Genomic DNA, 72,089 nt, shown 5'->3' with positions numbered 1-72,089 from the left:
AACATTGTCTATATCAGCATATCAATGGTTTTCTCTCTCTAGTCCAAGCATCCACGCTACTTTTTGAAGCAAGCGATGTTAAACTGATTTATGCGATTGACATAGAATGGAGACCAGACCACGGAGGCATATTCTAGAAGAGGGAGAACAGTTGAGCAAAGAATTTTGATAGTGCGGACATTAGTAAAATTACAGGATATTCTACTAATGAAGCCAAGTAATTTCAGTGATTTATTTACTGTATTTTCTATATGCTCGTTGTATGTCAGTTTTAAGTCCAAAACAACTCCTAAATCTCTGATGGACTAAACTACATCAGTTTTGGAGTTTTCTATTAGGTACTCGAAAAAAATCTGTTTTGTACTATGAAATGTCATTATTTTGCATGTTTCAATATTTAGTTCTAATCTATTGACTTTACACCATCGCTTAAAAGAGTTAATGTCTGATTGAAGAAAAAAACAGTCTTGTAAAGTTTGAATTATTTTAATAATTTTATTGTCGTCCGCGAAGAGCCAAAAGCGAGAGTTAGATAATTATTTAGCAACTTCATTCATTATCAAATTGAAAAGCAGAGGATTGGCATTTATCTGATATATATTAAGAAACTTGCATTACCAAAAATAGCAAACAAAAATATCTTTTTATTTATGAAGTGAGATGTTTTTATAAAAACTTTATTACCGCAAGTCGGTTAAAAAATATTTATTTTAATAAAAATCATGCTGTAATTAATAATTTTGAAAAAAAAATTCACTGTACTTTATCGGGATTCCTTTTTCAAACTTATCGACATCACCCACTGGTAATATTCATTATGCATTGACCATAGAACATTAAAAAAAAGAAAAACATTATAAAAACCCCAAAACAAGGATGTCATTCATAAACTACAAAAGAAGTTAAGTTACTAAGTTCACAAAGCTTGGATTTTTACTTGCAATTTCAACCTAATGTGTGATACTTTGTCAATGTCAGCGATAACACCAATTAGGTACTTAGACACTTACATCGTGTCATAAATGTAAACCAATCTTTGTTTAAAATGGAAAAAAATGAATATATAAATAAAATAAATAAAACCCAATGCCCAGCGGCATCAGTACCAAGTCAGTCCCCCATTTGGATTTTACAACTTAGGTTCTTATTTCGAAAATGATGTTTTTAACAATTGAAGAATTTTTGCTCAACTGTTGACAATATTTTTGTTCGGTATGTCCAAGAAGAAGCTCGTTATAAAAATGAATAAATGTATGGAGAAAACCACAAACTAAAATGTCAACTAATGTTTCCTCATTATATCAGAGATCTCGCTATTTCCTTTATCTTTATAAGCAAATTCAATTGTAATTGTATGGTTATCAATATTATTTTCAATTTATTTTTCTGTAATTCCTTTATCAATAATAAATAATACTAAAATAGCGATCTGGTTTGTCTCTGGTTTCAAGAGGATATTTATGCCGAATTCTAAAACTTCTTTGTAAAGTAAATCTACGTCGCAACTGCCCCCGTCCGTCTTTGTCACATAAAACGAATTCAAATTCGGAAAATTTAAATTTCATGAGTATGGTAAATTTAAAATCAAAATTGGAATAGACTAGCGAGCATTCGTTTAACTTAGGTTCTGGTAAAAAACAAAATCAAAAATGTTAATACATTCGGATGAGAAAAGATGGGGAGATGTGGATGTTACACAGTGTGTAATGTGGCCACTTAAACCAGCCAGTGACTGGTCATAAGCCCTGTAAATACCTTGAATTCCATATTCCCTCAAAAATGTTTTCCCTCTCTGTTACAGCAAATTTACATTTTTTTTGTTCAAAAATCTCAAACTAGAGAGTGAATTTTTGGGGTCCATTTCGTAATGGCACTTTTACTTGTAATGTCTGCAGACAGAGAGGGGAGATGACTCACCTTGTCCCACTCTCTATCTCTCTAGTTCCGCTCCGCTGGTGCGCTCTACACTTTTTGCTCAACACTACCTGCTTATGAGTATTACTCCAGACTCGGGGGATGCCAACCATCGGCTGTTGTCACAAAATAATTAAAATAAATATTTTTGATCAACAACAAACCATCGTGTCGTTTCCCCATAGGGGTTGTCAGAGGAGATAGAACGCCATATCGCTCTGTCTTCGCATACAGACCTCGTTTCCGCTACATTTCATGCACGCGCGCCGCTTGTCACTACTTTTAACATGTTCATCTTTCAGCATTTGTTGGATTTGGTCAAGCCATGTTTTCCTCGTTTTTTGGATCCATCAACATTCGCATCGTAAATCGTTTTAGCTGTTATTTCGCCGTCCATTCACTCTACATGTCCAAACCAATGCAGGACTACTTTCTCAATGTTAATTAATTATTATCTCGTTTTGTCATGATCGTAGAACAATGACGCATGTGATTTTCTTCTTAACATGGTAGGGGTTTAAATTTTTTTTGACACTGTCAACTTCAAAATATAAGTTCGAAAATATATCCGTTGAGGCATATTCTAAAAGAGAACGGACAACTGAGCAATAGAGTGCTTTAACTGTGAACATATTAGTAAAGTCACTAGATGTCCTGCTAACAAAACTGAAGAGTTTTAGCCACTTATTAATCATAGTATCAATATGTTAATTAATGGTATGTTTATAGTCCATGATAACTCCGAGGTCCTTAATAAAAGACTTAGAATATGTCCAAATCTTTCTAGACAAATACTTCTAGAGAGTTTAACAAGATTTACAAATATTTTAACCCTTGGCAATGTATCATATAGGACACTGGTTGCATTTTTTCTCATTTACTAATACACGAGTAAAACAGCATTCAGTTAAACCTGCTTTGCCATATTTTTCATTACTAACTGCATTATTGCGATTAATAATAAACTTTGATTAAAACAAAAAATAATAATTTTGACTGGGATTTTGAAACCTTTTCAGTCATCAAATGTTTGGTCAAATAAACCAAAGTAGGGAACGAAATGCCGAATACTCTTCTAGTGAAACTGAAAGCCTGTTGACTGTCAACAGGCCGGCTTCTCCTGAAGAGTTTTAAGTGGTTTCCTCTCCACATAAGCAAATGCTGAGAAGTTCCTAATTAGCCCACATTAGCATATCCTTTCTGTTCCCAACAGTTTTAGATTAAATTAAAGTAATATAATTGCAGAAAAATCAATTTGTTGAAATATAAACCTTGTATATTATAAGCAAGGTAAAAAATAAAGCAACTCCCATATAAAAAAAAAACATCTAACGTTTAAAAAAAAATTTTTTTTGTCAAAATAAGGGTTAACAGAGATTTACTTTGTCTTTGAGAAAGGCATTTACATTTGTCATTTGCTCGTTTAATGGTCAATCTTAACAGGTCCACTGGAAAAATATATTTATATTGTAAAGAAAAAAAAAAGTAGTAACATTTACAGTATTACTGCGTCAAATAATGAAGAGTCTAGCTTGTCATAGGAGTTGGTGTAAGAAATACAATGTTGAGCCACACCTCGACATTGGAGTACTAAGGGTTAATGAGTATTTTTCTTTATTTTCAGTTTCCCGTGACCGTCCTATATGATTCCAATAGGAGAAAGGACTCTTCGGGTACGCAGGAGCGAGAGAGAGAGGCTCACAGAGCAGAGAGAGAAGCATGTCTGGCCTACTTTTCCGGGTGGAATGAAGCCGACCAGGTAATTTATTTTTTTTATAAATAGAAATATTAGCGTTCTTATAATTTACTAAAATATTTCAACGGGTGGTAAATAACTTTTAAATTAGAACATGGAAATCAAGTTGGGGTTGAGTGGGATTTGAACCTCTGATCCGTGAGTCCGCAACACTAGCCACGATTTCTCAATCAAAGCTAGACTGGCAGTGCACAATGGGTTTTTAAAAAAATATTATAATATACACGGCACGCAGGATCAATGGAATATGGTACTATTACATACAAACAAGTTATTTTAATATTTTGTAGTGCAGTTATTGGTGTATTTTTTTTTTTATTGTTTAATATTTGACACATGTTTTTTTTTCTACACAATCGACTTTTATAATTTTTTTATGTCATAGCTGTTGTGCTTGGAGAGTGACTTACACTGTAATTTGAAGTTTGAAAATAATAATACAGTAATACTAATTAAAATAGCAAGCTATTTTTTCTCAGCTTCAAAAAATTTCTTTGAATGTACTTTGAATTTATTTACTGATATATTAGTTTTTAGTTCATTGGGGAGATTATTGTAATTTTTATTCCTTTAAAAACAAAACTATCTTGACCATGATTATTATTATATTATTGTTCATTCCTTTCTAGGTCGAGTTTGTGAAGCAATTGCTGGAACGAATGTGTCACTACCAACATGCCCATATCAACACTTACCTCAAACCTATGCTACAGAGAGATTTTATTACATTATTACCAAGTAAGTACTTGTACGTTGTAACTAATATTTTAATTTATCAAACAGTCATTGGTTCAGAAGGGTTTTCCCATGTAAACAAGAGTTCTACTATTTGTTACCTTGCAAGGATAGAGGTATTTCGTTGGTTTAGAGTGTAAACCTGCTATCTGCTCCAGAATGGATGAGGAAGTTCTGTGATTTTATTTTTAGGTATTGTATTATCATTGCTATGATTTTCTTAAGTTTTGTAATTTTCAATTTACTCCGCCCGTGACGTCTCTAGTCGTCGTCGGTGAGTTGTCTTCACATTTAAAAGGTGAACCCCGCACGTATGAAAACACGCTAAACATGGCTTCCCAAAAACCGGGAATATATCAAAACACATAATTGATTGGCTGTTTTCAACGGCTGTTCACTAGAACTTGTGACGTTGTTGAGTACAGTAGGACCTCACTTATCTGGGCCCCCGCTTATCCGGTGATTGCGGTAATATGGACGGATGAGGGGGGGGGGGGTGTCGACTAAGACAGTGGTCCCAACCTTTTGGTCGCCGCGGACAGGTCCACGTTTCATAATTTTACCGCGGCCCACTGAGGGAGGGGAGGGGGGACACATTGAATGAATCAAAAAATATAATTAATAACAATACATAATAATAAAATTTAAAACTCATAGTGACAAATAATACAAGGTTTGTGGGAAAAATGAAAAGGTATATAATAACAATGAAGGATTGTTTCAGATAATTTTTAAATTTTCTTTTGGATTCATGGGTATTTTCAATATTTTTAAGGTTCAACGGAAGGTTGAAAGTATTGCGCAGCTTTCCTATATTTTTTAATTCACTATTTAAGAAATCTCCATTGAAGGAGCTTTGAAACTTTGAAAAAGAATTGTGAGATTTCTAATTATGCTTCACCAACTCAACGGAGAATGCCAAGTTTGCGGTGTCAAGTATAATCGAAATCTGTTTTTGAGAGATTTAGAGACGGTTTTGAATTATGCTATTATTTAGGTAGGTAGGTTTTTATGTATAGTTTATTTTAACAGCAATAACAAATTTTCCGTTTTTGGTGGAAATTTTTAAATTTGCTTCTAATACCCTCAAAGATCCTGTTTTTTTGTCCAGATTGTCAAAGCCCTGCTCTAGTTTAATTTTATTATTTTTTTCATACGAAGTACTTGGGTTGTACAATTAAATGCTCTGAATTTTACCACATGTAAGAAAACGATTTTTGTATCCAATTTCCCGTAGCACTGAACTTCCTCAATATACAGGAGACAATAAAAAGACTGCAAAAAATTAAATATAACCGCAATCAAAAATATTGAAACTAATTCCAAATATTGTTTATCGCAGTTAAAGGCCTCGAACACATAGCAGAGAGCATCCTGTCATATCTGGACGCGCGCTGGCTATGTGCAGCGGAGCTCGTGTGCCGGGAGTGGCAGAGGGTCATCTCCGAGGGGATGCTGTGGAAGAAGCTGGTGGAGAGGAAGGTCCGCACAGACTCCCTCTGGAGGGGGCTGGCCGAAAGAAGAGGATGGTAAACATATTACATTCATTCATCTTCACTGATTGTACGGTAATTTTAAAATCAAAATTGGAATAGACTAGCGAGCATTCATTTTATTCAGTTTCGGGTCAAACATAAAATCCAAGATGTTAATACATTCAGTTGAGAAAAGTTGAGTAAAAATTAAAGTGGCCTCTTAAATCAGCCATCACAGGTCATAAGCACTGTAAATGCCTAGACTTCCATAATCCCCTCTCTGTTGCAACAAATTTAGATCTTATTCAAATAAGTTAAAAGTCACCTCAGAACGCTCAAGATTATGTGGTTTTTTTGCTAAACGAGTTCATTAAAATAAGCTTCAAATAAAATGCACAATAAAATAAAAGACTGCCCAAAATAAAAAGGGTTTGATGAAGAAATGAAATGATACATTTAATGTTTCTTTTAGGATACATTTTCTATTCAAACCCAAACCTGGCTCTCTACACCCGACACACTCCTTCTACAGAGCGCTGTTTCCACAGATTATACGGGATATAGATTCTATAGAAAACAATTGGCGGATGGGAAGGCATAATTTGCAGGTCAGTACCAATTACCACTATTTCTTTTTATGGTTCCACACAACGGCAGAGGTCATCGTCATTGCAGTTTTTATTTTGTCCGCAGTCGCTCTAAATAAGGATTTAGAGCTACAGTGGAACCACTCGCTAAAGTTTTTAAGCCAGGAGATATGTTGACTTCATACACTTTGTTTTCCTTCAACTTTTCATTGTAATATGATACTGACTATTTTGTACTTCTCTCCCCACTTAAAAAGTATTCTATTATTTTTTTCATATGTATATTTCTATAATATTTTTTTGAACTGTTTTATTAGTGCTCGTTTTTAAATCCGAAAATTATAAATGAGTTGCCTTAATTTGAATACAACTTTAGTTACTTAATATATTATATGTAAATTTACTGGAGACAATAAAAACTATATAAATGAATAATTTTTTATGATATTGTAGTGGTTTTAAAAAAAAAATTTTTTTTTTAAGGTATACATGATTTTTAAGTGACTTATCCAAACAAATGTAAACTACTGTACTACACACTTGTAGTGTTATAGGACGTGTGACTCCAGATCAGAAGTTTGCGCGTTCAAATCACGTCGGGGTCACCATTTATAGGATGGGTCCGCGTGAGTTAATTTGAGGTTAAATAAGAAAGATGGATTACAATCGAAGTTATTTATTAAGAAGGAATTTACAATAGCGAGCACTGGCGGAGAGCTGTGGGCAGGCGACACGAAATGCCAAGATGAAATGTAGTTTAATATCTCGTCCGAGCTAACGTTGCAGCGGACTATGCGTTGCGGGCCAAAGCGGAGTTTGGTCCTCTCAACCTCACGGCTGTTGATGTTGCTCGCCACACTGTATTCCAAGGAATACCTATCTTCTTTGAGATATGCGTATTAAAAAAATGTGTTTAATCTCTTTTGTCTCGACAATTTCTTCATTCAAATGACCGAGATTGATGCTATTTTGTATGGTGAAAAATATTTAATCGTAATCTCAAATGCAGAAAGAAAAAATCTTGCGTTGTATTCAAATTATGGAGATGTAACATCATTAGAATTGTAAAAATCCACTCTGTATATTTAATAAGTTTTCAATGTTATTCCTGGTTTGTGATAATACCCTATTGTTTACACGAGGAAATACCAGTTGTGATATTGATAATATGTAACAAATGACTTGCAAACAGAAAACAAAAGTACAAACCATAAACGCATTTTGTTATAAGTTCTGCCCCACATATTTCTAACTGGAATACAAACATCCACACTGACATTGCTTTTTATGACTTGTTTATTGAGTCAATTCTCTTGTAACAAATACATACACATACAAAACACATTACTCGTCACATTGCTAAAGTTGTTTATAGCTTTCATTTTTTTGCGATTGAATTGTGTTGTAACATAACACTAGACATTTCTCTAGAATTTTCTGTGCCGAGGCCAAGAATAATACATTTCTGTGTGTTAAATAGAACCAGATCCCCGGATAAGTGTTTTCAACTAGCTGCTTTCGGGTAAAAATCCCTAATGCAGAAATCGAGTTGAGAGAAGTCCGCCTCATTACGTAGTGGTAGACGTTTTCGCCTATTATCCTCGAGAACCTGGGCTCAATGTGAAATATTGATTTTAAAGGCTTTTTAAACTGCATTCATTGTCCCTTGACTGGCACCTGAAGTGTACAACTGATCATCTTACCTTCGTGTAGCAAAAAACGATCAAGATTCTCCGTGGTTGATGTATATATGCTATGCCCTTTGCACCATTAGGTGCGGAAAAGGAAACCAATAAATAAAAGGGGACATTACACCGGTTTGTGTTCCTGTGGCTAGTATTGCAGACTCACGGATCAAAGATCCGAGGTTCAAACCCTACTTTCCCTCATCTCGATTCCCATTTTCTATAACAAGTTATTTACGAGTCCTTTTAAATGGCCCCCAAAATGCTCGGGTTAATTACGAGGACGTAAATATTTATTTTTACTGTAAAAAAATGTCGGTCTATTATCAAATCTGTTTTCTTGGAAGTCTTTCCGAAATGAATTGATTTATGTGAGTAACGAGTTTGTGATGTAATTTCAGAGGATAAACTGCCGAAGTGAGAATTCCAAAGGAGTGTACTGTTTACAGTACGACGATGACAAAATAGTTTCCGGCCTTCGAGATAATACAATCAAAATATGGGACAGAAAATCATTACAATGTACAAAGGTAAGTGACCTAGCTTTCATTTTTTTTAAAATAAATATTTGACTATTTCGTTTTCACCAGCAGCAACGTATGATGTCATTTTTGACATTTGCACACTCATAAAAATCGAATGGAAGAAAAAAAACCAAAAAATATTCCGGAAAAAGCGGTTTCATTATTTCAAACGTGTTTTAATTAAAATGTTTTTATTTATTTATTTAATGCACAAAATACACAATTTTATCATAGAGCACAATTATTTTTTTTTTATGTCCCGTAAGATTCAATGTTAAGTCGGGACTCTTCTATATATAAATCAAACATATTTATAAACATATTAAACAATATACAAAATAATCAAAACAATATACAAATTCATAATAGAAAAATATAAATAATGAAGATTTATACATGTCAAAAAATGGAATGCAGAAAAGTTATATAATAATACAATTGGATTAGTCTTATACACATTCTAGCTAGAGGATTTAAACTGCAAACGTCTATTGATTTAATAATAATAATAATTGGCTGATTTATATAGTGCCATTTTTGTGAAAAATCACCGCAAGGGCGCTTTACAATTGTATATGTAAACTTACATTCTCACTAAGCTAATGTGACGTATTATATTTTCTGATTTAAAATTGAGGGTACGATAAACTAAAGAAGTGAGATTTTAGTTGGGATCTGAACTGACTGGGACTGTCGATTTGGACAAGTTTTCCTCTGCCTGAATCAAATGCTGACCTAAGAGTAGATTTTCTTTGACATGTATTTTCCCTAATACAAAGGTCCGATAGGTATCTTGGAGCCAATCCATGAGGGGATTTGAATACTGTCCAGCAAAGCTTGTATTTTATTCTCTCTGGGCTTTTTAACCAGTGCAAATCTCGAAGATGTTGCGAGATGTGAGAGTATTTTTTTACTCCCGTAATAAGCCTCGCTGCTGCATTGAAAACAGATTGAAGTTTATCAGTTTGGTATTTCGGGAGATTTGCGTGTATTCCAGTACAGTAATCTAGACGCGAAACGACGATACCTAAATGTATATATGTATGTTGCCGCTGGTATAGTGAATTCAATCAGATGTTGTAATAATACCTGGCAATTCAGTGTATTTGTGAGTTAGAGTGGAGAGCTGCTCATAATATTCCGAGTAGTTATTTAACTGCGCTATCTAACAGTCTTCCGTATCTTTCTGTACCTTCCCCAGGTCCTGACCGGTCACACGGGCTCCGTGCTGTGCCTGCAGTACGACGAGCGCGTGATCATCAGCGGCTCCAGCGACGCCACGGTGCGCGTGTGGGATGCCATCACAGGGGACATGGTCAACACGCTGATCCACCACTGCGAGGCGGTTCTGCACCTGAGGTTTACCAACGGCCTTATGGTTACCTGCAGTAAGGTAACTACAATATTCAAGAAATAAATCAAATATTTACTCTACCCTACCTACACCCGATTCCCTTCTTATCCTAATAAGGAAAACGTTCTCCCACATTACCCGCTACTTGTTCCTCAAAATTTATAAAACGTGTGTCCGAGTGTGTGTTTTGTTAAACCCCTACAGAGTGCTTAATTTGGGGATTTATATTTTTTGAATTCGACGAAACTTTGCTTCACATAATGGACACACTAATGATTAAACATCAAATGATGTATAAATCTGTTTAGTATTTTAGGCTTTTTTAATGCTTAACCTAGCCAGACCAAAGGGAGGATTCAAATCCCCCATAGATCGATTTTAATTCGATACCTCAAGTATTATCAAAGCTATTTGTCGTATATTTTTTGTAATTGTGAAATTAATCGAAAGAAGTATTTTCCCGTTTTTGTTTTAAATTTTGAAAGTTTTTTTTTTTTTTTTTAAATATTAAAACAAAAAAAGACTAAAATAATACAAGTGTCAATTTCACTTTATGTACTAAGCATTCGGCAAACTAACAAAAATGAATAAAATACACGAATGAGTAAAACATGTGTACGCGAAAACATTAATAAATTATTGCACGGTCATAAAAAACTTCCAACGTTTTATTCTCCTGACGACATATACAAGTAGGCGCTGGGGTCGTTTGGTCCCCCCGTTAAGATCATGTGTAATTTTTGGATGCTTAGTAAGGGAAATGTTAAGGTCGCAATAATGTTCCAAGTAAAAATCATCACGTTTGATTTCACGTGTTCATATTAAATTGACGTTTAACCATCAATGTGGTCAGATGTGAAGCAAAGTGTAAACGCATGCAAAAAATCAAAATTCACAAATTAATCATTCTCTAGGGGGTAGAAACGATTCAGAATACCACCCCTGAAGTATGCCTTCCAAATTTTGAGTCCCTATTTAAAAATATCGGATAAAGTCCGAAGAAGGGCAAGATCGTAGAACGACAGATGTGCGAAAAATACTTTTATAGTGTACTAAATTAGACTCGACTCTAATGGACCAGTGAAGTTTCCATATTATATTTCGTGCTAAGGTTATCAATTAACTATTTTTATTGTTCCAAGTACAATAATATTATAAGGGAATAAAACATACATATATGAAAGTAGTTTATAATTTAAAATCAAAATAAAAAAGGTTATGTTAGCAGCTTCTAGTTAGTATTTACATAAATGAAAATAATATTGAAATGAAGAAAACTTACTAAAAGTAAGATCTATGTTGCATATCTAAGAACTATACAATTTGAAATTAATATTTTTTAAATTTAAAACTCCATACATTTGATGTACATGCGTCAACTGCTAGTGTATATAATAATGCCATTGTAAAATACCAATAATTCTATACTATAACTAAGTTACAATATATTCTCTCTCAGGACCGATCAATCGCAGTATGGGACATGACGTCGCAGACAGAAATAACCCTGAGGAAAGTGCTGGTAGGACATCGAGCCGCGGTTAACGTCGTGGACTTTGATGAAAAATACATTGTTAGCGCATCGGGCGATAGAACTATTAAGGTATTGTATCTAATTGCTATCTCATACTCATTCTTTCCCTTTAATCACACGAGCATTTAATCTGTTAAGCAAGAGAGAACAAATTCTATTTTCAGGAGGGGGGTTCGGGGCCCCGATTACAGTAAAAGTTAACAGCGTTATCTTCAACGGTCTATAAAGTTCAATCGTATTTTCTGTACAAAAATGGTTATAAATTAAAACATGTTTATTTATTAAACACCCAGAGGTCTCTTTCAATATACTGTTTAAAAGTACGTACACTGTGTAATTATTACAGGAGTTATAATTCAACGTGTAATCATAATTTTTACAATAAATAGGGAATTAATTGTAAAATAATAAGGGAAGAAAGAAGAATCGAACTAAACACATTAAGGGCCGGTTGCATCGACAAAAGTTAAGTTAAAGTCAGGGCTAAAGTCAAATAAAAGTTACTTTTATGCCAAAATGCGTTGCATCAAAAAAAGTTAACTAAATATTAACAAAAAAGTTACTTTTATTTAACCGGCCGCTAGGGGGCCGTTTAAAGTTAAGTTTAAAGTTAAATGCGATCTGCCATCTGTCAAAAAAGCGTCGTGAGTGTTGAAATCCATTGATCGATCTGTGAAAAGTTGCACAAAATGTCAATTTTATCTGATTTTTCGTCTTCCGATGACAAATTTATCATCAAGTATATTCTAAACCGAAAAAAAAACTGTTCTAACCACAAACGGACCATCTTTTGTGGGAAGAGTCAGACTTTATCGCAATATTTCGAATGTCAAAAAAGTGAAGAACTATTAATTATTTGAATTTTTAATTGTTAATTATTTTTCAAAACACAGGACTTGATCATCTAGAGTAAAAAGTTCTTCATTTTGTTTTAGCTTTTGCTCTTTTAATTTTTTATCTAGTTCAAAAAGGACGATGTCCCATTTGTTCTTTTCTTCTCCGAATGCGTAGTGTTGCTTCGCCCTTTCGCACACACTGAAAATTGGAACGAAATTGAAACGTTTGTGCCCAAAGACGCGTCGCGGGGCATGTGTATTGCTACATGTAAATAAACAAGTACGTGCTTGCGCAAAAATCCCAACAATTTTTAGGGTGAAACTCGAACCTTTACAGTGGCAACATTCTTAACTTTAACTTAACTAAAATAATGTTGATGCAATGGAATTTTTCAGTTACCAGATTTTGAGCCTTAACTAAGTTTAAATATTTAACTTTAAACTAAATTTATACCAACTTTGATGCAACCGGCCCTAAGTGATGGCCATGCATTGCCATCTTAGCTAAAAATAAAAAAAAAATTCATACATAAGAGTGGCTTTTAAAAATGGGAAGGAGCCAGTTGGAGCAGCAATTGAGAGTTTCAGAATAATACCGATAAAAATATATGAAATGGATTTAGAAAAATTAATTGTATTTTCTAAATCAATATGGATTTTGTGGAGAAACGTGTTCACACATAACTTTAAAAAAGAAATTATAAAAAAATATGTCCCTAGAAAAATGTTATATGTTGGGCCTTGATAATTGTGACGATGTTCTATTAAAACTTTAATGGTTACAAACAAATTTCAAAATTAATATGCATTGTGTCGTATTAGGGACGTGGCCAACGTAATGACCGTTTTCGCGGATAAATTATTTAAAAAAATTTGCCACTAATAAGTAGTAAAATTTTTTTTTCTTTAATAAAAATATTATTCCAGGTTTGGAACACGAGTCTGTGCGAGTTTGTTCGCACGCTAAACGGGCACAAGCGAGGCATCGCGTGCTTACAGTACCGGGACCGCCTCGTTGTCAGCGGATCCAGCGACAACACTATACGGTTGTGGGACATCGAGTGCGGAGCGTGCTTAAGGTAATTAATATTTATTTATTTTACACATTGATCGCCAAAAGGATTTTCGTAAAATGTCAGAATTTTTTTTTTGCATTTTTAGGTTTTTAATTTAATGTTAGATTGAAAAACAATTGTTTAATTTGTTTTGGGGTATTTTTGAGGATCTGCTCATCTGAGGGGTGGCTGACACGGCGATCAACGTGTTAATCTCAAACTATATACATAATTTATGAATTTCCAAATATTAACTTAATTCTGAATATCCACTAAGTATATATTAATTATCAATATCAGTACACCATGCACAATGCTCTCTGCACTTTTTAAGAACTAATTTGCTATTTTTTCCAACTTAGATTTGAATAAAATTGGGTTTTTTACCACCAGTATTTCTTCATATAGTGAAACCCCTAAATTACATTTTTCAAAGGACTAACAAAAAAATGTAAATGAAGAGAAAATAAAACAGTGATTATTTTTATTGAAAAAATCGTGGACCGATTTTTGAACCATTTTTTTTACTGCAGCTTTTTTTAACATCATATTCATAAATAATAAATGTCTGTAAAAAATTACAACTTACATTAAAATGGCAGCAGTCAATGTTCGTAATTTTTTTTTAAATCTAACAAAAAAATTCTCGAGTAATTCTGTGATTTTGCCATTTTACAAAATGTTAGCCATAGTTGTTTATTTTTACTTTTTATATTCGTGTTCACATTGATTAGACATTTTTTTAGTCGTCTCATTTGAGAAATCGGGGTTTAAAAGCAAACTTAGAAATCTCCACCCAAAATGTAAAATTAGTTATTGGTGCCAAAATCAAGTATACATGAAAACCTACCTACCTAAATAATAGTGTAATTCAAAACCGACTCTAAATCTTGTAAAAACCAATTTCAATTGCACTCGACGCCACAAACTTCTCAGCATTCTCTTCATTGAGTTAGTGTGAAGCATAATTAGAAATCTCACAATTCTTTTTTCAAAGTTTTTCGCAAATATCTCAGTAACTCCTTCAATGGAGATTTGTAAATAAAAAAACATTAACATATTACAACAGAGATGGAGAACATTTTAGAGAAGGAAATATTGAATTCTAGACATCTACAGGGTCTATGACCTGTCATTGGCTAGTTTAAGTGGCCATTTAATTAGTTTAATTCACCATTCTGCCTATATTTGAACATCTATATTCTTTCACCCACATTCTAGGTAGCTCCTCAAAATTCTTTTAATTTTAATTTTGGACATTGTTGATAAATCCACCTGGTCCAAGAAGAAGTTTAAAGGAAGTGAGGTTTCTGCCTCTGAAACGGTATAATGATTTGTTTCGCTTGTTTGGAAACTGGTAAATTTTCCTAACATCGATTGTGGTCAACTTATCAGAAAAGCGGTAGATTTTGTCTACAGAAGTACATATACAATAATTATTCGAATAATAAAGAAGCTAGTTTGATTGTAAGTCATCCATCTCCCCAGGGTATTGGAGGGTCACGAGGAGCTGGTTCGCTGCATCCGGTTCGACTCGAAGCGGATAGTCAGCGGCGCGTACGACGGCAAGATCAAGGTGTGGGATCTGCCGGCCGCCTTGGACCCGCGAGCGCCCGCCGCACAGCTCTGCCTGCGTACCCTTGTGGTAGGTACCCACATACTGATAACGCCAACCTGAAGATGTCACTAACCCGTGTACGGTGGTGCTTTCGAATGTTTAATAAGCCTATGTCGACGTGTATCAAAATACGCCGCATTTTGTTTGCAAAGAAAGGGGAGTGATGATAGTGCCTGTTTGTGAACTAAGTAAACATACTAATATTTTATTTGAAAACGTTCTGTCACGCACACATTCAACAAGGTTTATTAAAGATTTTAACGAGCAGTACTGATTCTTAAAATGAGTTCACAAAATATGTATTTTAGTTTCATAAATTGATTTTTCATAGTAATTAACAGTTTGTTTATATAATACTTACGTGGGTACACAGAATGAAGAAGTTCAGTAGATTTTATGCTATGATTTTTTAAAGTTTCTAATTTTGAAATAACATCGCCCTACGCGTCATGAGTTGTCGTCGTCGGTGAGTTGAGCTGACATTTAAAACGAGAACCCCGTAAATCTTTTGAGACCTCTTGAGTGGTAGGCAAACATGCTGACCATTACTGAAATTTTGTTATAAAATTGTAATATTATTAAATGTTTATTCAGTTAGTAAAATGTTATTTATTTTATTTTTTTATTTATTATACGGCACAAGAGCCTTATACATTATAAAATATACAAAACAATGAGTTAGTTAGATATACTAAAATTTAAAAACTATTAAAACATGGGTATAAAAAGAAAAATAACAAGAAATGTTTATCAGGATGTTCATTATAAAAAAATATAAAATGAATGAACACCAGATCATTAGCATAAGTAGCTTTTGCAAGTAATTCGTTAATCATTACTATGGAACATCATAAAATATTTACAAAGAGATGATTTGAATTCACAGAGACTCCAGTTAAAAATGTCAATATGAGATGTACATTCGTTTCCTAGTCTGTGTATACGCGGTATTGGTGAGTGACAAAGATAGTTGGTTTGAAAAGGGTGACAATAATATAGACTATTTTGTCTAGTTCTACGTATTGGTAAAATAATGTTCATTAAATCCAGGAGTTCGCAACAATCGAATTTAGAGTTAATGATTTTATATAAAAATATTAGGTCAGTTATTTTCCTGCGATCCTCCAGAGTAGGTAAATTTAAAAAATTCAACAAAGACATGTAATTGAATTGTTCTATAGGAATATGCAGTATGAAATTAATGAATGATCAAAATTTTCGTTGGACTCTCTCAACATTATTTATTTGAATTTTGTAAAAAGGGGACCATTTAGTAGAGTTGTACTCTAATTGGCTTGTTAATAATGTTATGAACCAACTTAATAAAGCATAAATAAACTCAATCTGGTTTTGCTACAAAGTTGTGATTTTGTAGATAAGTTTTTGTGCTATTGACCCATCAAATCGATTGGCTTTTCTATACAGCTGTTGACCCTGAACCAGAATATTATGAAAACATATTTTTATAAATTTTTTCATACATTTTTGAGAAATTTCACAGTGCAATTAAATGCTCTAATTTTTACCGCCTGTAAGAAAACATTTTTATATTCAATTTCCCGTAGCACTGAACTTCCTCATTGTGGTTAGCAATCATTTTACGGGTTATATTTTAGAATGTGAGTATATAACATGACGAATTAAAAGTTAATAAACAGAATCAAGCACTGTCAATATGTACAGAAATTTTGTCCATATTATGTGCATAATGCATGGAATCTCTCCGAGGTTTGGTTATAGTGAAGATTCTTATACGTAGATGCAGTCGCGAGCAAATGATAATTGAGTATAGTATGTCTGGTGTCCGTGACTAAGTGGAATATATAGTGTCGCCTTGTCTGTCCCCCACTCTCGCCCTAGGAGCATACGGGCCGTGTGTTCCGCCTGCAGTTTGACGAGTTCCAGATAGTGTCCTCGTCGCACGACGACACCATCCTGGTGTGGGACTTCCTCAACTGCACGCAGGAGGAAGGATCTGCCGCTGGTGAGTATCCGCCTTTCTATTCAACTCTTCCGCCCGGCTAAGTTTTTAGTTTTAATTTAATTGAAATATTGCTCGAACTAGTATTACAGTAAAAAACCTCTGATGTGGTGTGCACTGTATAAATAAATTAATTGGCCTTTGATATGGTTCGATATCTTTATTTTTTTATAAAATTACTTCGACAAGTAGTTGTAAATAAAAACGACTGACCAACTCGTAGGAGGGGGCGCTTTTTTAACGCTTCCTCCCCGGTGCGCGGTGATGTGTAGCTAGTACACATTGCGTCTAATAACTATAATATCTTTATAAATATAATAAATATTGGGTTTAGATTTTCAGTATTCCTCCATTACACATTTATGTATCCACTGAAATAATTTGTTATTAAATAGTAAAGGCACAAAAAAAGCATTTTATCGGAAATCGGGGATAAATTACAAATATCATTAAAAGTATACTCACAGTATACCAATAACACCTGGCGTTACACGTCCACTACATGTTCAGTCACGTAGGCCAGTACTAGCTACTTAGTAGCTCTCAGGAAGTTGGCGCGGGTGCATGTTTTGCCCGAGTCGTTAGCGATACCCAATGGTTTTTCACGTTTTCAGCAGTTAGATTTGAAATATTATCATCTTTGAATTAAATTATGGTTAATAAAAGCCATTCCCTATAAATCTTCCATTTTTCCCTTTTTAAATCTCTTTATTTTTTTAATGTGTAGTGACTACACAGCACCGTAACGCGCGGGTGTTTTTAGGACAGTAAGGAAAAGGTTAACAGAGAGAATGAGAAATTTATGTATGTTATATAAATAAAAACTTTCTCTTTCATACCGATAACCATAGAACTAACTATGTTTTTCATTCCTCTATGCCCAGAATTCTTAGGTCTGCCAACAAACATACCAGTCTTGATTTCTTTGATAACAAGTTGTCTTCTTTCAAACGATCACTGAACCAAATTCAATTATAAACACCTCTCTCCCGCTTCCACTCCCACCAAGTCTACTATATACCATTGTGTCTTTATACTTTTATAATAATTTTCTTTGTATACATATGTCCTTAAAAATGCCCATTGGGCGTATACATAAATAAATAAATGTTTTCATTATAATAGGGAAATATCAGGTTTTTTTATTAAATCTTTAAAGTAATAAGGCTATGAAATACTGGCAAGTAAAAATAAAAAATTTACTAAGTCAATTTAATCAGAGTGAAAGGTTTGCTAGGCAGACTATGTTTGACAATTAATAACTCCATACTCGCAGTGAAAGGGACAGTGGAAGCAGTAGAGTTAATCTTAACATAATATAATGATGTTTTATTTTTAATTTCCAGGATTCGATTGAGCGAGCTGCCGCGCCCGAACTGACTGACTGCCGACTTAATGTGATTAGATTTAAGGATAAAGATTGTAAATTAATATTATAAAGGGGATATGTACGGGTGAAGTGTGCAGCATGATCAACTTGTGTCTGAGGACCATTGTGTAAACCACCTGCATACCCGAGGAAAGGCGCGACCAAGACGCACGAAAGAAATCAACGATTAATCAAATAGAAAAGTTTTACTTGCCAATAAAACTTGTATTACATACGGAGTCTTGTTAAAAACCGGGAAATTCTAATATTTGGTTTAAAATAATGACATTGGCTACGCAATAGAGGTTTATTTCAAATGATGGGACTGAATTTTGTATCGTTACGTATCCTGAAATTAAAAAATGGATCAAATTACTTCACAAGCCACTACATTAGTATGTCTAAGTGGATAAGAAAAGGTTTTTGTATCTTATTTTTCCACTTAGGCCCATCCCTCTACGGCAGCCACCCGTCTTCGGAGACGATGGTGATGTTATAAAAAACAGCTTTTCCGGTGACCGTATTGTCCTATACGGGGCCAACACAGTCGGCCACATCTCTCAAGCTTTCAGGTTTTGAGGAGGGGAGGGGTTCCAATAGGTAGCTGCTTTCCTTGCAGTCTTTCAGAGGTCGTTGTATGGCGCTTTTCCCTCCTTTACGGCTCCTCTCCACACACCCCTATCCCTGGTGAGATCTTCCCAATGATTTGCATCAACATAAAAAGTTTTCATGTCACGCTTACAGACACCTTTAAGTCACAATCGCTGACCACCATGGAATCTTTTGGCATCACAAAGTTACCTGTACATAATATTTTTCGGTATTCGGCCATCCTCCATGTGACTCACATGACCGAGCCATCGCAGGGGTCTTTTTAAGATTGCCATTCCTGTAGCTTGTCCGACCTCTGCCAACCACTCGTATACTCAGCACATGACCTCATTGTCGTTCTACACGCAAATGTTCTTCGAGTTTTTAGTATTTGCTGATTTTGCAGTGGTCGGCGGCCTGTTTTAACTAAAATGTTGCAGGTTTCAACTTGTCCCTGGGTACTTAACGCATCGCCGTATTAGGCTACATAATGCATACACACAACTCTACTGGTCACCTCGAAACAGGTCAGTAGTAAAGCTCATCAACCTTTGTTGAGTTATGAAATTGAGTCGATCATTCAAATAAACTTGTAAATATATAATATGTCCATTGAACTTTTTAAATCAAATTAAATTATAAACTGTTTTATTTGGTTGTGACTTTTAATATGTTAAAACAATTCAAATAAAAACTGTACAGGAAATGTGTATTTCTTGGTCGTTCAAGCCTTTCCTTTGGTATACATTTTCTATTTAATGTGCTCGACACAAAATAATATACCATTTTATATATATGAGTAGATAAATATAAATTTGCCAAATGACCACCAGAAATAACTCATACGTTAACCACCATAGATCATAAAGCCAGAGTTTGCCATGTACGGTTGTACTGCCATTATAAGCAAAAATGCAGTGTTTTTGACAAAAATCACAAAATTACTTAATTATGAGATTATTATTATTCCTTATAGGTAGGCAGCCTTTTGCTGATGCGCCTATATCTCGTGTACTGCTTTTTGTCCTTTCTAAGTTCTTCTTCCTTCAAAAAAGCATCCAAACAGTTTTTGAACTGGTTGACCAAAATGGAATGGGCAATTAGACTTGGCAATTTATTCCAGTCTGAAACTACCCTGCTGGAAAGGAATTTTTTCTTGGTATCGAGGTGGAATTGGGTACGATACAGCTTCGAGTTATAGCCCTGTAAATTTGTGTTGGGATTTAATTGTTGCATCTCATGCAGGGGGCAGTCATAGTAATTATTGAGTATGTCAAAAGTTTCTATCAAGTCCCCTCGTTCTCTCAATGATGTAAGTCCAAGTGCTTTTAATCCACCGTGGTTAGGCATCCTTTTGAGTGATTTGGGGATTTTTGTAGCACATCTTTGGACTTTTATATTATAAAATATAATATTTTATGTATTTTTTTAATATTTAATAATATTCTACAAAAAGTGTGCAGGCAGTAAAAAAAATACTTCAGCATGAAAAACAATCCCTAAGCCAAAACTCAGTGTAGATATGACACTTACTGGTTTTATGCTTGGAAACAATTGACATACTGTGTTTTTACTTATGAATTTTCATAACGTCGATAAAAACTAAAAAGTGTCATATCTCAAAACATGACTTTTGCAAATAACTGGCTATCTGCTTATGACAGCAGTGTATTAGTAGCAATTTTATGCACAGATGCTCTCGGATAAAACGTTTCACAGTAATTTGTGGTTAAAAACTCTTGACATCTTAATATGGTTTTGGTTTGTAACAAAACCTCTGATGTCACATATAATATCAGTAATTGAGATATCCTCTTGGGTCTTTTGTAATTTTTGCAATGTTGTATCATATAAAAAGAAATGAACGCATTCATTTCTATGGCTACGTCAAAAATTTTAGAATTTCAAATTTTTGTGGCCGCTTTAAGAAATATTGCTTTAATGTTTAAGCCGTATTAAAGTAATTTAAATAATTGTAAATATTAGTTAATATACAATGTAATATTAACTAACTAAAAAACGTAAATAATTTATAAAAATCAAAAAACATTGATAGTAAAAAGAAAGAAAGAAGAAGAAAAGCTGTGCCCAAAATCAGATTTATCCCTACTGATCTATTGGGTAAATAAAAATGCACGGATAAAAATTTTTTTAAAGCGACTAAAAAAATTTTTCATCTAAAAATTAAAATAAGAAGCGAAATTTGTAATTTGAGAGTGAATCATATAATTACAGAAAAAGGCTGATACACAAATTCTGATAGTATATTTGGATTCAGCGGGCAAAATTACATAAGAATCAGGTTAGTTCATGTTACAAAATCATTTTTGATCAAATGCTATTGAAATTATCTTAATTTTTTATTAAATACATTTATGGTGTCATTTGGCCATTTAAACATATTTATCTGCTCATAAAAATCTGCCCGTGCATCACAACTATGTGTATACATAAATTAAATATAGAAAAATAATTTTTAATTGTATAGTGAATTGTATAGAATATACACCGATGTGTTGAGAGTGTATGAATCTCCATTCGTCGAGCCTTCGTCTTCGTAGCTTTTCATCGCGCGTCCCTTACCAGGGGGCTTTCGCCGTCGGAATCGCATCGTCGCTCACGGCCAGTCGCGAATTCTTAAATTTGGCCTACTTGTAGCATCCAGCATCTGTACATACGCTATTGATCTCCGATCAATGAATTAATTTACAAAAAAAGATGAATTCACGGGCCCTTTACTGACAATATTTTGAGTATGTCCGATATTTGTAGACTAATGCTGGAATTCTGACCGTCGTCTCAACATCATCATTATCTGCAGCAGCCTGTTGTGGGCCCTGGCCTCTTCCACGGCCTGTCGCCATTCCTCCGCGACTCTTCTCCAGTCCGTCATGTCAATCGCTCTCGCGTCACTTTCCACACTATCCGGCCATTGTAATTTTTTATTTTTATGAATTGTACAATGTTTGATTTGCCATATAGCGCCTATAATTCAGCTCCAAATATCTTCCTTAATATTTTTTTCCTATTATCTCAACATAGACAAAGAAAATATCTAAATTTAAATCTCTACATAGAGGCGGAAACCGTCATTTTTATTCTGGAATAATTTTTAAAAATTCACCGATCACACCAAAAGGTGCCTTACTATAGTCCTTAAAATATAGCTTGATTAAAATAACAGCTGCCAAACTAATGTCACCAGTAATAGAAAATTACCGATCACTGACCATGTACCGATCAAATCGATTTTATCACTTTTTTTTCACGCAAACATGAAACTCTGTTTCTGAAAATTGATATAAAAACGCAAAAACAAGCCTATTATATGCCTATGTGTTTAAGACCAAACAATAAGACATTTATGCTTTTTTTCATGAACAACATCAAATGAATTATTTTTTTATTCGATCGATTTACATTGATCAATTTGTCCCATCTCTAATATTTTTGCAAAATGATGTAACCTTGTAAGAACGTTGTTAATAATTAGGTTTAGTTAAGTTTTAAAGCTGATTTTATATAATTATGTTGATTTATATGTCAAGCATTATATTCAAAAATTAATTAACATGCCAGATACAAATGATTTTTCATGTGTCAATATAAATCACTCCTTAGACGTTACTACAAAGTTATGTCTTCACTTTTGCTGACAGCTGTCATTACAATCAAGCTATATTTCAAGGACTTTAGTTTGTGAGAAAAACAAAAAAAAATACGCATACAAAATGGCTGAAAATTGGTAGATTAATTCTGTACCATTTAGGTAAAGAGATACATGTCACTAAAGTTTAAAATATGATTAAGTTTGCAGTTCCTCTCTTAAACGGTCTACGGAACATTGAGTGTAGATGTAAAAAAATATTTAATTCAATAATAAAATTGGTAAACGTTGTATAATTTAATAAATTTAGTTGAATTAAAAAAATTGGCATAAATTTTTGTATAAAATTATAAGATTCTGCATAATTACCTCAAATATGTCCATGTAATTGAATTTGTTTTAAACCAAACGGTTTGGGTAGGTAGGAAGAAATTGCCATATGCCATATAGTGATACGTTCCTCTTTACCTAAATGCCGCAGTATTATAAACATGTGTACCTATCTAGGAAAAATATGGGCTCTTACAACTGAAGGGCTTAAAAGCAAAAACGCCACTTTCCATGATCACTCTTTTTGGGAAGACCAACTAAACTAGTGGCGAAAATACTATTTCTAATAGTCTTTTCGCCACTGGTTTTGTCGGGTCTTCCCAAAAAGAGTGATCATGGACAGTGGCGTTTTTGCTTTCAATTCCCTAAATTCGAAATTCATATATTCCATGTATTTTTTTTTTTATCAAACCTCGTATTTCACACTCGGCGCTTGGCCATAGTGGCGAGCATTTTGTGGTGCAGCGCGGGCGTGGTGAACTCAAACTTATGGTGATGAGTGAAGTGACCTGCGCAGGTACGGCGAGGCGCCACGCCACAAAACACTCGTCATTAGAGAATTAAACTCTCTATAAAATATTCGCTAAAATAGTGAATTAGGTCATATGCGAAAGACTAGTTTTACAAATATTTAGTTATGAGAAATGGCTGACATTTTGTCTGATAAAACATTGAAACACTTAAGCCTCCTCACCACAAAAACTAGAAAAAAATATAAATTGTCATTTATAATCTTGTGACAATTTCAAATCAATTGAATCTCACAATAATTTCAAATCGATTGATTCTAAAAATGCTAATTAAATTGTGGCCTGTCGGCCTCAATAGGAATTTTACTTTCGTATAGCCCATAACGTTAGAATTAAATTACTTGTATTTTTTTTTTTTTTTCTATTTAAAATAAATGTTAAAAAATAATGACCGTAAATATGTAAATGAATTTATTTATTATGTTTGATTATATTCAAATATTTTTTTGTTAATTTTATATCGACAGAATTGATTCGAGTCATGGGTTATTTGTCGGGTCAGCGTCGAAATCACAATTGTCCAAAAAACATGATTTCAGGATGGAGATTTTAAGTTTAAAAAATGTATTATAAATCAATTTGTATTATGCTATTACAGCTTATGAATTAGTTAAATATTTTTTCTTTCTACACAATTTCGTATCGTCTGTCTCTCAAACTGGCCAAAATGCGGACTCGCGACTGGTCTGACGATTCGTAAAATGCCTAAAATTATGTTCCTAATGTAATCAATATAAATATGTACAGATGCTAAAAGGTGCGAGAGATTAAAATATTGTCATGTTTGTTTTGCCTCGTGTTGCATGCATCAGAAAACTGGTCAGAAGTTGACTCAAAAGAAAATGTGGTGTCGCTTACTACACAAATTGCTTGAAATCTTATATATGCACATACAAATAAATTCTACATCTTCAGTTTCAATTATGGGGATTGGCGGGCAGCGAAGCCCCACATTTTTTCCACCCCGCTCGATCTTCAGCGATCCTCTTCCTTGGCATATTTGCTCCAGAAAGTCTCGTCGAGGACGTCGTCTGCCAATCGATCCCTCATTCATCCTCTCCAGTATATTGTGCGGGAGATTTTCATGTGGCAGACCTGTTAGTTCTGCACGCCTTTCCGATGTGGTGTTTGAGAGGTGCCTGGTTTCTTTGATCCTGCTGAGAACCTCATAATTTGTAATGTGATCTCAAAGGAAATTATTTATCTATTAGATCTTTTTTGACCTCTCGCCTGTGAACCATGCCTCGCAACCGTGCATCGATATACTCCGGACATATATTTTGACTAATTTCTTGCGGAGCCTTAGGTCCATGTTGTTGTTAAAAATCACTAAAAACGGCTACAAAATTTCCTCAACATTATTTTGAGTACGTTCAAATGTTTGTAGACGAGGCTGGATTTCACTCCCTAGGGAGTTACGATTGAAAATTATTGCTCCGGAGAAGGAAAACATTTTAGTGAAGAGAATATGAAAGTTTGAGCATTTACATGGCTTATGAATTGTCATCGGCTGGTTTAAATGACGCTGTGTAACATTCACCATTCTCCTTATGTTTAAATATCCACATTTCCTTGACTCTTTCACCTGTTGCCTTTTGCGAGTGAATGCCCAGACTTCCAAATTCTCTTCTCAAAAATGTTTTCCCTCTCTGTTGCGATAATTTTCAGCAGAATTTCTTGGTCACTTTTCTGGTCCATGTAATCATAGGTGCGTTATTACGCAGGACTTGTAAAAATCTTGAGCCGTGCCAAATTCGCGTGTCTTTTCCGAATCCATAATTCATTCATGACCCCGTCGACTCAATTTTTTATTACGCGAGTGTAATAAGTATTTATGTAAAACCTTCCTAACCAAATCTGTTGTAAAATACATAATTATACAAACGATGCATACATGTGTAATGAATTGTAATAGAATTGTTGCACATTTTACAATAAAATGCATGAAAACATCTGTGTCTTTTATTTCTCTTATACTAAAGATGAAATTCATTTGAGTGAATTCAATGATCAAACAGCGGGTTATTACTGCAACAAGTTAACTTCGAAATTTCGTAGTTTCGAGTTGATAACTAAAACACATTTTTGTATTCTCCTTCATGAATGCTACATGAGCAGTTGTACATTCGAATCAAAACTCAAAAATTCTGATTTTGAAGTTACTAAGTTGTAGCAATAACAGCGCAAAATTGTTTCAATCTGCTAGCACTACAAAAATATTCCAATTTGTCTTAAAATAATGGTCTTTGACTCCTGTATACTACTGATAATAACTTATGGACTAGAGACAGCAACCCTTGCAGTAGTGTTAAAAATTAAAATGTACACGACAAATCATGGGACGGCAGATGCTCAGTGTGGGTCTCCGAGATTGAATAAGAAACTACGTGAGTAGACGGCGAAGCAATGTTGCTGATGTCGTGGACCGTGTGGCAAAACTAAAGTGGCAATGGGCAGGACATGTGGCCAGACAGGGGAAACCAGATGGGCGCCAGAAGACCGATGGCATTGTCTAGATAGCTGGTGGTGTCTGGATGCACAGGGGTCAAGACAGGAGTGGAAGGAGTTGGAAGAGGCCTTTATCCAGCAGTGGAGAGAGGAAGGCTGGAGAAGAAGTGTAATGTAATGTATTTGTACAAAAAAATTAACCAGTACTACGGTGAGATGTCCTGATTTTTATTTATTAAATACTTCACAAGAATACATTATATAATTAAATTAACAATGTATTCATTGATTTCAATTATTTATTGACAATTCTTGATGGAATTCCGATGTAATAACTTATATTTACATACAAGTTCAAATGTTGAGATCCGTACATTATGTAAGGCTGAGACAAGCATTATCGACGAAATCAAGAAAGGAGCTCTGCGCTGGTTTGGACATGTAGAACGAATGGACAGCGAAAGAACAGCTAAGAATATTTACAATGCGAATGTTGATAGGTGCAGAAATAGAGGAAGACTGAGAAAGACATGGGACGACCAAATCCAACAAATACTTGAAGATGGACATGTTAAAAGTCGGAATAATCGGCGCGCGTGCATGAGAAGATGTATGAATGTAGAGGAAGCGAGATCTGTATGCAAAGATAGAGTGATGTGGCGTTCTATCTTCTCTGCCTACCCTTACTGAGAAACAGCGTAACGGTTTGCTGTTGAAATGAAATTAAAATCTCTGCCTGATTTTTTTTAAAGAGAAGCCATTAAAGTAGGAAACACTCTTCGAGGATTCGGGCTCTATTTCACACAGAACCGCATTTTTCAATCCGCTCAAACACTGGATATTTTATACGCAATAATTTATTATTGTTACTGATATTCAACGTGAATTCGTAGTTTCATGTCTATTGTTCAAATAATTATCGTAATCATCGATTATATTACAATGTAAGTACAAAAAATAGTTATAATTAAATGTGTTTTAATTCATAGTTATTACAATGATGACGATGCATAAATTGAAAAATCGCCATAAACGTATCCTTACATTTTTTTTTCAATTATGCTTTCATACACAATTATAATAATAGTATCGTAGCATTTTTTTTTCAATTGTATTTATTCATTCATTCATTATTCCATGTCCGCTCCCCAATTGCAGCATATGGTGTCCACAAAGATCCTCCAAGCATCTCTGTTTGCTGCCAGCTCCTGTGCATCCTCCCAAGTCAGGTTCGCGTCCCATAGTTCTGACACGAACTGCTGTCGAACAGTCAGCAGTGGACGTCCAGGACGACGAGAACCTGATGCCTTGTAAAGTAGGCAAGCGTGGTTAAGGCTCTCAGGAGGCATCCGCAGCACATGGCCGAGCCAACCGTATCGCCTCTGCTTGATGACAGTTGTCACCGGAGTTTGCTTTAATTCCTCACAAAGTCAAACCACCGCACACCCAAGATTCTTCTGAGACACCTATTCTCAAAACTCAGAGTTTTGCTGTTTTGGGCCCTAGAGAGGTGCCACGATTCACATCCGTAGAGGAAAATAGGCGTTATATAGGCGGCATTTGGTTTTCACTGAGTAAATATCCCGTAACAATTTTCCGTAACATATACTCCCAGGTATTTGAAACTCTCGACCCTTTCGATGACTTGGTTCGACAGTCAGGGGATTTTGGGCATCGAGGCATGAAGTGTTACACAGTACATGGGTTTTTGCCAGATTGATTTTTAAACCCAGGATTTAAAAAAAAATTGTTTGATGTTTTATATAAATTATCCTTTCACTGTATAATATTTACCAATCTGAAGATGCTCATTAGAGGGTGAAAGCGCTAATTGGTCAAATAAATAAGTGGAAGTGTACCGAGTATTTTTAATTAGCAATTTAAATGTAAATATAAGTTAACATATTATAACAGAGATGAAAAACATTTTAGAGAAGGTAATATAGAAGTCTAGGCATCTACAGGGCTTATGACCTATCATTAGTTGGTTTAAGTGGCCACTTTACACGCTGTGTAACATCCACCATTGTGCTCATACTTGAACATCTATATTCCTTCAATTCATTAATCTGTTGATATTTGTGAAGTTAAAGAGAAGAAACCTTTATTTATGCGGGTGAGATTCATCTAATTGAATTATTTCACCTACATACTAGGCGATGCCTGAAAATATTATTTTTTCAATTTCTATACTTCTTCATGGACCAGGTAATTTATCAACAATATTTTGAGTTTGTCCAAATTTTTGTAGACAAGGACTGGATTCAACTCCCTGGGGAGCTGTTTATATTAACATATTACAAAAGAGATGAAGAACATTTAAGAGAAGGTAATATAGAAGTCTAGGCATCTACAGGGCTTATGACCTGTCAATGGCTGGTTCAAGTGGCCACTTTACACACTGTGTAACATTCACCATTCTGCCTATATTTTAACATCTATATTCCTTTAATTCTTTCATCTGTTGATGTGGAGTTAAAGAGCTGAAGTATTTGTGGAGTGTTTGTGAAGCTGAACTCCTCAGGGAGTTGAATCCAGTCCTTGTCTACAAAAATTTGGACAAACTCAAAATATTGTTGATAAATTACCTGGTCCATGAAGAAGTATAGAAATTAGAAAAATAATATTTTCAGGCGTTGCCTAGTATGTAGGTGAAATAATTCAATTTGATGAATCTCACCCGCATAAATAAAGGTTTCAGCTCTTTAACTTCACAAACATCAACAGATGAAAGAATTGAAGGAATATAGATGTTCAAATATAGGCAGAATGGTGAATGTTACACAGCGTGTAAAGTAGCCACTTAAACCAGCCATTGACAGGTCATAAGCCCTGTAGATGCCTAGACTTCTATATTACCTTCTCTTAAATGTTCTTCATCTCTGTTGTAATATGTTAATATAAACAGCTCCCTAGGGAGTTGAATCCAGTCCTTGTCTACAAAAATTTGGACAAACTCAAAATACTGTTGATAATTGGTATGTTTATTAGGGAAATTATTGCCGACACAATGTAGGCATTTAACAAAAGCAATAGATAATTGCTTTGTCATTTATCTGAATAGCTGAGCATTGTTATTATGAGCCATTGTCAAAAACATTTAATTCAAGTTAGTTAGAATACAACCATGCATATTGCAGTACTGTTTTTCATACTTTGTACAGGAGGTGTTCAAAGTAAATCGGTAAGATAAAAACATGCAATTATTTGACAACTCATGTTTAATTTAAACTGACGCAAAGACATTTCTATTTCATTGCACCTATTCGTACTTTAAATTTTAATTACTTCTAGAACATATTCATAGATTCCTTTAAATTTAATTATAATTTACATTGCGAAAATAATTAAGTTGTATCCTTAACCTAGCCAGACCAAAGAAGGGGATTCGAATCCCCCATAGACCGATTTTAATTCAATAACTCTAGTATTATTAAAGATATTTGCCCTATATTTTTTGTGATCGTGAAAATAACAGAGATAAGTATTTTTCTGCTATTGTTTTTAAATTTTCAAATTAATCAACATTAAAATAATAGAAATAACAAACAAAACAAACAACAAACAAACCATCACGCCGATTCTCCGTAGGGATGGGCAGAGAGTATAGAACGCCATATCACTCTATCTTGGCATACAGACCTTGATTCCTCTACATTTATACATCTTCTCATGCACGCACGCCGATTGTTCCTACTCTTGACATGTTTATCTTCAAGTATTTGATGGAATTGATCGTGCCATGTCTTTCTCGGTCTTCCTCGTTTTCCGCATCCATCAACATTCGCATCGTAGATCCTTTTAGCCGTTCTTTCGCTGTTCATTCGCTCTGCGTGTCCAAACCAACGCAGCACCCCTTTCTTGATTCTGTCGATAATGCATGTCTCAGCCTTACACGCTTCACGGATCTCGACATTTGTGCACCTATCATACATCGTTTTACCACACATTTGCCTGAGGGATCTCATTTTGACAGCATTCAACCTACTTTCATCATCATTTTTCCAATTCCATACTTCACTCCCATACATTAGAGTTGGCACTAGAACTCCGTAGTGAACTGCCAGTTTAGCCTTCTGTGATAGACATTTGTTTGCCAAATCCGAAAATAATATTTACCATGGATGGAAATCAAGTGCAAGCAGTAACGTCACAAAAAGATCTCGGAGTTGTGATTACTTGTGATCTTAAATAGGAATCCCATAGTATCCAAATTGTCAAACAAACGCATAAATTCCCTCTTATACTTAATAAGGAAAACATTCGCTCACATCACCCGAGATTTGTTGCTCAAAATTCATAAAACCTATGTTCGTCCACTCCTGGAGTATGCCTACCAAATTTGGAGTCCCTATTTTAAAAGACATAGAGTTGTTGGAGAAAGTCCAGAGAAGAGCAACTAAAATGGTAGTTTCTCTAAAAAATAAATCATACGAGGACCGCTTAAGGGAGCTCGGGTTAAGTTCACCGGAAGAGCGGAGGCAGCGTGGTGACTCGATTGAAACGTTCAAAATATTAACTGAGCAATATAATGTACCCAAGTTGAAATCAATGTTCATTACGAATGAAAACCGCCATCTCAGAGGTCATTCATTGAAACTTAACACTACCCCCTTCTCATCCAACCCCAGGAAGAACTTCCTGACAAACCGAGTCGTGGAGAAATGAAATGGCCTTCCCGAGAAAGTGATTGGTGCTAGTTCAGTGAATGTTAACTAGATGCACACAGCAATTTATAATGTTTAATAACCATGTGGTGATGATGTTTTCGTAATCGTGGTGTTTAAAAAGGCTGGATGATTGGTCCCGCGCTTTCGAGGCCTGGGCTGCAAGGGCCCTTAGGGTCGGCTCAACCCGGTTTTTGTGTCGGGGTTTTCCTTAGCCAAATGGAGATCGGTTTTGAGGTGCCGAAGACTCGCCTTCACCCCCTGTCGTTTGCTACAGTTAATACTGCATTGCCCGGTGGCCGCCACGGGGAGGCCGACAGTAGGATTTGCAGGATGGAGTATTTGTGCAGTATTTCATAGATACACCTTATTGGTGTCGGTGTATCCGCTGCTACCTAGCCTGCCGTTGACCACCAAACCCTAGTTGCCTCTTCTTTAAACCTGCGGGATCACGCTGTCCTGAAAGACCGTCAATGACGATCTTTAGACTTTATTCGGCGGAATTAAGGGGCGCTGGATTGACATGGGAAGAAGCGAGAGTGCTGGCTGGCGATAGGGTCTCCTGGAGGCACATGGTGATGTCCACATGCTCCACTTAGGAGCGGATGTAGAAAAGAAGAAGAAGAAGAATAACCATGTACACTTGATATACACGCATCAGCTTAAGAGCTGCTAGTGTATTATTAATAATAATAATAATTAAAACAAAAAAATTACAAAATACTAAAAGGGTCGATTTCACTATATTTACATTAGCATTCGGCAAACTAACAAAAATGAATAAAATACACGAATGAGTAAAATATATGTACGTGAAAACATGATTGCACGATCTTAAACACTTCTAATGTTTTATTTTCGTGACGCCATATACAAGTAGGCACTGGGGTCGTTTGGTCCCCCTGTTCGGATCATGTGTAATTTTTGGATGCTTAACTGGAACCGATCACAACTGGAATATGCATCGTCAGTCTGGAGCCCTTTGTACAACTGCAACTCTTTTAACTTGGAAAGAGTCCAGCGGAAGTTTTTACGCTACATACAGTTCAAAAAGGGTAACCCGTAAATTAAATTTTCTATCAAACTTTGATGTCTGAGTTGAGGTTACCATTGCTCTCCACCAGAAGGACAATTGCTGACATCACTCTAATCCACAAAGTGATAACCACCATAAGAGATTGCCCAGAATTACTGTCCCTTATAAACTTTCGTGTACCCACAAGGACCCCCAGACTCCGACACGTGTTCCAGTGCGAGTACAATAGGACAAACTTCACAAAACTTCACCCACCATTCTCCCCTCCCCTGGTGAGCATCCACGGAACAGCTAATAATTATGCAGAGCCGTTGGACTTCTGGTTGGCTCCACACCACTCCTGCTGCTAACAAATTAGCTATCCTTTCCATTGAATCGCCATCCCCTCAATTCTCCTCTTTTTGAATTCTTTTCATATTTACCTATTTCCTTGTTTTTTATAATGAACACATGAACACAATATCCTCTGATTTTACTAATGTCCGTACAATCAACTCTTTATTGCTCAACTGTTCGCCCTCTTCTAGAATATGCCTCCGTGGTCTGGTCCCCATTCTATGTCAATCGCATAAATCACATTGAATCAGTCCAACATCGCTTGCTTCGAAAAATAGCGTGGATGCTCGGACTAGAGAGAGATAATTATTCTTATGCTGAAATAGAGTCAATGTTAAATATTTCTAGTCTACAAAAACGTAGAACTAATATTGACTCCATATATATGTTCGGCAAACTAAATGGTATAATCGATGTTCCATCATTACTGGGACTAGTAAAATTCAATATTCCGACTCGTAGATTGAGAAACAATGAAGTACTGTTCATCGATCAGCCTAGAACAAACTATGGCCTAAATTCTCCAATGACCCGTCTTTGTCGTATTGTTAACTCGAGACAAGATCTGGACTTTTTTGGTTTGAGTTTACAACGATTTAAACGAGCACTAAATAAATAGTCCAGATCTTGTCTCGATGTTCCTTATATTTGTCAATGCTTCTTTCTTTTTTTTTTTATGTTTTAAGCTATTCTTTTATTGTAATATTTAAACCTTATAAATTGTATACATGGACAATGTCCGTTAATAAATAAATAAATAAATTAGTAAAATAATTATAATTCTACACTATTTCAATTGCCATAATACTTTATGTACTTCTTAATGAAATATTGTAAGAACTGGGCGTTTATAAATTAACAAATAAATACATTTCAGCGTAAAGTATTACTGGATTGGGACAGGTTCACTTCATGCCCCGACTTTGTGAACAAGGAGATGAACATGAGTACGGTACAAGTGTTTAGGGATGCGAACAGTATTGCTCTGAAGGGGGTGGCCCGAGTGTTGGTTGACATCCTCCACGGACCTTTTAAGGTAGTATTACTCACAAATACTCATTACGAGGGTTGCCTTTTATACTTGGGGATTATAGAAAAACAATTATTTTTTTTAATCGAAAATGTCTTTATCGTTTTTCGAAATATTCTCCACGATGATCAATACACTTTTGAATCCGTTTGAACCAATTTTTTAAGCACTTTTGCCACTCAGACTGAGGTACCTTGCTGACCTCCCATTTTTTTTTCTTATTTCTGCGAAGATTTCTGACAAACAAATGGTTGTGTAGCATTCAGAATTGATTGTTTTATGTTTTGCCAAAGGTACGGTTGCGACCTGTTCAGTTTTTCTGAAAAAACAGGGGACCATTAGTTTTGAAGTGCTTCGTCCGCGAAGAACTTTTATTGGATTTCGCTCATCTTGAAACACTCATACCGCTGACTGCTGTTTCGTTTTGACGTCGTACGAATATATCCGAGATTCGTCACCTGTCACGATGTTATAGACATGCTTTAAGCTGCTCGCTTAAAATTAATATAATAATAACAAAAGCTAAGATAAAACAAATACACCCAAGTAAATATAAAAAGGGGGATTTTAAAAATCCAAATCTTTACTAAATCAAATCGGTTTCAAACCAACATTTAATTTGATGAAATATTTATTTTTAGTGTTTTGTTAAATGCCAGGTTTTGTATGTCAGGTCGCTACGCAGATAAATCGCATGATGGGGGCCGGCAGCTACCCAATGTTGACATACGAGATCCCCGATCTGTGTGACAAGATCAGGCTAAAGGGGTCCAGCTGGGAGCCGTATGTGGAGAACTTGAGGCCGATTCCTCCTGCGAAATGTCCTCTATACAAGGTAGGTATATTTAAAGCAACAAGAAGTGCATATTTTTTTATATTTTTTGCTAAGTTAATCAATGTACAACAGGGTTATGAATTATGAAATCAAAATGTCCGCTCCCAGCTCCCTTTTACTCCTTCTTGTGGATCAGGGTCGGTGCTATGTGGGCTCCTGATGTCACTGCGACCCGTGTAGATCTACTGTGGCGGGTCCCCGTAAATTAGTTCTCCCCCTTCCAAGCCCAGATCCTTGAAGTATCGGGTTATAACGTAAGAGGCGAGCGCTCTAACATCCTCAGGTTAAACCTGTGGTCCCCGAAGATGTCGACTTTTTTGTGATGTCACAAAATAATCCCTTTTACTTACATATTACAGGGGTCGGCACTCGAAGTATTACTAATTAAAAATTCTCTAATTTTATCAATAAAGATCTTTTAAATTTACAAATTTCAGTATAGTGTAAAAAACATTTCAATAAAAAAAAAAATGTTATTGTTCGATGTAGCCGCCTTTAGCGCGGATAAAAGCATCGAGTCTGTCTAAGAAGGCTTCACACGCTGCACAAATGTAGGCTGATGGTATTCGGTAAAATTCTCGGCGAAGAGCCATCTTTAAGGCGTCGACCGTCTCATATTTTTTAGCTGATGCTTTGGCCTCTCAAATGGACGATATGGAAAAGTCCATTGGGTTTAATTCCGGGGAATATGGAGTCCACTGTTGCGATGAAATGAAGCTGGGACCTTTTTCTTGTAAAAAAACGTTGAAATATCTAATGGTTTCTGCCAAATTTTTTACGTGTCCAAGCTAACAACGCATCAATTAAAATCTTTTCACGGTAGATTTGATGATTTACCTTTACGCCCTGTTCAATGAAAACGGGTGGTGAGCATCCTGTGGCAGTTACCGCGGCCCAAACCATTACTGATGCAGGTGCTTGCTTTCGCAGAGCAATTACCTGGTGCAAATTGTCTTTTGATTTGCACTGTAACCATACACGATCGTTTAGTTTGTTTACATATTGCTGAACTGTAAAAAAATTTTCATCAGAAAAGACCAAATTTTTTAGCTCGCCACCAACGTGCAAGTGTTTTACCACCTTTGCTCTTGCTAGGCCAACTGCCTTTTGTGCGGGCGTTATATCTTGCACTTTTTGTAAATATAAATTGTAGGGCTTCAATCGTAGTTCATTTTATGCTACGAGCAGACGCATTGAGATTTTTAGCCAATTGAACTGCGCTCTGCGTGAATTACGTTGAATTCTGGCCTTCACCTTTCGAACCATTTCTGTCGATGTCGCTGTTTTTGGATGTCCACCTCCATGGCGTTTTTTTTTATGCTACCAGTATTATTGTAACGTGAAATGGTCCGATACACCAACATTTTATTCACATGTAAATGTCGTAGCTCGTTAATAATGGCTGGTTGCAAGTTTCCAGCCGAATACAGAGCAATAACACTGTTGAGTTTGAATTCCATTTCGATAACTTTTTTTAGCTGTGACGTAAAGCGGTATGCTTCGGTAGAATTATTAACAATATAACAGACCGCAAAATATGAGCGCACTGTCATTAGCCGTTTGGTTGCTACAGCTGCGTGAAGTTGGTAACACTTCGAGCGCCTCCCCCTCTATATTTATTTATTTTCAGTTCACAAACAGTAAAAGATATCACAATATAAATACAATTTATAAAATAAAAAATAATAACACTAAACATCTTTCACCAATTATATGTGAACACCAGAAGTCACAAAAGAAAAATTTAAAATTATATAAAGACCAAAATTTAGTTTTCATTATATGTTATTAAAGCAGTTATTAGAATTTATATAAGATTAATTTTAATAAAATTTTATTTAAGATAGATGCAATTTATACATTCGAATATAATTTTACAAGATTATAATAATTTAACTATTACGTTAATTAAATTATGATCTGAATTTGTTGCAACAGAGAAAAAATATTTTGAGAAGGGAATATGGGAGTCTAAGCATTTACAGGGCTTATGACCTGTCATTAGTTGGTTTAAATGGTCACTTTACACACTAATATTCATAATTCTGCCTATATTCAAACATATTCCCTTCTTTCCCTCTCTGTTGCAACAAATTTAGATATGAATAACTTCCTAGTGAGGAAATCCAGCCTGTTTACAAACACTTGGACACACTGGAACATTGTTGAAAGTTATGATTTAATCCTGGTGGGTTTTTGCAGGCGGATTACGACGTGAGTGGCGTGAAGGCAGATTTGAACACCGTGGAGCTGACGAGGGAACTGATCGGCCGATACACGGCCACTATAGAATTTTTCCGACCAATGGACGAAGCCCGCTCCCCGCACTCGGTACTGGCCTCCCCAAATATACGGTTCGGGTGCTACCAGATGCAGTTCCAAGTCTTTAGCGAATAGATTTCTTATGGTATTGACATTTTTGGAATATTTCTTGATAAAACAATATAATTTACATTAACGACATACTACACAGTGACATAATGGGAAAAAAAACAATCTATGCAGACGACTTAGGAATTTTATATGAAAACAAAAATGACATTGAAACGACTAAAACCATCAACTATGACGTGCAAAAACTATTAGAATGGACAAACAAAAACTTCTTAACACTAAATGCCAAGAAATGCAATATAATACATTTCCAAACACAAAAGAAGAACCATAACATGAACATAAAAATAAACAACGAAACTCTTAAAGAACTAGAACATGTGACTTACCTAGGACTCAGAATGGACAGACAATTAAAATAGACAAAACACATAGACGGACTCACTAAAGTAATGGCATCACTACATAGCCTCTTCTACAAAATTAAAGATTTTATACCAAGAAAGGAAAAAATTATGATGTACGAAGCCTATGTCAAAAGTAAATTGAGTTACATGATCGCCTTCTGGGGGACTGGTAACAAGACAGACATAACAAGAATACAAAGACAACAAAATAAAATTCTTAAACTAACATACAACCTACCCTACCTGACCTCTACGACTGAACTGTACAAAAAAACACACCAGTTTGACATAAACTACTTGACTAAAATTGAGACCTTAAGAATTGTGCACAAAATAACACTGGGAAACATACAAGACGACGACATAATATTAGTCAAAAATGCTGACATACACAAATATAACACCAGACAACAACACTATCATATTGAAAAAGCAAAGACAAACACAGGACAGTCAAAAATACTACATAATGGACTTAAACACTACAACGACTTACCTTACTACTTAAAAACTTTTACTGGAGACAAATTTAAAATCAATCTGAAAAAGCACATGATGACTGAACTAACTAGACTAGACTAGACAATATAAAACTTCTAGTGTAACCCTAACGGGTTTTTTAAAATTGTAAATAAATAAATTTAAAAAGAACTCCGATTTTTTTTATTTTCGTCTTCCAAACCGGATAACATATGTTATTTTTCAAGATAATAAACATATTGTATAATAAACTCTGTTGGCTTATGTATAAATCACTACACAACTCTGCTCCGGAATATCTAAGAGAAATAGTTCACTTTAGACACTGTGTAACATTCACCATTCTGCTAATATGAATAAATCCCTAGGGAGGAAATCTAGCCAGTCTGTAAGCATTTGGACATACTCAAACATTGTTGAATTAACCACCTGGTAAAAGAAGAAGTATAACAATTGGAAAATTGTTTTCAGGCGTTGCCCAGTAGGTGATTTGGTTCAGCCGGATGAATCTCACCTGCGTGATAAAGGTTTCAGCTCTTTTACTTCACAAAAGTCAACAGATGGAAGAGTTGAGGAAATGTGGGTGTTTGAACATGGGCAGAATGGTGAATGTTACAGTGTGTAAAGTGGCCACTTAAACCAGCCAATGACAGGTCAAAAGTCCTGTAAATGCCTAGACTTCCATATTCCCTTCTCAAAGGTGTTTTCCCTCTCTGTTGAAATAAATGTAAATATTTATTAAAAGAAAACAACAGCCATAATGACAAAAAAAATACAATATTTACAAATGAATCAAAATTATGGGCCAATTATAGTTTTCTATGTATTACTCTGCATCATTCCACTATTAAAAAAAATAAAAAAATAATGTTGACATATTATTTTTAAGCTAAGCAAAACAACGTAACCGACGAAAATGTAGCAGTTACGCTAGCTTGCACCACTGTCAGAGTTATAGGCAAAACATCCTTACCGCCTGGTGACGCGAGAGAGAGGCGCAAAAGTTAATTCCTCGATAGCTTAGAGAGCATGAACTTATCCAAGATGGTCCAACAAGGTCAGCCAACACACACGTTACTAAGGACGTTTACTGCCACTTAATATGCAATGGAAATCGACTCACCTGTGTTGAAGTGTTCCCCATCGCTCCGAATGGGATGATGCGAATGTTAGGTTCTTTCTTATTCTGCTTTGTTCATCAGTCTTTTTGGATATTGGATGCGGTGGTGATAATAATGCTGACACTTTAGCGGTAACTTTAAACAGCAAGATAGCGGTACGAATATTATTTGTTGTTGTTAGTTTATAGTGCGGATCACAGAAGACTTCATTTGTTTGAAGAAAAAATACAGCTGTCAGTTTTATTTGAATATGGAATTTGTGAATTGTTGCAATGCGGTAGGTACTGCCAGGCTGCTCAGGTTCCTACTTCTCGAGGAAAAGCCGACAACCAAAACATATAAATGGCAGTAAAAACATATAAATGGCACCACCACTATCTTAAAAGCGGAAGGTATTTAAACAATTTGGCTGTCATTTCCAAAATAAACCAAAACTCATGCTAGAAACATCAATTGGCTTTACTGAAAAAATAATAATTTCGATTTTTGGCCCTTTTGAATTAAAGCAGCGATATCATCATTGAATATTTCTTTTTAAATAAACAATCAAACACAATATTACAACAGCATTTTTATTAATATTTTTTCCTTAAAATTAACGTTTTTTTCGGTTATCTCATTCTAAGTATTTAAACTATGTAAAGCTCACAAAATGTCTGCAGTTCATCTATACTATCTATACGGCTTGTGTGATGCGTTCCTCGGTATCAGATGCATACGCTGTAGGGTCCAGAGGAGATTTTGCGGGATTCTGAAATAAAAATGAAGATTAAAAATCATATTATTACATTTATATTTACAGTGCCCAAGAGGAAGAATACGGTTTTGTGTAATATAATAGAACCGGAATACTTTTTCTGGGCCAACCTTTGTATTTTCAAGCCTCAATTTTTTACTGTACGCTGCGCAAATATCGCAAGCAGCTTTGGAAGCCTTATTCCCTTGATCGAATGCGAACAGGAAAGGTGACATTTCATTTTGAAAGCTTGTAATAAAATAATGTCAGTTCAAACAATAATGAACAAAACAACCAATTTCCTTCGAGTACCTAATAGAAAACTCCAAAATTTATGTAGTTAATTCCATCAGAGATTTAGGAGTTGTTTTGGACTATAAACTGACATACAAAGAGCATATAGATAATACAGTAAATAAATCACTGAAATTACTTGGCTTCATTAACAGAATATCCTTTGATTCGACTAATGTCCGTACAATCAAAACTCTTTATTGCTCAACTGCTCGCCCTCTCCAAGAACATGCCTCCGTGGTCTGATCTCCATTCTATGAGAATTGCATAAATCACATTGAATCAGTCCAACATCGCTTGCTTCGAAAATTGGCGTGGATGCTTTGACTAGAGAGAGGTAATTATTCTTATGCTAAACATGTGTCAACTGCATATAGTAAAATGTCCAAATTAGACACTTAAACAAAATGGTCAATTACACTGCACCTACTTTGAATTTAGTTCGAGACAATAATGTACACATTTTTTTGTTTCCTCAATTTTATTCTCCATTCATCCAGCAGCGCGCGGCTCGTTGTCTTTTGACAGATCGAATAAGTTTTTTTTTAAATTCAATGTAAAACCGGGGTTATGAAAAACGCAAAAAATATTGATTGGGGGGAATATTTGAATGAGAATGTATGAAAAAAAATTGGATCTTAATATTTTGGTGCAAAAAGCGGGAAAACCTAAAAACAAGGTTTTACTGTGTGTTAATATTAACAGCTCCGTAGGGGGTTGAATCCAGTCCTTGTCTACAAAAATTTGGACAAACTAAAAACATTGTTGAGAACTTCAAAGAATACAGAAGAATACAGACTTTCAAACAATGCAGATGTTTGTGGTATATCTTGCTCCAAAAAAATCATAGAGGTAAGTGATTTTTCTCCAAAGAGAAAACAAAATGTAGTCAAACTGCATTCATTGGCGGCCTCCGTGGTGTAGTGGTCAAGACGCTTGACTCACGCACCAAAAGTTCCGGGTTCGATTCCCGGTGAGAACACAAAAATTAGAATGTGATTTTTCTCTAGCCTGGGTGTTCTGTGATGTAATTCACCACTGTAATTGGGCCTCCTGGACTGTTGTGGTGCAAAAATAAAAATAAATAAATAACTCAAAACTGCCAAATTTAGACTTCCGATATTGTAATTCTGGGGGTGCGTTATGTTGGATCGAGAATAGAGTAGTGAATAAAAAAATCACCAGTTTGGCAGCTCTGTCGGTGAGTATCTTGAAGGCCACGTGGTTGATGATGATCTCGCTGGGGAGGGCCACCCCCTGGAACCTGTGCAGAGTCAGGCCGGTCTCGGGGCTGCTCAGGCGGTGCACGGCGGGGATGGCGACCCTCCCAATCTGGGCACTGCTGCCGATCATGGGACCCTTGGATATGTCTATGTGGTCGCCGGCTCGATAGAGAATCACGTTTCCTGGAATCATCCAAGTACATACCCATGGAATAAAGAAGTTCAGTGGTTTTAAAATATATATATATTTGTTAATAGACTATAAAGGCGCATGATTGTGGATCAATTGTTTATTTATAACTTACTTAATGATCGGATCGACTGTGCCGATTTGCTGGTCGAAATCAATTTTAATATTCCCCTTCTTCGCACTAGGCATACTACGTTACTGAGCAACGACAAATTCAACACCTGAGCAACTCAGAATTCTCTGTTAGGAAGAGCGATCAGTCATTTTGCCAAATTTGAGAAGATGTGCGATCTTGATATATTTAACGACTCAGCTCTCCGCTACAAACGGAAGCCGAGTCTCATTTACAATAATAATATTTAGCCTCTTTTAACAATATTTAGCCTCGATTAATCTATTAACATTAACCTCAATTAATAATATTTAGCCTATTTTTGAAAAAAATGTATAAAACAAATGCCAAATTTCACACAAGTAGAGTCATGCGTTAAACATATTCTTGTCACAATTTGTTGTCCTGTCAGAAATAGTATTATATATTGTGTTGTGTACGTAATTGGTGCTGTGCTAGGTTTATGTTTTTGTAATAACACTGTAATTATACTGATATAGCACTGTGTGCACAATAAACTTAAATAAAATTAAAAGAAGCCAAAAAAAATTTTTTTTAATTTTTATATATCGTATTATCAGCGCTACAATTTTTTTGAGTTTTGCATTTCTGAAATAACTCCGCGTGTGACGTCAGAGGTTCTCTTCCGCTTATTCTCGATCAGTTCTGCCCATTGGTCCATTGGAAATCTTACACAACTCTTTTATCATTGGTCAATTGTTGATCGTCTGGAGAAAAAAAATAGCACTAAGTACTTGGGACTGTTAGTGGACTCGCAGCTTACTTGGAATGAACATGTTGAGCGCGTGAAAGGAAAAATTGTCCCTGTAGCTGGAATACTGTACAGATTTCAGAGAATGCTTCCAGTTTCGCTGCTTCGAGCAATCTATTTTTCTATGGTCCATTCGCATTTATCATACCTATGCTGTGTTTGGGGTTTTGCAACTAAGAGCAAAATTTCTGAGGTGCAGATTATTCAGAATAGAACGATCAGAAATGTGTTTCACCTACCGTATGATACTCATGTAAGGGACATTTATTTTGAAACAAAAATCATGCCTTTTAGCATGCTTTCCTATTTCGAGATAACTGACACTATCATTAATACTACTCTCGACTCAATGCACAGTAACATAAAGCCAGCTTTCATTGGAGACATCCATCGGTACAGTACTCGATCAAAAAACAATATATATATTGGATCTGTGAAGTCTACGAAGTTTGGTACTAGATCTTTACAATACATAGGTTTCAAGGAATTTAATAAATTGCCACAAAAATTTAAAGTACCTATTTCAAAATATAGAAACAGGACGTGCGAATTGAAGAATTATTTTTTCCAGAAGTACTTTGAATAAATAATGTTAGTTTATAGAGAATGCGCATTTTGAACATATACCTTTTAATATTTCACCGTTTTTGCTTGTATATGTAATTTTTAATACTATATAAATGTTATTTGTGTTTTTTTCTTTTTATATACTTTTTTTGGCTTGTATACATAATTTCAATTTTTTCAACGTTTTTGATAAAAAAAATTAACCTGTATTGGGTGTGCGCATATTTTGTTAATTAAAAAAAATGATTTTATTTTGTACTAGTTCAGTATGTATATATACATCCATGTAATTTTTAAACTTTTTCAATTTTCTTTCCGAGATTGCATAATGTAAACATTATTTTGAATTTATTTCCATGCCTAGTATTCTGTTTATTCTGTTATTTTCAAGTATTTTTCATACCCTTTTTAATTTGTAGTATATCATAATTTTAATTTTTCTGCTTTTGTTAAATAATATTATAGTTTAAAATTTAAAAACGTCTCTAAAAAAATTATTATCTGTATGTCCCTAAATGAGTTTTTTTTTAAAAAACTCCTTGGGAATATTGTATATAATTATGTATAATATGTTTTCAATATAATAAAAAAAAAAAAAAATAATAATAATAATTAAATCGGATCGGAGATCGGATACTTACTCAGAGAAAACCAAATACCGCCTATATAACGCCTGCGTAACACCTATTCTTCTCTACGGATGCGAATCGTGGCACCTCACAGGGGCCCAAAACAGAAAAATACTAAGTTTTGAGAAAAGGTGTCTCAGAAGAATCTTGGGTGTGCGGTGGTTTGACTTTGTGCGGAATGAAGTAATAAGAGAACGGACGCAGCAAACTCCGGTGACAACTGTCATCAAGCGGAGGCAATACTGTTGGCTCGCCCATGTGCTGATTGCCTCCATGCCTCCTGAGAGCCTTAACCACGCTTGCCTATTTTACAAGGCATCAGGTTCTCGACGTCCTGGACGTTCACTGCTGACTGTTCATCGGCAGTTTATGTCAGAACTTCGAGACGAGAACATAACTTAGGAGGACGCAGAGGAGTTGGGAGCCGATAGAGATGCATGGAGGCTCTTTGTGGATACCATATGCTCTAACTAGGGAACGAACATGGAATGATGAATTAATTAAATAATGATTCTTATGAAACAGTGACATCGTTCAAAGTAGTCCATTTTAGTTAAAATGTTTTTTATTATTTTTACAAATTTATCCAATGTTTCACAGTGGTCTTTCTCAATTACCTTCATTTTTCCTCGCGATGTCGGGTATCTGCTTGCTCTTGTGCGGGTCGTCCTGGAAGATGTCCAGCGCTACCTCCTCGGAGACGGAGAGCCTCTCCACGGGGCGAGTGCTCCGCGACAGCTTCACGAACTCGGCCGACAGCGCCCGCAGTTCCCAGGCTTCGGGCTGCCAGTCGGGCAACCCGGCTAACTCCACATCGTATACGAAAGAGCCGGAACGTACTGGAAAAATAAGATTGTAAAACATGAAGCGCATCGATTTATTTACTATCCATAAACAATTCCAAATTTACATTTCATCAAATTATTAAGACGGTAATGAAAAAGATTGCAAAAAAATAATGATTTTGGGAAGATTTAGAAGGTCTGTTGATAAGGATTCATGTAAAATTATTTATAACACAATTTATTATATAAATAAAACACGAGTGATACTTTAATCCACAAATTTGGAATATCCAGTGACCGGTTTCATCGCTTTCGCGACATCTTCGAGACTGGTATATTTATTAAAAAGTTAAATGTATTTATACATAACAGAGGTAAGGATACATAATTCAAAGTTATATGTAAGTAAATTAAATAAAGTTATTTTTATCTTAAGGATCATTATCGACAAATTTTCTATGGGTTAACAAATGAATGGATATAATGTTATTTTAATGAGTTTAAGTATTTTATTTTATTGTTTTTTATATAACACAATTATTGAACCACTCATTAACTATTGTAGCAGCATATTATTTTGATCAAACCTGGAAAATTCTAACAAACTTCCCATATTACAAAACAAAACTTTAAGAATCATTTTGAAAAAAAAAAAACGATACAAGAGTGTAAATTTGATGTTAAAAGAATTAAAAGTACTTATATACAGTAAAACCCCCTTTTTTACGTTTTTAAAGGGAGCAAGAAAAAAGTGTAAAACTGAGGAAAACGCTAAAAGTGAGGAAATGAAAAATGTATTGAAAAAATAGGAATAACATAAAAATAAAATTAATTTGCTACACTATTACAGTGTACATATACATCCAGAAAAGTTGTAAAAACGGTGATAATTGGGTATTGTTAATTTTTTTACCATTTTCAATGATTTCACTAAAAATATTTTTATCTGTTTTTTTGTTTGATTTAAAAACAGCATGTTAAAATTATTTTATGTGTGAATAAAAAATAACGAAAATAAAATTTTGAATTTGTGTAAAATAACGTACAGTATTTTTTCCCCTAAATGTTGAGATATTTTATTTCTACGGTATCACTTTTTTCTATGGCATCACTAAAAACAACTGTCATATAGATCGCTGAAAAATTGTTTCACACTTTTATGACAACTTGTTAAACCATCTTTTTTATAACTATTGGTAATTTAAGGTTTTAAATATAAAATTGCTATATAAAAAGAATTGTTTGCTTCAAATACGTAAAGATAAAATAAATAGTAGTATTTCTAGGTCTCAAAACGTAAGTACGCGACCTAAAACAGGTGGTAATATCTTAATTCCTAAATTAAAAACAACTATTGCACAACATCATTATACTTACAGAGGAATATTTTTCTTTAATGAAATGAACAAAGATAATAAAAAGTACAGTCAGGAATACAATATATTTAAGAGAGAAGTAAAAAATTACATCTATAATTCTTCTTTATGTAACACTGATTGAAAACATCGTTAATATCTTTTTTGTAATTTATTTATGTTATTCTAAAAAAAATATTGATTAAAATAAAATAATCTATTGTAAGACGTCACTCCCCATTATGTACACAAGAATCGTTTATTTATTTAACGTAATGGGAAACGTTAATGTAAATATATGTATTTGATTAATGTAAAAAATTGTATTTAGTTGTAATATTGTATTTTAATTTGTTATTAATAAATAAAATAAAAATATATTGTTATATTTCAAACATATATTTATTGATATTAAAACTTTATTGTTCCTAAACGTTTGTCAACTGCGCGTATCATGATTTGTATAAGTCAATATGAGTTTTTGTTCCAATGAAAACTAAAACTAGCCCTAAAGGAAGACACTTAAACACAAAGGGTCAATTACACTGCACCTGCTTTGAATTTAGGTTAAGACAATAATTTATCCTTTATTAGTTGTTTACCTGTTTTTATTCTACATTCGCCTGGCACACGCGTTGGCATGCGGACCGTGGCACCATTATTACGACATAATTTTGGTTTTTTTGACACATCAAATGAATTCCGATTTTTTTTTACGTAAAACAAGGGTGATGAAAAATGCACAAACGTTAATTGGGGGGAATATTTGTATGAGAATGTATGAAGAAAAATGGGTCATGACATTTCGGTGTTAAAAGCGGAAAACGTAAAAACGAAGTTTTACTGTATGTTAAAAACAATAACAGTAGTCTTACCGTCGGGGGCTGGGAAGCTGTGTAACAGCACCTGGTGCTGATCTTTGAAGGCTCGTGCGACCACAGCTCCGAGTAGGAAGGAGCACGTTCTCCAGAAGGCTCTGTTCACCTGAAGTGGGTCAGCTATCGTGTAGTGTAGAAGCTTCAAACAAATAATGCATATAATTAAAATAAAAACAAGGACTATTTCATGGTGTTTAACCGTTGCACTATACTGAATTCAACGAGACTGGGCCTCTTTTCACGTGTGCACAACGAGCCCAATGCGCGGAATAGACAGGCTGCACACAAAGGTCCGTCTTACAGACTTAGCCAAGTGTGTTATATCAAAATAAAAAATATTTTTATGATTGGAAATAAATTAAATTATAAAAACTGTAATTTTCAATTTTTTTCCCATTATTTATGTTTGCAATAACTGAATAATATCAATATTTAATAATACCTACGAATATATACTATGAAAAATAAGGCTCTCACAACTAATTAAGTACATTGCCATCATAATGTTTCTTCAAAAGAGTGGGTAGAGAGAATAGAACACCACACCGCTTTAAAATACTTTTTTGTGTATTCATGCATCTTTTCTACATTTGCGAGTATATTTGAAATAAAAAATCAGCGACAAACTGTTGATTTCGAACGTATTAAAAAAATATATCTATCATATTTAAAGCCTTATCCGCACCTGATGGAACATAAGGTGATGTAAGATAAAATAAATGCAGCTTATCGCAACTATTTACTATAAAGTAAGGCAATCAAGCTCACGCTTCGGGTGCTAGTTTAATAATGATAAAATATTACAGCGTGATACGACCCATTAAATAATTGTTTCATGTTGACCATCCCAGAAATTCAACCTGGGGCTTCTATCCAATGGCGAATGGTCCATATAAGTGATTATGCACAGCTAATTATTTTATTTTACTACTGATATTAATGTTTTATTCCAATATTTATGGAAAAATAAAAATAAAATTGGCAGCGATTGTATTTCACTCGAAAAATAAATAAAAATATCTTTATCCCGTTCCTAGTAAAATAAGAAACGAGCTGATTACAACAACCGGTGAACGACCAATATGTATGTATAAATGTAATGAAAAATACAATAATCCAAGTCCAATAATCTGGTTTCATTTTACATCGAAAACTGTAGTTTTCACCCGCCCAGACACAGACACTTCATACTCACTTCATTATTAATTCACCCATAAGTATTTATCAAATCTCTGTTTTGGTCTGGTATATTTAACTATCTAAAACATCATGCATTGTATGTGTACTTACTAACTTAAATCAATACGTAATTTAATATATTTGCTTTTTTTACCTTGTGATTATTGGGAAACATTCAATGTAAAAGTTTTTAAAAAGGAGAGCAAGATTTATTAATAATTTGGATGAAAAACTGGCCACTACCGAACACACCAATATCATGCGTATAGTTTGTTTATTTATGTAACAATAACCAGGAGCGAATCGTCCATATAATCGATTATGCGCAGCTTACCATTATATTTAACTATCAATAATTATGTTTTATAGTAGTTTTAACTATGGGAGAATAAATAAAATAATCTACATTCATTACAAATTAACGTCGCCGTTTATATTTTCCTCAAAAAATAAATATAAGCACCCAGCGCATTGTCCGTTCCCAATTATTGCAGCTTTTTTCTCTGTACAAAATATATACTGTATTTTAACATCCAAAAACCCAGTACTGATATTTTCCTCGCTGAGTTCACTCGCAGATTACAGATATTATTTGAAGCTTCTCTATTTGGAGAGTAGCATTTCAAACATTATTTTCTCAAGACCATTTTCGTTTGATAGTATTCTGTTGACATATGACGCCAGTTTTTTCGTCCGCGCGTCTTAGCTAGTGGCGCCTCGCTCGGTGTTGTCAATTTTGGCAATATTCATTTTTAGTTTACAAGGAAACGAAACTGACGGCGCAGCGCGGCGGTCACGTGTCATTTTTGTTGCAATATTATTGCGAATATGTTTAATGAATGTTATTGCTATGTTATGTAATGTAATATGTAAAGTTAAAACGATTTTTTTTGGCATAAATAAATCAAAATCTAATCTAATTGTTTTTTTTAAGTTTTTCAGAAAAAATATACATTAACTTTTCCCATTACGGAAAAGAAAAAAACTATTTTTGTGTACATAATGGGGAGTGACGTCTTACAATAATATGTTTATTTTATTTTTAATTAGTAAATATTTTCAGTATAAAATGTAAATTACAAAAAAAATATACGGTGTTTTCAATCAGTGCTAAACAAAAAGGAATTATGAATAAAATTATTTTAAAATTATCATACATATTTTTTAACATTTTTTTTTTTTCAACTTTTGCATACATGTACCTACTGTATTAAAATAATGGAGAATATACGTACATATTTCGCGAAGTTATTAATTATTGTTTGTTGGATTATTGATGATAATTATTTTAGTTAAAATAATTCGGTATTCTGTCTTCTGTTGCCAGCAGGTGAAATTGGAGCTGGAGAGATGAAGTTGTTTTGACACAAAACCATAGAAAAAGAATGCATGCTCCTGTAACTTTATTACTTATATGTATATAATATGTACATGCGGATACAAATTATGAAAATAATTATAGCTTACCTATAGAAAAAATCACCATTCGCCACGGACAATAACAGAGTGCCTTCCATACAACAACGCAGTGTTATATGCATCACAGGATGTGCATCTTGCATAATAGGGAAATCATGTTTTTCTAAATTTTCCTAACTACTGTCTAACCTTACAAGAGCAATATCACTAATGGAAAGAAAATTAGTTTAAAAATATATATTCTTACCTCGAGTGTACAACTTTGTTTTAGTGGTCTGTGCATATCCCAGACTAATGATCCGTCTAGTAACGCTAGGGCACTGCGTTCCGTGTGTAATTGTCCTAAATCTGAAAAATCAAAACATATTCAAACTTCAACCTGTAAGGAAGCAAAAAGATCGGAAAAGGGAACTCGATAATAGGCCTTTAGATATTGACAGCTTGCCCACCACATATAGCACACCGCATCTGAAGCCAGGAATAGTATCGATAAATGCTGTTATTTACTTAACAGCTATCTCCGCGGAACAATGATTATGGTCGGGACGGATGGTAACCTGATTAGTCTTCCATGTACACAGAAATTATGGATTCACAAGATAAATATGCATAAAATCTTACGTTTTGCGCAATCAAAAGGCGTTGACATATCTTTGTTCATGATGAGAGTAGTGTCCTGGGGTGTTCCTAAATATCTAACTTCTATCTTTTCAATTCTGCCAATATTTTTTTCCTTTCTGGTCTTCTCCATATCAAATACGTTATTTCGTCGTTCAATGGATTCACGATTACTAAAATTTCCTGTAACAAAATAACACCGCAAATACAATGCAATCTAACCTATAAAATGTCGAGATTTAGATTAACTAATTAAATTTAGTGGCAGATGAGCTTACTCATGTGAAGTTTGTAGGAAGTTGAATCTTTAAAAACCGACGATTTTTTTGCATTTTCAAATGCGTTTCGAGCAAATAACGTTATATTTCGCTTCATTTTATTAACATGCGATAACCTCAAATCGAAATTCAAAATACAACCTACAAAATTGAAATTGACAGCTAAAGCGAAACCACAGATTACTAACACAAATATAGAAAGAGCGAAACTCAGAAAACCCATAGACAAATCATTGACTAATCACGTTCTCATATTTTTTCGAAGACTTGAAGCATTCAATAGTCGCCATACTGTATATAATTTCATATTCTGATTGGTCAAATTTTGGATATTTGCTAACATCCACCAATCAAGATGGTCGCTTTACTAGTACCTACCCATATTATTTAATAACTCTGTTGATTATGCGTTACTTCTAATTCTACGATTTTTATTTTTCTACGTGTTTGAACAATCTTGTTTTTGGTTTGTTAAAATATCTGTAGTCTGTGGTCTGTGTTTGTAATCCTTGTTTCAAACTTCAGTGCTTCAAATTTAATTTGGAAACTTCAAAATCGGCAATCAATTTAGTAAAATATTATGTCTGAGTTATTGTAAAGCATGTTTTTTGTCGTTTGCAATTTTATGTAAATTTTAAATTGCCGAAATGGACGTGGACTTATTGCGCCCCGGCACTGTGCCAATCTCTCCGGATACGATTTTGTGGTTTGAATTTTTACTGGATCCAAATTTGTTGAAACAGCATTTATCAAAAGCCCAACCCGGTAAGCACCGAACTGATTTGATTTTACGACAAACCTTTGTCCAATTAAAGACATTATTTCATTTTAGTATTTTGTTTTTAGGTTATATTATTATTTGTTACGATAGTCTCATTTGATTTTATTTGTAAATGAATATTTGCACACTTTTTACTTAAGGGGTACTCGCAACGATTTCCCTTGAACTTAATGAATCTTAGCCGAAACTATGTGACGGTTATCACTGGGCACTGCAGATTGAATAAACAACTTGCTAGAATGACCTTTCCGATACTTCGAGATGTAACGCTTGATATGTATGATTAAAATAGCGTTTGCAAACGTAGCTTTGAGGGAAAAAACGAAGTAACAAAGTACCGTCACAATTGATCCACAAAAAAATATTTAAAAAAAAACAAACAAACAAACCACGCCGTTTCTCCGTAGGGGTAGGCAGAGAGGGTAGAATGCCTTATCACTTTGCATGCAGACCTCGCTTCCTCTACATTCATACATCTTCTCATGACATGTCCATCTTCAAGTATTTGATGGACTTGATTGTGCTATGTCTTTCTCGGTTTTCCTCGTTTTCTGCATCCATCAATATTCGCATCGTAGATTTTTTTCGCCGTTCTTTCGCTGTCCATTCGCTCTACATGTCCAAACCAACGCGGCACCCCTTTCTTGATTCTATCGATAATCCATGACTCAGCCTCACACAGTTCACGGATCTCGACATTTGTGCACCTATCATACATCGTTTTACCACACATTCGCCTGAGGGATCGCATCTCGACAGTATTTAACCTACTTTCATCATAATTTTTTCAATTCCGTACTTCGCTCCATACATTAGAGTTGGCACTAGAACTCCATTGTGAACTGCTAGACTAGCCTCCTGCGATAAACATTTGTTTGCCAAAGTAGATTTCAGTGCACCGTTCACCCTGTTCCTGGCACTCACCCTTCTTTCAATATCTTTCTCAGTCTTTCCATCCCTAGTAAACATACTTCCCAGATACACAAATTCGTCTACCTGATTCAGAATATCTCCGTTCACACTGATCTCACATTTAGTTCACTTAGTTTTATCTCTTTTAAAAACCATCACTTTCGATTTATCAACATTCATAAGCAAATCGCTTTTCTAAAAAAAATTATTTATCTAAGCAAAATCCCATCCATATCTCATCCTTCTAATTTCTTGCATATTGAAACTGTGTTGTAGACCCATCGCCGACTGACCTGATTGTGAAGTTCGCCCAAGTGAGCCCCGAGGTACAGCAGCAACAGCAGCGGGAGCCGACTCCTCGAGCCGCGGACGACAGCCCGGGCAGCCCCCCGCTGAGCATCGTGGAGACGGAGGGCTACACCCGCAAGCACCTCGCTCTCAAGATCTTATGCCTCAAGGTGGCTGCCTACCTCAAGTGGAATCTCAGTAAGTGAAGACACTTCAATATCTAGCATGCCGTTATTATTGTTATTTAATTATTTATTTATATGTGTATATAAGGGTATTATTTGCAAACCCGGCAAAATCCAACTTTAGCTAATCACAGAAAAACGGATACAATAACTCCTTTTTTATATTTCAATTTTTTACTGTAACCACTCTCAGAGTAATAATGCGTAACCTATAGAGAACCCCTATCACTACGTTTCATAGAACGCAAGCGATGTTAGTTAGCAACAAATTGGTAGCCATTTTGTTTTGTTTGACAACAAACACATAACAGTTCTGTCAGATGCTTTGTCGCTGTGCTTGGCTTTGTTTGTAAATAACTTGGATATTATCGTTATAATAAATAAAAATCGACTGGTGAATTGCAGTATGTTTGGTTGCAGCAGTAGGATCGTCAAGGGTGTTAAAGGAGTCAGTTTTCACGGGTAATTTATTCCAAATATTTTCCCATGATTTACATTAATTTTTGGTATTTACTGTCCCAACACGTGTATTATGTTGCTTAAAAACTTTCCTTAAAAAGCCATTGATAGGTCATAAGCCCTGTAGATGCCCAGACTTCTATATTACCTTGTCTTAAATGTTCTTCATCTCTGTTGTTGTATGTTAATATAAACAGCTCCCCAGGGAGTTGAATACAGTCCTTGTCTACAAAAGTTTGGACAAACTCAAAATATTGTTCATAGTTTTATGTTCTTTTTGTTCAGTTTCAAGACGGATTAAGAAATTGCTCTGTTTCAAAAAAGGAATAATTATGCAAAGTCTGTTTTTTTTTTTCTTTCTAGACATCTTGGAGACGAAGTTACCCCCGCACATCCAGTTCCAATTGATGCAAGACCTCGTGTATATGGCTACTGATGGTAGCTACTCCATACCGCCCCAGGTTTGTTATTTTTTACTACGCATTCATTTGCATTTGCAATCTACTCGACTGATTTGAGAGAACTTATTCGTACGCCCATATCTTTCTTTGTTGATGATACAAAGTCGTTTGCCAACCCGATAATAAGCCACCAGCAAATCCAATATGACTTTAATCAGATGTTTCAAAGGACAAAATAATGGCTCTTAACGCTAAACCCTGAGAAATGCACCGTCCTACACATTGGCCCTAGAAATCCGAAAATAATATATACCGTGCATGGAAATCAAGTGCAAGCAGTAACGTCACAAAAATATCTCGGAGTTGCGATTACTTGTGATCTTAAATGGGAATCACATATTATCCAAATTGTCAAACTAACGCACAAATTCCCTCTTATCCTTAATAAGGAAAACATTCGCTCACATCACCCGAGATTTGTTGCTCAAAATTCATAAAACCTATGTTCGTCCACTCCTGGAGTATGCCTACCAAATTTGGAGTCGCTATTTTAAAAGACATAGAGTTGTTGGAGAAAGTCCAGAGAAGAGCAACTAAAATGGTAGTTTCTCTAAGAAATAAATCATACGAGGACCGCTTAAGGGAGCTCGGGTTAAGTTCACCGGAAGAGCGGAGGCAGCGTGGTGACTTGATCTTAACTGAGCAATATAATGTACCCAAGTTGAAACCAATGTTCACTGTGAATGAAAACCGCCATCTCAGAGGTCATCCATTGAAACTTAACACTACCCCCTTCTCATCCAACCGCGGGAAGAACTTCCCGACAAACCGAGTCGTGGAGAAATGGAATGGCCTTCCCGAGAAAGTGATTGGTGCTAGTTCAGTGAATGTTAACTAGACGCACACAGCAATGTATAATGTTTACTAACCGTGTACACTTGATATACACGCATCAGCTTAATAGCTGCTACTGTATTATTATTAATAATAATAATTCACTGTGTCCAAAAGCGTGCATGCGTGAAGTGGCCCCGTAATGTTGCCAGACCGTGAACAATATACACAAATATAAGATCATTTTGTGTTATTAACAATTTTTTGAGTTTGTCCAAATTTTTGTTGACAAGGACCGGATTCTACTCCCTAGGGAGTTGTTTATATTAACATATTACAACAGAGACGAAGATAGGCAGGTGAAATAATTCAATTAGATGAATCTCACCCGCATAAATTAAGGTTTCAGTTCTTTAACTTTTTTGACGGTTGATCTTGTATATGAAATAGCCGTGCGGATATGTCGTTGCTTTCTAACATTTAGGGTTGGGGTTCGAGTCCTCGCGGGGGGTTCCAGTTTTTGGCAATTATGTTTTTTTGTTGTTTTTTAATTAATTTTTTTGGTTATTAAATGTTCGTGATAAATAAAAAATATTTTAACTTAAACTATTAGCCGCTAGTGCCATTTGTTATATTGTAGATTATTTATCAAACATAAAATAGTCCAGTTTTTTGCAATTATGTTTTTTTAATACATTTTTTTGCTAATTAAATGTGCGTATTAAATTAGAAAATATTTTAACTGAAACTATTAGCCGCTAATGCCATTTGTTATAGATGATTTATCAATTATAAAATAGACCTTTTTTTTGTGCCAAACTATCGCTGTAGACATTTTATCAGAATTTTTGGAGCTTACCGATCTAAAAACTCACCGCTCGCCACTGCTAACTACACATCACGGGGGAGGAAGGGTTAATAATAACTCTAATAATAATAATATTTGGCTTATTTATATAGCGCAATTTTCTGATTTAAAATTGAGGGTATGATAAACCAATGTAGCGAGATTTCAGTTGAGCTCTGAACTGACTGGGACTGTCGATGATTCGCAAGTCTGAAGGCAATTGGTTCCAGGCAGAGGGGCCGGCAACGGCAAACGCACGATCTCCGAATCTCCCAGGGTTTTTATTTATTATTTCATCCAGTTGAAAATATTTGATCTGTATTTTTTGACCCTTAATTATAACAGGAAATTTGTCTATGACTTTTTTGCAGAAAGTGAAAGAAGATGTTCTGGATAGAGGAGGAGTCCGCTTCTCCATGGTTCTCTACCACCGTTGGCTGCTCAGATTTCTGGTCAACCGAGCTCTACTAGTCCGTCAGCCCAAGCAAGATGTCCTCACCTTGTATGTCCAAGTATTTTTCCTCGTCAGTTTTGTTTCCATATCAGATTACTATTAATTTACCTAAGGGCACGGTATCGCAGGGGCGAATCGTCCATATACAAAATGAAAACAATGATAAAATTTAACCATCAATGTCATAAAGCTAAGAATCAAACCTAGGACTTCAAACATGTAAGGCGAATGCCCCAACCACTATACCATGAGACGAGTCGAAAACACTTGTGTAGAGTTCTGGGTCTTTTTTTACAAACAGAACTGTATTCTTCATCTGCCTAAACACAGATTTTTTACTCTTAATGCCACTATTTTTTTTACAAATTTGAATGCCATGATTTTTATAAAATTTAACATCATTATGATTTTTACAAAATTTAATGTCATTATGATTTTTATAAAATTCAATGTCATAATGAAATTTAATGCTACTATAATTTTGATAAAATTTAATGTCATGATTTTTATAAAATTTAATCCCACTATAATATTTTAATGTCATTATTATTTTTATAAAATTCAATGTCGTTATGATTTATACTAAATTTAAAGTCAATATGATTATTATAAAATTTAATTTTTAATAAACCTCGGAATGTTTTGAATTTTAATATATTTATGATTTTTTATGTTTAAATTTTAATGCATTTATGATGTTTTATGTTTAAATTTTAATGCATTTATGATGTTTTATGTTTAAATTTTAATGCATTTATGATGTTTTATGTTTAAATTTTAATGCATTTATGATGTTTTATGTTTGAATTTTAATGCATTTATGATGTTTTATGTTTAAATTTTAATGCATTTATTATGTTTTATGTTTAAATTTTAATGCATTTATTATGTTTTATGTTTAAATTTTAATGTCTTTATGATTTTAACAATCTGAAAATATTGTTCGTTAAATTTGATTCTCTGATCAATAATGGAAACGACATCAAAAAATTTAAATCATTGTCGTAATCTTCCTACATCTCCCATCTTAAACTGATTCAAGGGGAGCAATGTCCCCCGAGATGGCTCAGATGTCCTTCGACCAGTTGGTCCGGCAGGCAGAGGACTCGAGGAAGTCCAGCATCATGTTCCTCACGGAGCTGACCGAGCAGGGTCCGCTCGGAGAGCAGATGCCCATACCTACCATGGAGTCCTTCGCCACTCTCAGCGAGGACTCTGCCGAGCTAACTCACGACTGGGACGCGGGGGGATGTCTCATCTCCGACTTTGAACTCTTCATGCAGGTTGATAATTTTGTACATTTCTGTCGAACAAACATCAACAGATTGTGAAGTTGAAGAGCTGAAACCTTTATTGATGCAGGTGAGATTCATCTGATCAATTCTGATCCCTGATGTATCGGAGTGAAGTATAGGAAAATAGGGATGAAAGTAGGCTGAATGCTGTTGAAATGCGACCTCTCAGGCGAATGTGTGGTAAAACTATGTACGATAGATGCACAAATGTTGAGGTCCGTACATTATGTAAGGCTGAGATAAGCATTATCGACAAAATCCAGAAAGGAGCTCTGCGCTGGTTTGGACATGTAGAGCGAATGGACAGCGAAAGAACAGCTAAGAATATTTACAATGCGAATGTTGATAGATGCAGAAATAGAGGAAGACCGAGAAAGACATGACATGACATGACCAAATCCAACAAATACTTGAAGATGGACATGTTAAAAGTCGAAATAATCGGCGAGCATGCATGAGAAGATGTATGAATGTAGAGGAAGCGAGATATATATGCAAAGATAGAGCGATGTGGCGTTTTATCCTCTTTGGCTACCCTTACGGGGAAACGGCCTGATGGTCTGTTGTTGTTGAGATTCATATGATTGAATTATTTCATCTACAGAATAGGCAACGCCTGAAAATATTTTTTCAATTTTTATGCTTCTTCTTGGACCAGGTGGATTTATCAACAATGTTTTGAGTTTGTCTGAGTTTTTGTAGACAATAATATTAAGATTTTAACAGAGATGAAGAAAATTTTAAGGAAGATGGAAGAATTGAAGGAACATAGATGTTCAAATATAGGCTAAATCAGGTTGTGGTTCCGTAGATAATGTTGCGGACTCACAGGCCAGAGGCCTGAGTTTCAAACTCCACTCTACCCCAACTTGATTTCCATTTTCTAATAGTGAGTAATTCGCAACTCGTTGAAAATGGCCGCCAAAATAAAAATATTTGAGTAAATTATAAGAATGCTTATATTTCTTTTTTTTAAAAAAAAGGGTGAATGTTACACGGTGTGTAAAGTGGCCACTTAAACCAGCCAATGACAGATCATAAACCCAGTAGATGCATTTACTTCAACATTCCCTTCTCAATCATCTCTGCTGTAATATTTTCATTTAATTTATAAAAGTTTGACTGTATGTAGTATAAAAACTTTCACACTTTTTTATAGATATACCGAAAATATGTTGAGTTTTTCCAAATTTTTGTAGACAAGGACTGGATTCAACTCCCTGGGGAGCTGTTTACATTAGCATATTACAACAGAGATGAAGAACATTTAAGAGAAGGTAATATAGAAGCCTAGGCATCTACAGGGCTTATGATGAAATAATTTTTTCAAGTACAATATTTGAGTTTGTCCAAATGTTCAAGACTTTCAAAATGGTGAATGTTACACAGTGTGTAAAGTGGCCACTTAAACCAGCCAATGACAGGTCATAACCCCTGTAAATGCCTTGACTTCCATATCCCCTTATTTAAGGTACTCTCCATCCCTGTTGTAATTTGTTAATTTTTCAAGTGTTGCCTAGTAGGTAGGTGAAATAATTCAATTAGATGAATCTCACCCGCATAAATAAAAGTTTTAGCTCTTTAACTTCACAAAAATCAACAGATGAAAGAATTGAAGGAACATAGATGTTCAAATATAGGCAGAATGGTAAATGTTACAGAGTGTGTAAGTGGCCACTTAAACCAGCTAATGACAGGCCATAAGCCCTGTAAATGCCTTGACTTCCATATCCCCTTATTTAAGGTACTCTCCATCCCTGTTGTAATTTGTTAATTTTTCAAGTGTTGCCTAGTAGGTAGGTGAAATAATTCAATTAGATGAATCTCACCCGCATAAAAAAAGGTTTCAGGTATTCAAATTCACAAACATCAACAGATGAAAGAATTGAAGGAACATAGATGTTCAAATATAGGCAGAATGGTAAATGTTACAGAGTGTGTAAGTGGCCACTTAAACCAGCTAATGACAGGCCATAAGCCCTGTAAATGCCTAGACTTCTATATTACATTCTCTTAAATGTTCCTCATCTCTGCTGTAATATGTTAATTTTAATGGATATTTCGAATTCCTCATGCAGATCCATTTCGACCTCTGCTCCAACTACTTCTTCTACGGCCAGTACGATCTCGCCCGGAGGCATATCATCCTCTGCAACCAGCACCGGGAGAGGCTGACCAGACTGCCGCACTTCTCCTGGAGCGCCCTGCACTACGCCAGTGTCTCCGAGCCGGAGATCCTCGGCTACATGAAGTCGCTGAACATCCTCAGGGAGCAGAACGGCCTGCTGCACAATCTGCAGGAGGCCATTTCCAACAACTACTCCAACCTGATCGCCGTGCTTCAAGAGGACAACCTGAAGAGGGAGATCCCACTGGTGCATCGATTGGTCGTCGAACTTGATATTCAAGGTAAGTGCGGATGTAGAGTACGTCGTATCTTTTATACTGCGTCATAAGAAAGAAGGACGCATCTAACATTTTTTTAAAAATGAGTTAAATACTATTCGGAATCAGGAAAAAAATACACATATACTAAAAATACATCTTCTTGAGGTGCCTTGTCAGATCCCCCGACGTTGGCGATCACTACAGCGAAAGCATCTCGGTCCTGCGCTACTCCGCAGCCAGGACAACTGCTTATTGTATGTATTCGCCATAGTGATTCCTGGGAAAAGATGACCAGAGTGGTTTCCCGTTGCCTTCTCTGGTGGATTTTTCTGTCGGGGTTACCTTCCCTTGGCTGGTTGGTTCTGGTTTGCAGGCGCCAGAAACTCGCCTTTCATCCTCTCGTTATCTGCTGCGATCACACCGTTATGAGTGTGATCCCATTGTCCGGGGTTCGCGACGTGGACGCTAACGAGTAGGGCTAGTCACTAGTGTTGTTGGTGTAATGCAACTTGGCGTTTGCAGCATTTTATAGTCACACCATCCAGCTAGATGTGACTCACTGTGACCCTACTGACAGTTTTAACCCCTAAAATACATCTATCTTCCTAAAATAACCACAACCCTATTATTTTCACTAATAAATGAGACTAAACTGCAAAAAGTCTCGAAGATTACTAAATATAAAAGGCTGTTCTGACTTATATAATTATTAAAGACTGATTAAAATGTTTGATTATGTCCAAATGCTTGCAGACTGGCTGGATTTCCTCCCTAGGGAGTTGTTCGTATTTAAATTTATTTCAACAGAGAGGGAAAAAGTTGTCGAGAAGAGAATATGGAAGTCTAGGCATTTACAGGGCTTATGACCTGTCATTGGCTGGTTTAAGTGGCCACTTTACACACTGTGTAGACACTTTACACACTTTACACACTGTGTTGAAGAGTTGAGGAAATGTGGATGTTCAAACATGGGCAGAATGGTGAATGTTACACAGTGTGTAAAGTGGCCACTTAAACCAGCCAATGACAGGTCATAAGCCCTGTAAATGCCTAGACTTCCATATTCCCCTCTCGAAAACTTTTTCCCTCTCTGTTGAAATAAATTTAAAAACTGATTAAAATACTTATTTTTTCTTCTATTTCGTTTTTAAAAACATCTGAAATGAATGTACCCACTCGTTTTCAATTGAATTTAAAATCTGCTGGCAATTTCGAAGTTAATTGATTATTAGGTCGGCATTACTATTTTGAAAAACAGTAAATGGCCAGTAACGTCTATTTTATTTAGTTGAGCAGAATCAATTGGCATATTAACACTAAAAAAGAAAGACGTTAACTTAATTACTAAATAAAAAAGGTGTTTCTAGCTAGAAACGTCATTTTATTGAAGTATAACATATTTTCTTGTATTTTTTTTACTAAAAAGAAGATGAAAACGTTAATTTTTAAATATATAACGTAAAATTTATTAAAATTAATATATATATTCTGTTAGGGCAAACCATAATACATACTGTCGCATAAAAATATACTTCATTTTTGTAGTATTTTTTACTCAGCGAATTTTCCAGTCTCCGAGTTACAAAATATTTATTTTCTCCGTTTTTTGTTTTATGTAGAAACGTCCTTCTTTCTTACGACGGCAGTATAATTTGGTCTCCATTCTACAGGACTCATATTGACCATGTTGAGTCTGTCCAATACTGTTTTCCAAGAAAAGTGGCACGGTTACTCGGATTGCAAAGAGGAAAGCAATTTCTATGCCTTAAACTATTTTTCTACACAACTCTCCATTTATTTATTAACGGACATTGTCCATTTATTGATTCGTGTTTATTGATTTAAATTCTGTACCTTAAAGCCGAAAGGCTGGAACTCACATCTTTTGCCAAATTGAGTTATGAATGTCATTTTGTTAATATATTCAGATTCTATTAATGCTAAAAACATTGGGGTCCTCCGGTATACCACTACTGAAATAGCTCGTTCTAAAACACCAGTAGTGCAGTAATAATACTCTGCTTTCAACAAAATTCAACGGTTTGCTGTTATTAAAGCAGTGGACACCGAATAAATTCCACAATTTTTATAGCAAACAAACTACCTCTGACGCAGCAAGGGATTTTGTGCAAGATTAAGTCTTATTCTCATTTAAATTTATTTCAACACAGAAGAGAAACATTTTTGAGAAGGGAATATGGAAGTCTAGGCATTTACAGGGCGTATGACCCGTCATTGGCTGGTTTAAGTGGTCATTTCTTTTGCTGTTAATTTCATTATTTTACTTTGCTTCTTTACACACACTGTTTACTCTCAATAACTGTTTTACCGCTATTAATATGATGTCATCAAATTTCTATTTATCTGTTATTTTCAAAAATAATTAATGTTTTAATTAATGGCACGTGATTTAATGTTTTTGCCAAAAGAAAGTTTTATGAATACATTGTTTTTCTTTTGGTAATGTATCCAAAATAAAACAAGTTTATTGGATTATAATTCTACTTTATTTTTTATCTCAAATATACAAAGGGTATATTGTGACGCGTTTCGTCTTGTTATGACATTTTTAAACTAAATTAAATATTTACAAAGTTTCCTTATAAGCTAAAAATAATTGCTATTTTATGTTTGTGGATTTCTATACAAGCCAAAATAAGTAGAGTAATTAAAATTCAATTAGGGTGTACTGAGTATATTAGAGGTGAACAATATTCTGTGTTTACTATATTAGTTTTATATCATCCGTCGATGGGAGGAGTGCTCTCCTGAAACTATAGTTGTGTTCTTGTAAAAGAATACAATTGTGTAACACTAATAACAAAGTTTTATTTTCATAATAATTTATAATGAAGTGTTACGAAGTGAATTATTTCATTTTATTTAATTTATTTATTTTATTTGATTTAATGGCATAATTATACATTTTTACAATTTAAAAAAAAATTCACTTGTTATATTTTTACTAAAACTAAAATCCCACCAAGCCACTTTTTGTAGCTTGTTGGTGAAGATTATATTTATACTGACTTAATAATATTATTTACATTTATAAAAACAATGAATAACATATCAAAATTAACAGCCGGAAAGATCAGAATAAACATGTTTATACAAATAATAATATATAAATTTATTTTTTAAATACAAGAAAATATATGAAAAAATAAAATATTTACACCTAAGCTACTATTCATATATAAACTCTTGATCGAGTAGCCACTCTCTTAGAATACAATACAAAACAATTGTGCAACACTAATAACAAAGTTTTATTTTCATACTAAGTTATTGTAACAAATTAATTGATTCTTAACAATTTTGTACATGTCCAATACATAATGACACAACATACATTAGATTTTCACTAGGGCTGGCTGATTTCTGCAAATTGCACGCCTTAGGTTGTGTGGTCAACCGAAATCATTGAAAATAGTCAAATACATGCCTAATTATTTTTTATGTGATAAAAAAACAAATGTATGTATTATTATGTATGGTCATGATGGGGTCTATCACAAACTCTGCATTCGGGCAAAGAAATTTCAGGTTTCTGGGCCCCAAAATATTTAATATGCTACCCGAAGATTGCAAAACCATGACCTGGATTCAATTTAATAAATTTGTAAAAAAATGGTTACTGGGTTTAGGCCGAGAAAAATCGGAAAATTTACTCAAAATACATTCCTAAATAATAAATTAATATTGTATAACTGTATAGTAAATTAACAAGTAGGTAGTATTGTTATTTATTGTTATCAAAAACATTTTTAACTTTGTGGTATGACATTTTACACTTATTTGTTAATAAATTTGTATAAACCACTTAATTTTTTATTTTTTTCTTAATTACACTTCGACCGGTTTCGAGGTTACTACCTCATCGTCAGGAATTTAACTAACTTATAATTACACGCGTTGCTATTTATATAATAAAATTCCCGACGATGAGGTAGTAACCTCGAAACCGGTCGAAGTGTAATTAAATAAAAAAAATAATAAAAAAAATTAAGTGGTTTATACAAATTTATCAACAAATAAGAGTATTGTTATTGATTATTTTTTGCATAAAAATCTCTGCCTTATAACACGTACCTAGTTAGGCAGACTAGACAAGATCCAGAGAAATCTATTACCTAAGTGTGTATGTAGTAGATAAATACCCGTATGCAGAGACAAAACTTAAGGTAAGGAAAGTACATTCTAATTTCAAATGTAGAGAATAACCCGAAGGTGAAGACAGTAGAATGTACTTTCCTCACCTTAAGGTTTGTCTCTGCATACGGGTAAAAGTAATTGTTATTTTTGTTAATAATATTATTATTATTATTATTTATCATTTGTCTAAGTGAAAAACATTCCAAATGTTCTGTAGATTTGATTATTCACTCTTTTCACAAAAGTGTTATTATCTCAGTTGCACTTTCCTACGGCTGGCTGCTTTCTGCATAACTACGTTCGAATGATGTTCTATTTTTCACTATTAATTCCAGGTTCTTCTTCAAGCGGGGTGTTCACCGTGTCTCGCGACCTGCTGAACAAAGTCGCCGCTTTGAACGCCGTCCGTTCTGCGCTGGAGGGCAACCTCCCCTCGGCGCACATGCATTTCAACCGCCGCCTGTGCACCCTGGGACCGCGCTTCGTGGAGACCCTCTTCTGGGCCCTCGCGCCGATCCTCGCCACCGACCTCTCCCAAACGGACCGGGCCAGAATCAAGCAGTTCCTCGTGCACCTGGCCACGTCCGAGCACGTCGTTCTGCCGGACGAAATCAACAAATACTTGGAGGCCAACGTCGAAGGGAAGAAAATTAGCGTTTTCGATGATTATGAACTGGAACAGATATACAAAGACCTGGAGCTGAATGAGCCCGATCAACTGCCCACGGAGCTCCTGACCACGGATTGGGATACTCCGGACTTCAACGTCCGGTCGGACCCCGAGCTGGAGATCGGATGTTTGAGGCAGCGATTGATCGACGCGGCGACGGCCGACAAGACGAGGGAGTGTTTGGTGAATTTGGCCGTTAAAAACCCGACACAGCCACTGTGGACTGTCAACTCCCAGTGGAAGTTGCCGATCCCGATACATAGCGTAGTTATGTCTTTACCTAGAGGATTCCTGCAGGTAAAATTACATATTTACTAGGATACTCAGTGGTTTTTTATAATTTTTTATTTGTTAATAGACTATCAAATATTTCGGGGTCGTGTTTTATTTATTTTATTTTATTTCATTGGAAAGCCAACAGACATTTATAAATATATAAGATACAATGAGGAATTCCAGCCCAACCCGGAATTAAATTTTTAAAATGTTTTTGTGTCCACGTGTATATTTAAAAATTTTGGAGTAGGATGAAATATCTCAAAAACGCCCGCAAAAATAATAAAAAATGTTAAAAATAGTATTCATTTAAATTTATCCTTATATCTACGTGTAGTATTTTCGGTTTTCGCTTTAAAGCCCCCGCACCTTGTAAGGAACGTTTTGACCATAGAAAAAAAAGAGTATAATTTGTGATTGGTGATTTGGCGGCGAATAATTCGATTACAATCTACGACCTGAAATCCGGCAAATAATACTTTGTCGACATTTCAACCAGAGATTATGTCAACTTTCTAGGTTTTTCTAAATCGAAACGTTCGTAAAAACAACCATAACATAGAAATGAGCAAATTACGATCAACTAAATGAAGTAATTAAAGCAATATTCCATAGATTCTTGTCAGTTTTGTTATTGGCTGGAGAAATACAACTTACCGCGGTCAGAGAAAGTAAGAACGCCAACCGTTTCATGACGTCACTACTGAAAAGTGACACACTGATTACAGTCATTTGGCGCGGTATTTGATAAATGTAACTTTAAAAAATCACTTCTTTGTAAATAACTAGAAATAATAATATTACTAGAAATGTACATGTAAATGTAATACATATTATTCAAAATATATCTACTTTTGAATATTAGTCACACAGTTGCACATTGTAATATTTATTACGAATATAGTTGACCATACAGTGTACATTTATAATGTGCCTACATACAGAACTGCACATAACCTGCATAATATAGGCTGCGGATTCAAGGCGCAACATCATAACTTGAAGTCTAGGCATATACAGGGCTTGTGACCTGTCATTGGCTGGTTTAAGCGGCCACTTTACACACTGTTAAACATTCACCTTCGACCTTCTAACCCTGTTTATAATTCTCTACTCACTCTTTGATGCGCCTGAACTACTGAGCTCAATAAAATTAAATATCCCAACTAGAAACATCAGACAAAACTGACTCTTTCATACCGATAACCATAGAACTAACTATGGTTTTCATTCCCCTATGCCCAGAATTGTCAGGTCTGCCAACAAACATACCAGTCTTGATTTCTTTGATAGCAAGTTGTCTTCTTTCAAATGATCACTGAATCAAATTCAATTATAAACACCTCTCTTCCGCTTCCACTCCCACCAAGTCTACTATATACCATTGTGTCTTACTACTTTTTTTTAAGGACATATATATAAATATGTCCTTAAAAATGCCCATTGGGCGTATATGTAAATAAATAAATTCACTATTCTGCCAATGTTTAAACATCCTGATTTCTTCTTCAATTGAACGCATTGAACTTAAAATGATAAGTCTTTTCGCTACTAATTTCGTTCGCTCAAGTTGACTAAATCGAGCTAATGATTTGCATATTCTCATAAAAATTTTCTGTATCTATCTATGGAGAACCACATTATTCACTCTGAACTTTTTGACTGCAGGACTTCAGTTACATCTTGCTGGGCAAGGCTCGGCAGCACTCGGAGGCCGGAGACTACGAGCGTTCCGTGGGGCTGCTCCTCACGCTGGAGGCCGAAGCCAAGCACCAGCTGGGGCAAGGTTCCAACCCGGCTATCTACAAGCTGTGCAAGCTCGTGGGCTGGGAGGCCCTGCTCACCCAGATCACGCAGGTTTGCATGGTTTCTGACTAGAGTTGCCACTTGCCTGTGGAGTATCTCAGGGAAGTGTTCTTGGGCCTATTCTTTTGATTTAAATAATAATAACGAGAGAGACCAATAGAGTGGGCGAATGCGCTCGCTATCTCTCTCGCCACGTGATTGGCTAACCTAGTAGTGCCCGCTATTGGTCTAGCAGCGCCCACCGGGCAAATAATAAATTAGTATTCGTCAACACCACTAGGGCTTTTACTCTCCACTTTGTCTCCCTGCTTCCCGACTTCGCTTCAACCGAACCTCTCCGCCACCTGGAATATTCAAGCGCCGCTACCCACTGGACTTGGAACTCTGAAACTCTCTGGATTGGATTTTGGACCCCGGACAATTTGGACCCTTAGCTACTTCCCCGGAACATACACGCCGTTCTCGCCGACAGAGCGATACTGGCTTTTTAAACCGGCTACCTGCTTCAGGATTGCGGCCGCCAGTGCTACCTACTAGTGACCCCGCAATGGATCTCTAGGCAGCGATACCTCCCCAGGAGTTTAGGAGTTGCAATTCCTAAGCGAATTGCGAGATCTTAGTGCATGCTTCCATTCTCAGTTATGTGAAATTCCAAGTATTTAAAGCTGTCGATTTTCTCGATCCTCTGTCTCGATCTCTTTTTTCACTTGTGTCTTATCTGTTTTTAGGTATTGGCGGACTGGCCGAACCACAAGGCCAATATGCCAGCTCTCGTGAGCAAGTGCAACATGTGCCTGGCCTCTGTACAATCCGGAGATAATGTCATTCCACGTCTGGAGGTAATTTCTCTTAACACTGTCTCGATGTGTATTTCTTTAAACAGCTCTCAACACGCAATAAATACACATTGTCATTTCTTCCCCTCCTCACAACCGACCCTACGATTGTATCCTTCTATCTGTCGCCAGATCCGCGAGATGTGCTACATGCTGCTGCTGAACGCCGGGGAGTGGAGCGCTCTGGCCGAGGGGGAAGCGCGAGGCTCCGGTCCGGCGGAGGCCCTGGCCCTGGCTTGCCTGCAGCTGGCCCGCCCTCGCGCCACCAAGCGCGTCTCCAAGGACCTCTGGGACATGGGTCAGTCCACTGCCATTCATATATAAACCTATATTTATTTGCTCAAGTTTTTGACGCGTAAAGATCGTAATTTTTTGTTAATTTATTTTTAAACGTTTCTTTTCCAGTGCTGCCGATATTTGCCACGACGAGCTCCACAAACTACTACGGCGGCGCGGGCAACAAGCGAAGCGCGAGCGCGCGCGACGCTCCACCCAGCAACACGAAGATGCGCGATGGCATGGTGTCCTTTTTCTCCAAACTGCGCGAGCCGACCGTGCTATCCGTCGCCGTCTCCCTGCTCGCGCGGCTCCTGAACATACTGAGAGACGACTCGCACACGGAGCTGAGCGCGGAACACACGTCACTGTGGCCCGCGTCAGTCGCCGGGGCCGCGTCGTACAGCGCTCGATCCGTAGCGGATACGCTGAGAAAATTGCTGACGCAAGCGCTGTCATTCCAACCGACGCGCCCCACTTGGCTGCGCCTCTTGGGAGACTTGCATTTGGCCGCGGGACATCACGCTTCAGCTCTGAGTCGGTATCTTTCCTCCCTCTCTGTGACTTCGGACCACTTCTCCCAGCCGCTCTTGCGGGGGACGGCCGACGAGCAGGCGCTGTTTCGCCGGATGATCAAATGCTGCACGCAGCTCGGGTGCCCGACGCAGGCCGCCGTCCTGTGCCAGTTCCTCGAGGAAACGGACTACGTGCTCGCGTTCAAGTGCCTCTCGGAAATGAGCCAGCAGTGTGCGGACGCCATGGACAGCTATTACGGGTGCGTTTGGGACACGGCCATCCTGGAGTTCCTCGTCAACCTGCACCACAGGAGGGGCGAGACGCAGCGGAAGCAGCTGGCCGTGCGGGTGATGGGCATGCTGGAGCTGAATTCCAACAACAATGAGGAGATTCAGCGGGAAGCGGCCAACAGCAGAAAGGCCAAGTTCTTGCGAGCCCTTGTGAGGCAGTATGTTTGCTAAAAAAAAAAAAAATTTTCTCTCAGTAATAATGGTTTGAAATATGACAGTAAGTCTAGACTCTGCCAATCATCACCATATTGTTTTTTTATTTTTTATTATTAATAAAACATATAATACAAAAATTACATATTATACTCCCAGGAGTAATTAGAAACTCATTTGGGACCGTACATAAGAAAAAACATTTTTTTGACAATACAAACACAATATCACACAAATTAATACATCCGAAATAAAAGAAAACATTATTGTAAAAGAAACATAAAACACCATCTTATATAAACTACATTAATAATTATCACTGTCAAAAAGATTTAAGAAATATTTTTTAATCGCGACACTTCTGGATTTTTTTTCAGTTTTTCGTGCAATCATCAGGCAATTTATTATATTCGGAATGGCCAATATTTTCCAAGGACCTACTGCCAAACTTTGTTGAGCGAAACTTAGACACACGAAGATTCCCTGAATAACGCGTATTGTAATTATGAATATTTTGACCAAATGTGTATTTTAAATTTGAGTGAGCAGAAAAGTTTATGATATTTAAAATAGTATTGGTTATGTCATGCAGTGGCATTACCTTGAAAGGAAGTATCTTTGTTTGTCGGTAGATATCCTTGACATGGGAATCCCGTTCAAGTTCAAGAATGTTTCTTAGAGCTCTGTTCTGAAGAACTTGTATTTCCGAGATCTGATTTTTGCTGGCAAAACCCCCATATGCATGATAAATAAGATAGGTGGGAATGAATCAAAGCGTAGTAGACGACAAACAAAACGGAATGAGGAAGCAAGCCTCGAAGTCTATGCAATACGCCAGTTACGGGTGCTATTTTTAATTTTACATGCTCAAATCGGTAGCTCCGTGAAAGTTTGGAGTCAATAAATAGTCCCAAGTATTTAGTTACATTGGTCTTTTCAATATAGCCAGTTCCGAGAGAAATATTGATATTTAAGTCCTGTTTGTTCCCAAAAATCATGAAACATGTTTTTGGAGAAGATGCTTTACGTCGGTTAGCTTTGGTTGAGAAACCAAAACACCAAGTGGCAGTTTTTCTGGCTCTAAATTCCTGAGACATTTTCCTCTTGCTAATACCCTTTTAGAGACACCGATATCGCTGTTGTAAGAAGTGTCTCCTCTTACCAAAATGTTGCTGGTCGTTTTTGATCGTTTTATAATGACCCTCTTCGCTAAACTTATTTTGAAATGAAGTTTATCCGGTGTTTCAATTATATTTCTCACTGCGGTACGCCAATCATAAACTGGAACATTACTACCTAAATTGCGAATTGTGGCTAAACTTTTAATCGTGTTTCCACAAAAAAATGTTTTTTTTTACTAATTTTGGATTTAACCAATTCTGATATCCACCAACACATTTGTAGAAATAAGTTGTTGGGTGTTTGGTTGGAGTTCCTACCCCAGTTACAGATTGACAGAGAAGACACTAGGTTGGTGTTTAATGCGTATTTATTACATGGCAAATAAGATACAGCACTTGGTTGTGTAGCGCGAGCGTAGCGGCGATGATAGGTAGAAGTAACTGCACTTGAACTACATGCTGGAGCTGAGTGAACTGCACTGATCTTGTTGGGCTGACTGAACGAGCTGACTGATGTTGGCTGCGTCCTCTGCTCTCTTTATAGACGACGTTCCTTTGTAGTTCATTTCTTCATGGTAGGGACGATGTGAATGTACTGTAGAACGATGCCCTCCGATTTCATGTGAAATACTCAGAGTTGCATTTTACGAATGTCTTGGATTCGATTGAAAATGATGACATTACTTCGTCGGTCATTAGTTTAGGTGAACTAATTTAACACGTGTCGGTTTTCTAAATATTTTTAATTCAATTTTATTTTTTGTATTAATTAAAGTTAAATCTAAAAAGTAAAGTTGTGAATTTGATTCAATTGCTAAAGTAAATTGTATTTTCTGATGGAAGGAATTTAATAAATTTAAAAATCAATCTAATTGACGATCTGATTCAATCCATATACAGATCACGTCATCAACATATCTTCTCCACAATAAAACATTATTTAACAAAGGAGATTTATAATCAAAAATTGAATTTTCTAAATAATTAGCAAAAATATCAGCAATTAATGGACTTGTTGGGGCACCCATAGGTAAACGTTCTTGGGTATATACTACATTATTAAATTAAAAATAATTTTGATTAATACATATATTAAACAAATGTGAAAGATCGTCACAGACATTTTTTGTTAGATCTGAATTATTTAAAATTTTGAAATTACATTTTTTGTTTCAAAAGACACTAATTTGGCATTTCTATGTAAATTAAAATCTTTAAGAATATTGACCAACTCTAATGAGTTTTTAATAGTATAATTATGTTTAAAAATATCCAATGATTTTACTGTATTTATTAGAAAAGACCCAAGTTTAAATATTGGGGAATCACAACAGCTTACAACCGGCCTAATGGGATTATTTAATTTATGTATTTTTAAAAGGGAATACAATAGAGGTGGTTTTGGATTTTTTAAAACTAATTGTTCTTTTGTTTTTTCATCGGAAAAAATCACACTTTTACATGATTTAAGAACACTTTTTGATGATTCTTGAAATTTGTTTGTTGGGTCCGTTTTTAAAATATATAATTAGAAATTAGTAAAATTTAATAATCAATTAAATTTAACTTCGAGTCCTCTTTTAAAACTATTCCCGTTATGATTTATTTTATCTTTCTTTCAATTTTCTGTCTCTTTCATACAATATTTTATTATATAAATAGCAACGCGTGTAATTATAAGTTAGTTAAATTCCTGACGATGAGGTAGTAACCTCGAAATCGGTCAAAGTGTAATTAAAAAAATTAAAGTGGTTTATACAAATTTATAAACAAATAGGATTTTATTACAAATAGGGTATTATTTTATTTTAGAAAAAAGTTTTTTTTCTTGTGCTGTTTTAATGTATGGAGACTCGGGTACTTTTATATTCTGGTGGATTAGACCGTCACATTTATTCAAGGAGAAAAGATCCATTAGCGAAATCGTCTAAGTTTAGGTAGTAGCTTGTTCTCCTAGAACATGCAGTCTGGAAGTATTCTTAAAACTTCAAATCCACTATCTGCATATACTGTCAAGTCACAAAACTCTTTTTTACACATTGCCAATCGACCTTGAATTTGAAACCAATACTTGTGATTTGTTTTAAGAAGTTGATCGTTTACATACTTCAAAATCGTTTTCCCATCAATGGTGGCCCGTTGTATTGAAATGAGTCCAATTGACGGCAGGCATTTTACTTCCACTATCCCTTCATCACCAACGAATCCATCAGGACTAGCTCCTAGGAATGGCAAATCACTTCTGACAAACGGTCCACAAGGCTGCACTTTTACATGATGAGTACATTTATTAATACGAATCTATTGCTCTATTCTCATTTACCCCGCCATATTGTATCGCCTTTGTATAAATTTAAGGTCTCAGAATTCAATGGTCTGTCGAAATGAAGAGTTGGCGGACATGACGTTCTCCTTGTAGGATGAGATGCTTTGCCTAAGCAAAAATGTTGACTTGTCTACAGCCGTCGCTACTTGGTTCATCATTGGGTTATGGATGTTAATAGCTTTTTCATAATCCCTAATTTCTCTGATGATTACACTTGCCTCATCACAGGTTGAAATATTGTGTCTTAGCTTAGCAACTAATAAATTTTTATTGCGACGCTTGACAATATTGTGGCAGGAAGTAGTTTCTCTCATCTTTATATATATACATATATATAAATCTTCTGTACGTGTGATGTCACTGAACTCCTCTTAGGAGCCGTTTAGGCAGCTTAACCGATTTACGTGCGGTTTTCAGCGAAGTGTAGATATTATTTTTTTTTATCGAATCTGTTAAAAAAAAATTAGAAGCGTAAATCTTTTTTACATCGACCTACCTAACACCTACTAAATGGCCTACTCAACGACCTACTAAAATGGAAAGGTGTTGTTTTTTCGCAAAAAAATATTTGCTTTTTATGGATTCCTATCAGATTCTTTCTTTACTTCTTCTTCTTCTTATGGTTCCTCTCCCCGATGGAGGTTGGAAATCATCATTGCGATTCTTACTTTATTGGCAGCTGCCCTGAACAAGGACTGAGTGCTGCAATGGAACCAGTCGCGTTTATCATTTATTTATCATTCAGCCAGCATCCTAAATATTTATATTGATGAACTTGCTCAATAAACTGCGCTCCAAGTTTTAGAGTCATTTGGGAAAGTTTGTGGCTTTTTCCGAATAACCATACATTTAGTCTTGGAAATATTCATCTCTAGCCCTTTATTCAAACTTGCCGTGTAAACTTTGTCCAATAATAGTTGCAGGCTTTCCATACTATCTGCTAGAAGGACAGTATCATCCGCGTATCGGATATTGTTTATAATTTGTCCATTTATGCTAATGCCGTTTGTTAGTTCATTTAGTGCATTTCTAAAAATGGCTTCCGATTACATATTAAAAAGGAGAGGAGACAGAATGCATCCTTGCCGGACTCCTCGACATATGTCTATATCTGATGTCAATTCATCATCCACTTTATTTTATTTTATTTTATTAGGGAAATCAACAGTTCTACATACATATTTTTAGTAAACAAACAGATATAGTGTATAAACTCAGAACTAATAACAGATTTCCACATAGTATACAAAGTTAGTAAAGAAAATATATATTACATATCAAATAAATACATACAATTTATACATATAAAAATGTTATTTTCAAGTACTCAATAATCAAAGATTTTTTAAATATTAATTTTAAGAACATTAAGTTACTGTAAATTGGGCGGGATAAGGACAAAAATGCTTGAAGAGAGGATAAGGAGGGGGGGGGGGGGAGATGTACATATTTATTATTATAATGTCTACTAAGTTACATAATACATTTTTAGTGTAAATTTTAAATCTGACAGAGTGATGTTTGTATAATCTATATTTTTAAATCACTTTTCAATCAATCAATCTTTCACTGCAGCTTTTTGATGCCAGTATAGGTTACCAATTATC

At 35.3% G+C, this 72,089-nt stretch overlaps 4 protein-coding genes and 1 non-coding gene across 6 annotated transcripts in view; 4 read left to right on the top strand and 1 right to left on the bottom strand.

Moving 5' to 3' along the window:
* The window catches only part of slmb (beta-transducin repeat containing E3 ubiquitin protein ligase slmb), a 21,252-nt gene extending 1,507 nt beyond the window's left edge, over positions 1-19,745 (top strand). The window contains exons 2-12 of one of the 2 annotated variants that reach the window (XM_088235219.1): positions 3,539-3,673; positions 4,300-4,408; positions 5,748-5,934; positions 6,353-6,488; positions 8,554-8,682; positions 9,878-10,069; positions 11,490-11,633; positions 13,328-13,479; positions 14,944-15,100; positions 16,934-17,057; positions 18,401-19,745. In XM_088235219.1, the coding sequence (XP_088091345.1) occupies positions 3,539-3,673; positions 4,300-4,408; positions 5,748-5,934; positions 6,353-6,488; positions 8,554-8,682; positions 9,878-10,069; positions 11,490-11,633; positions 13,328-13,479; positions 14,944-15,100; positions 16,934-17,057; positions 18,401-18,411 (1,476 nt within the window). In that variant the 3' untranslated portion in view covers positions 18,412-19,745. The remainder of the gene's footprint in view (positions 1-3,538; positions 3,674-4,299; positions 4,409-5,747; positions 5,935-6,352; positions 6,489-8,553; positions 8,683-9,877; positions 10,070-11,489; positions 11,634-13,327; positions 13,480-14,943; positions 15,101-16,933; positions 17,058-18,400) is intronic. The other variant, XM_088235220.1, reaches the window with a different exon arrangement.
* Positions 19,746-29,047: 9,302 nt separating this feature from the next.
* On the top strand, positions 29,048-36,519 carry LOC148275773 (uncharacterized). Its single transcript, XM_088235218.1, has 4 exons — positions 29,048-29,113; positions 32,846-33,004; positions 33,672-33,833; positions 36,036-36,519. Exons 1-4 carry the CDS (start codon positions 29,057-29,059, stop codon positions 36,228-36,230), a joined length of 573 nt encoding a protein of 190 aa, XP_088091344.1. The 5' UTR covers positions 29,048-29,056; the 3' UTR covers positions 36,231-36,519.
* Positions 36,520-38,736: 2,217 nt separating this feature from the next.
* Positions 38,737-49,417, bottom strand: mRpL39 (mitochondrial ribosomal protein L39). The gene is made up of 7 exons (XM_088235217.1): positions 49,211-49,417; positions 48,936-49,115; positions 48,562-48,662; positions 45,714-45,855; positions 43,316-43,537; positions 40,388-40,611; positions 38,737-38,926 (listed from the first exon to the last, which is right to left on the bottom strand). The coding sequence occupies exons 1-7, from the start codon at positions 49,305-49,307 to the stop codon at positions 38,852-38,854; spliced, it is 1,041 nt and encodes a 346-aa protein (XP_088091343.1). The 5' UTR covers positions 49,308-49,417; the 3' UTR covers positions 38,737-38,851.
* Positions 45,297-45,416, top strand: LOC148275772 (small nucleolar RNA SNORA5). The gene has a single exon (XR_015823943.1). It is a non-coding gene; the product is annotated as a small nucleolar RNA SNORA5 (small nucleolar RNA).
* Positions 49,418-49,688: 271 nt separating the features above from the next.
* IntS8 (integrator complex subunit 8) lies at positions 49,689-67,139 on the top strand. Its single transcript, XM_088235216.1, has 11 exons — positions 49,689-49,975; positions 51,180-51,389; positions 52,199-52,296; positions 54,289-54,419; positions 55,414-55,654; positions 57,745-58,075; positions 62,548-63,179; positions 64,827-65,015; positions 65,693-65,803; positions 65,933-66,098; positions 66,206-67,139. The coding sequence occupies exons 1-11, from the start codon at positions 49,858-49,860 to the stop codon at positions 67,051-67,053; spliced, it is 3,075 nt and encodes a 1,024-aa protein (XP_088091342.1). The 5' UTR covers positions 49,689-49,857; the 3' UTR covers positions 67,054-67,139.
* The last annotated feature ends 4,950 nt before the right edge of the window (positions 67,140-72,089 follow it).

Source organism: Micrasema longulum, unplaced genomic scaffold (genome assembly GCF_059751315.1).
Source record: "Micrasema longulum isolate JH-2025_06_02 unplaced genomic scaffold, ASM5975131v1 h1tg001344l, whole genome shotgun sequence".
Classification (NCBI taxonomy): Eukaryota; Metazoa; Arthropoda; class Insecta; order Trichoptera; family Brachycentridae; genus Micrasema; species Micrasema longulum.
Note: the sequence above shows the minus strand (reverse complement) of the source record. Positions and strands in the feature narration are given on the sequence as shown.

What these genes read in the sequence shown, in the direction of transcription:
- LOC148275773 (XM_088235218.1), top strand. Translation starts at nt 29,057, where the DNA reads ATGCATATTGCAGTACTGTTTTTCATACTTTGTACAGGAGGTGTTCAA. An exon ending in TCCTCCACGGACCTTTTAAG is followed by an intron (nt 33,005 to 33,671) that starts GTAGTATTACTC and finishes TTTGTATGTCAG; the next exon opens with GTCGCTACGCAGATAAATCG. An exon ending in CGAAATGTCCTCTATACAAG is followed by an intron (nt 33,834 to 36,035) that starts GTAGGTATATTT and finishes GGGTTTTTGCAG; the next exon opens with GCGGATTACGACGTGAGTGG.
- mRpL39 (XM_088235217.1), bottom strand. Translation starts at nt 49,307, where the DNA reads ATGAAGCGAAATATAACGTTATTTGCTCGAAACGCATTTGAAAATGCA. An exon ending in AACAAAGTTGTACACTCGAG is followed by an intron (nt 45,856 to 48,561) that starts GTAAGAATATAT and finishes ATTTGTTTGAAG; the next exon opens with CTTCTACACTACACGATAGC. An exon ending in CATCGCGAGGAAAAATGAAG is followed by an intron (nt 40,612 to 43,315) that starts GTAATTGAGAAA and finishes GGATGATTCCAG; the next exon opens with GAAACGTGATTCTCTATCGA.
- IntS8 (XM_088235216.1), top strand. Translation starts at nt 49,858, where the DNA reads ATGGACGTGGACTTATTGCGCCCCGGCACTGTGCCAATCTCTCCGGAT. An exon ending in AAGCAAGATGTCCTCACCTT is followed by an intron (nt 54,420 to 55,413) that starts GTATGTCCAAGT and finishes AACTGATTCAAG; the next exon opens with GGGAGCAATGTCCCCCGAGA. An exon ending in TGCTCACCCAGATCACGCAG is followed by an intron (nt 65,016 to 65,692) that starts GTTTGCATGGTT and finishes ATCTGTTTTTAG; the next exon opens with GTATTGGCGGACTGGCCGAA.